The sequence below is a fragment of the Trachypithecus francoisi genome, unplaced genomic scaffold, assembly GCF_009764315.1.
Source record: "Trachypithecus francoisi isolate TF-2019V2 unplaced genomic scaffold, Tfra_2.0 Lachesis_group1, whole genome shotgun sequence".
Taxonomy (NCBI): Eukaryota; Metazoa; Chordata; class Mammalia; order Primates; family Cercopithecidae; genus Trachypithecus; species Trachypithecus francoisi.
In genome coordinates, this window is record NW_022681454.1 from 3,892,336 (window position 1) to 3,963,858 (window position 71,523).

Sequence of the window (71,523 nt, forward strand, 5' to 3'; positions counted from 1 at the left end):
CCCTGGAGCATGGAGCTCTCCGCTGCTGAACCCCAGCCTGCCTCTGTGCCACCTTCAAACCTGGCTTGTATGGAGAAAGTTCTCCCTCCGGCCTCTGGCCTGGCTCCCTGGTGGCAGTGGTGCCCTCTGCTCAGGACTGCCCTGAGGGCCCTCTCCCAGCCCTGCCCCTGCTTGAACGAGTGAGTGAGCAAGACTTCCCCAGGTGGGCCCCTCCCTAGCTCCCCACCCTGGCTTTTCCCCTGAGCCCAGGCTCTGCTGTGCTCTGTGCTAGGGCTGGATTTGCTGAAGCCAGGGGTCCAGGCCAAACGGCTGGCCAGAGGCCTGTGCTGCCCCCAACCTGGGGAACTCCAGACCACATTGATGCAACCCCTGCCTCCCAGTTGCCAGAAACAGATACTGAGCTCTGAGCAATGGGCACAATTTCGGACCCAGCGTACTGGTGGTGCCGTAAAACTGCAGCAGCAAAGCTCATTGGAGTCATTTTCTCCTGCACTGCTGACACGGAGAGGAAAAATCCCCAAATAAAGCTCTTCCCACAGCCACAGCTACGAAAACATTGTCCCCTGCAAGTGTGCTCACTACTCAACCATGATTTCTCCTCCTCAGGGGGAAAACCCTCCCAGCAATTCTCATTGCAAGATGGTAAACCTGTCGCCCTAATGAACAGCTTTCATTTAGAACTCAGTGAGAAGGTGCGCACTGGGAGACGGTGGCTTGCTGACTTCGATGTTTCCAAATCACTTGCTCAACCTGCAGCATTCCCATGGAACTTGGAGCGCCCAGCATAGGGCTTTATTGTTGTTTTGGGCCAAGAAGGAAGTTTTCAGAAGCCATACTTTGTGCTGATTCATGTTTCACCCTTGTGCCTACAAAGTCTCTGTCAAATGGTTATCCTGGTCCTCTTGCATGCCTCTGAGGATGGGATGCTCACTACTTCCCAGTGCAGCCCCCCTTCATTGCAGGGGCTCATCGCTAAGACTGCAGGGGAGGAGACTCAGAGCTCCCGTCTGTCCTGCTATCTCCATCTATGAGTGTTTACTGAGCACCTACTACATGCCAAGGCCTGTGCCAGGGCTGGGAGGAAGGAAAGGGCTTGGGGAGGGACTGCCCTTTTGGGGGGATGGAGCTCAGGGCCGGCTTGGCTGTGACAAGACCACGATGCAGGTTTGACACTCCTGAAAGGAGAAAGGAATTGGGTGGGAGGAGCCTCAGACCACAGCTGGCAGCTGAGCAAAAGTCTGGGCCACCCATGCAGGGAGCTGGGACCAAGCTGGGACCCCCCCCTGGGAAAAGCAGCGCTGGGGCAAGCCCCTCAGCAACCAGCTGCCTCTGCACAAGTCCCCACGGCAGCCACAGTGAGGCTCCTCTGTCCTCCATGGGGAAGGCCACCTACCCGGCATGATGGCACCGGCTGGTGGTACATGTCTAATCTGTGGCAGCCCAAGGGGATCAGCCTCTCAGCGGCCCCACAGCAGTGCACAGCGAGGGTGGGGACTGAAGCACCCCCATTTTACAGGAGAGGAGCAAGGCTTGGGGATCAAGGGGACCTGTCCAGGTAGGAGATGAACACTGCAGCTTCACTAGCCTGTGAGACGCCCACACACAGTCCACAGCACCTCCCAGCCCTGGGTGGTGAGAATTGGTGCAACCTGAGCAAGCACAACCCTGGGGCGGTGAAGAGGGACCCCAGCTGGCCCAAGGCAATGCCTCCTTACCCCCGCCTAGAATAGGGTCCCAAGCCTAGAATACACTGCGGGTGCAGCCTGCCCACCCCATGAAGGATGGGCCCCGGCTTCCTCGGACACAGACCTGGAGGACTTGACTCCATGATGGATGAGGGGCTCCCGGGACGGCTGCTGACGGTTCCCAGGGTGGACAGCACCAGCCGGGGCTGGGCACACAAGGGGGAATTCAGTCCAGGAGGTTGGAGCGATGCGTGAGTGAAGAATGAATGAGGGAATGAATGACAGTTCGGGCCATGGCCAGCAGTGCACCAGCTTCCCTCAGAGCTCCCTGCACTCGGCCTGCCAGTGCTCTTGCCTTCCTTTTCTCATCTCCACCTCTCCCACCCGCGTCACAGGCTGTCCCCTTCTCAGAGGCACTCAGGGTGCTCCTGAGCCTCCCCTCATTCCAGGAGGCTGAGCTGCACTCCGTGGAGCTTTGGAGTGGGGAGGGGCTTGGTGGGGGAGCTGGGGGCGGGGCCAGCCTTCCTTCGGCCTCGGATGTGCCCTTCCCAGTGACTCCATGGCCTCATCAACAAAGCCAGGGAGGCAGTGTCGCAGGTCCTGCTCCTGCGTGTGGGGGCTTGTCTCAGCTGGCACAGGGGTGTGAGGACACACAATAGGACAGGCCCATCAGGTGAGGTGGGGTGAGTCTGGGGCAGGCGGTGGTGGTCCCTGAATGTTGGCCGACGGGCCTCTGGGACAGGTGCAGGGGGCAGTGCATCCTCTCCTGCTCCCCAGGGCAGCCACAGGAACAGCAATAAAAGCCTTTTTGTTGCCTTTCCAGCCCAGACAAAATCAATAAATTCTGGAAACATGAGAACAGCTGACCTTTGAGATTTCTAGCAAACCTTCAAAGAGTAAATGTGGCTCGGGCTCCGGCTCAGAGCTCAGGGCACTGGGAAGCTCCACACAGGCCCAGTTTGGGTCCTGCACTGTCACGGGGGTGAGACCCCAATCCTGCACATGCTTCTCAGGCAGGCCTCATTCGTGTGGATTCCAGAAAGTTCTGTGGATAGAACCTGCTCTTTCTTTTTTTTTTTTTTTTTTTGAGACGGAGTCTCGCTGTGTTACCCAGGTTGGAGTGCAGTGGCGCAATCTTGGCTCACTGCAAGCTCCGCCTCTCAGGTTCACGCCATTCTCCTGCCTCAGCCTCCAAGTAGCTGGGACTACAGGCGCACACCACCACGCCCGGCTAATTTTTTGTATTTTTAATAGAGACGGGGTTTCACCATGTTAGCCGGGCGTGGTGGCTCAAGCCTGTAATCCCAGCACTTTGGGAGGCCGAGGCGGGCGGATCACGAGGTCAGGAGATCGAGAACCTGCTCTTTCTGTGGTAAGCGGCAGTATTGCTTCAGCTGTGTCTCAGCTGTTCCATCTCCTCTAGAAAGTTCTTCAGCTGCTGCAAATGTGGAACATGATCAGCTGGGGCAAGGACAGCACCACTCTGAAGATGGGGAAACTGAGGCCCTGAGAAGGAGGGATTTGGGGTTGATGCCCAGTTGCTTGGGCCTGATTCTCGGTTCACTGGGCGTCACCCACCTAGACCCTGGTGCAATTTCCAGAGGTTTGGTGAGGGAGCCGGGGGCAGGGCCAGCCCTGCTTCTGTCTCGGATATGAGCACCCCGGCAACTCTGTGGCCTCATCAGCAAAGCCAGGGAGACAGCGATACTTGTGGGCCCCACTCTACGCGTGTGGGGGCCTGTCTCATCAGCCTGAGCAGGCATGTGAGGACAGCTCCCCCAGCAGTAACCCAGGTCACTGCAAGTGGCTGTGGCATTCACCTTTGCCCAAGTACCCAATTCAGTTATTTATTTATTTAGAGACTGGGTCTGGCTCTTTCGCCCAGGCTGGAGTACAGTGGCGCTATCAGGATTCACTGCAGCCTCAACCTTCGGGGCTCAAGTGACCCTCCTCCTACCTCAGCTTCCTGAGTAGCTGGGACCACAGGCATGTGCAACCATGCCCGGCTAAGTTTTATATATATATATTTTTTGTAGAGATAGGTTTGCACCATGTTGCCCAGGCTGGTCTCCAGCCTCTGGGCTCCTGGAATCCTCCTGCCTCGGCCTCCCAAAGTACTGGGATGACAGTGCTGGGATTACAGGTATGAGCCATGCACCTGGCCATAATGCAGTTATAGATTGAGCTCCCACAAAGCACTGGTCATGGTCGGGGCTGGGGAGGGGCAGCCAGGGCCAGCCATGATCCCTGTGCTCTGTGAATAGGACTCTGTGGAGGGTGGGATGGAAGGGAAAGGGCGAGGAGAGAGATGGAGACTGCCCACCAACCCTGGGATAATGACCGGACTCCTGCAGGAAGGGCTGGGCTTGGGAGAAAGGCGAGGAGGCCTCTTGAGCTTTGAGTGTGAAGCTCGGAGGGAAGCCCAGCCCAGAGAGAATTTTGGGAGCCCTGAGCACAGATGGGGTCTCCCGCAGATTGGCGTCATCTGCAGTGCCGAGAAATGAAATGCCGCTGTTTAGGCAGCCTCTCCCTTCCCCGGGAAAAGCAGAGGCCACGCAGACCCAGGCCGGCAGCCCAGGGTCACAAAGAGGGCTGGCGACGTGCTGGGCACAGAGCTGAGTGGTCACCTGCTGGTGCCGCCTGGACAGCCTTCTGCATTTTCACCCTGCCGGGCCTGGCTGCAGCCAAGGCTGCCAGCCAATCAGGACTAGGGGCAAAGGTTCAGCTGTGCCATCTCACAGCCACCGCCTGGCCTGTTTCCACCACTGCGGTGCTGTGTGCCAGGTCCCTCCTGGAAAGTGGGTTTCTGAACATCCAAGCAGAGAGAGAGAGAGGAGGGTGGTCAGGGCTCCACAAGTAGGGCCCGAGCCTCTTCTGTGCCATCCCTGAAGAGTGGGAGAGAGCTGCCTGCCCTCAGGAGAGAGCCGCAGGGAGGGATGGGGCCTCCTGCAGCCTTGACCAAGCAAGCTGAGATGCCTGGAGGCCCAGCTGGCCTCTTCCCACCTGGAGCACATACGCACTGAAAGCAGCCTCCCCACGAACTCTCGGGAAAGTCAGGGCTGGACCCAGAGGCAGGGGATCAGGCCAGCTTCACCTCAGGCCACTTTCTGCCTGGCTACATGCAAACCGATTTATGCTCAAGGCAGCGAAACCTCATGTCTTTACCAACCAACTTTTGTATGTTTTAATTAATCATGAACTTTGTGTCTTAAGAAGATTTAGGTTTAAAAAAAAAATAACGAGCAAATCGTAGAGAGGGTTCCCATGTGCCCTGGTCCCCATTTCCCTCATGATGGGCATCTGATACTGAGGTGGCACCAGCTGATGACCCGACACTGACGTGGGGTTATTAACCAAAGCCCACAGTTCACATCGGAGTTGATTTTGGTGTTGGTCATTCTCTGGGTCTGGACACACATACAGTAGCATGCATCCGCTGTTATAATACCTTGCAGAGCAGTGACACTGCCCTAAACATCACTGTCCCCCATGGGGCTCTGCTGACTCACCCCTCCCTCCCCCTCCCCTCTGGCAACCGCTGATCTTTTTACCGTCTCCATTGTGCTGCCTTTTCCAGAATGTCCCCTCGTTGGAATCCTGCAATGTAGCCTCTTCAGACTTGCTCTTTTCACTTAGCAACATACGTTAGGGCTCCTCCTGTCTCTTCACGGCTTGAAAGTGCAGAATTACGTTCGATTGTCGGGATGTAGCACGGTTTGTTTATCCACTCACCTGCTGAAGGACATCATGGTTACTTCCCAGTTCCGGCAATCACTAACACAGCTGCCATAAAGGCGAGTGCAGCTTTCTGTGCAGACACGAGCTTTTAACTCTTCTTAAGTTTTGCCTTATCAGGACCTCCCTGTGGGCCTGGAGACTTGAAGAAGAAAGAGTCCTCAGGGGCAGTCCCTGAAGGCCACACCCCCGGGCAGGGTGGACACAGCCCTGGACAATGGGCCTGCTGTCTGGGGAGGGTGATGAGGAGGCTGTGCCTGGGCTCAGGAAGGGCTTCCTGGAGGCAGTGTCGGGAGCTCGGGGAATGAGCCAGTGTCGGGCAGGTGGAAAGGGAGAGCAGAGCCTGGAAGAGGCCTGAGGTGAGCATGCATGTGGTGGGTAGTGCAGAGCGGGGAAAGGGTGGATGTGGGACGCCCACACTGTGCGGGCGTCAAGAACCACGTTAGGGAGGATGGGCTTTCTCCAGGCAGATCAGACGTGGTTCAGCTTCCCGGGGGAGAGGTTGGAGAGCTGGGCTGGGGTAGGGTGGGCAGCCACAGGGAATGGGGATGGAGGGGGCTGGGGTTGTATCTGTTGAGTGGAAGCCACGGGCTGGCTTCGTATGCCCCCTGTGTTTCTGAGATCACATAAAGCACTGGCCACGGGGGCTCCATCTGACCCAAGCCCTCCAGTTCCCGCCCCTCCTGCTGGCTCAGGTGGACACAGCAGAGGAGGAACTCAGGTCATGTCACAGTGGTGTGGACACCACATGCGCTGCTCATCTGGAGCCTGGCACCAGGACTCACCCTGGAGGACTTGGGAGCAGGCAGCTTATTGGGAGGTGGCCCCAGGGGGCACAGGCAGGGAGGGAGGACAGTGAGCTGGGAAGAGAATCAAGACACTCGGGCTCAGGTCCCGGCAGGGGAAAGGCGGCCCGAGGCCACACCAAGCACAGGTCAGGTTCATTCCTCCGTGTGCCACTGGACAGCGTGCTGTGGGATGTGATGGGAAGAGGGTGTCAGAACTTGTACGGTTTGGGCTTTGGTTGGGCAATGTGAGGAGGGTTGAGGCAGCAGCAGGGTTGTCTTCAGACCGGATGCGATCAGAAGTGGCAGTTCTGTGATGGGCACCTACTCACTCGCGTCTGCAGGGAAGGAGGGCTGCAGTGGGGTAAAGTGGCAATTGGGGAAGTGCTGGGTCCTCCTTTAGTGCAGGAGAGTTGGCATTTTGAGGGTGGCACCGAGGCTTCAGCCTTGCTTGAAGTGGACGTCCTTCAGTCTCATTCCTGTCCTGCGGGAGGATGCGACTTTGCTGTCAGATTGGTCTCTAGGTGGCAGAGGCTGCCTCTGAACCTTCCCACCTGGGTCAGGGAGCTGGTGTTTCTCTGCTGATTTCTCATTGGCCTGGGCCTTCCAGGCTGTGCACAGTGTCCTGGACATGCTCTGAGGCACTGCAAAAGGAAAGAGCGGGGAGGTGCTGGGGGCCACCTGGAGAGCTGTGTAAACTCCACAGAGAGCCAAGGGCATGGGGTCAGGGGAAGGGGGTGAGAGTGGCCACTTGGCCCAGTAGCTCCTCTAAGAGGCTGTCCTAGATTCCTCCTTCCTGTCCAGTCACCATTTTCCTCCATCCCCGTAGTGGGGGGAATAATGTCCCCTCCCAATTCACATCCATCTGGAGCCTCAAACTGTGGCCTTCTGTGGAGGTTGGCTCTCTGCAGATGTAATCAGGTAAGACGAGTTTATACTGGATGAGGGTGCACCCTCAACCCAACAACTGGTGTCTTTATAAGAAGAAGACAAGACAGAGACTCAGAGACGAGGGGAGGAGGTCACGTGGAGACAGAGACAGAGGCCGGAGCAATGTGCCCACAAGCCAAGGAACGCCCGGACCCACTAGGAGCTGGAGAGGCAGGCGGTAGCTTCCCGGGAGCCCCTGACACCTTGGGTCCCCCCAACCCTGCTCCATGCATTCTCCTAACTTGAGCCCAACCACTGCTCCGCCTTAGACCCTGGTGAGCACCGCCAGCCCTGCTCAGAACTGTCCCGGCCCTTTTCACCTCTATTCCTCCCTTCCCCAACCCCAGCCAGGCCTGCCCACCCTTGCACCGCACCCCCTTGGGGCCCTGGCAGGGCTCTCCTGGTTCTTCATTGCTGCTTCCAGGCCCTGCACCACCCCACTCCTCAGGGCCCAGACCTACTCCCCCCTCCCCACGGCTGCCACCCCCCATCATGCCCCCATCCCTGGCTTGCTGCCTTCTAGAGCCATAGCCGTCCACACCGCAGCCTGTGCACAGCGGGAGTGGCCATCCTTATCTCTCCATCTCAAAGTCTTCTCCAGATGGCTCAGAGTCAAAGAGGAAGTGAATCTAAAATTAAAGGCATTTAAAATAACGATGATAACCTTTCTGCCAAGATGACCTTCGAGGTCGGGTCATTTGTCCACAGCTGTGTCCTCGCGCCTGACGCAGTGCCTGTGATGGACGCGTCCAGGAGTGGATCAATTTTCCTTTTTCCAGTCAGGGGGCCTGGACTTGGAGATGGGGTAACTGGCCCATCACAGCTGGACCTGGCTGGCTTCTGACCTCAGTCTGAGCTCTCGTAAGTTGGGCAGTACCCTTCTGGCCAGACCAGGCCAGCTTTGCTTCCTGCAGCTGCTCTGAGATGACCCCAGGACCCATAGAGGGAGATGGCAGCTTGGGCATAGACCTGGCATGAGGCTGGCACCTGATCCTGCCCCTAGTGTCCCTGCTCAGCAATCACACTGTCCTCTCAGGGTGGTGAAGTCCCCAGAACCCTCATCCTCTGAACTGATCCAGCCCCACCTGACCTGAGAACGCCTGTTGCTGTGACCTCTGACTGCCTTGCCAGTTTCTGTGGAGGAGGCTCTGTCTCTCACAGAGCACACCAAGGCTCCAGGCCCAGGAAGTGCAGGCGTGGGGTCCCTCCCCCTACCTCATCATGATGCTATAATGGCTTCCTTCGCTACATCCTCAGCCGCCCACCTGGAGCTCCGCACTCCTGACTCCCACCTCTCCTCTCTCCCTTGTTCCCTCCCTGTCCCTCTCTCTTCATGCACACAGCCCAGCCCTGCCCTGCTAGCTGGCTTCACTTTACACCTAGGACCACATGCACACACATGCATACATGCCCACACACACGTATGTGCACACACAGCATGCATACCTGCACATGCACACATATATACACAGTTCTCCTGTCTCCCAGGAAAAATAATACTTCTGTCCTCTCCCGTCTGCACGTGCAGGTCTTGACCTTCCTGCTCATGTTTCCTGAGGACAGAGGCCATTGGATGGAACAGTCTGGGCCTGTCTTCCAGCCGCTCTCAAAGGCCATGCCCTGCTTATCCCTCTCCCTAGCTCCTGCACCCTCCCTTCCCATAACCGCCATTCCTATTTGTCCATCTTCATCTCCCCATCAGCTCTTCCTAGACCCTAAAGATGCCAACTGCAGCCCCACACGAAGCTTTTACTGCACACTCCCAGGTGAGGAAACTGAGGCACAGAGTTCTGGCGCCCAGGCTCCCTCTTGGGGATTTCACCCAGGAGGCTGTGTCCAGGGAGTCCAGGACCCCAGACAAGCCATCCCCATGCAGTCCCTAGGCTCTGCGGTTCTTTTCTTCAGTGTGTCCAGGGAGTGCAGGACTCCAGACAAGCCATCCCCATGTGGCCCCTAGGCTCTGCCGTTCTTTTCTTCATAGCAGGTCTTCCTGAAAGAGAAGGGAGTTGTCTGAGCCCCCTCTGCCCTCACCTTCCCTGGTACCCTCTGGCCAGACTCTTACCAAGGCCCACAAGAACCCTGGGCCGCCAAGCCTGACAACCACGCCTGGCTCCTCCGCGTGCTGGCGTCTCGAAAGCCCTCACATGGACGCTCGCCCCGTCCTCCCACATACATTCCTTCCATGTGTCTGGGGCCCTGTGGCCCTCCCTTCCCCCACCTCAGTTGCTGGTTTCTCTGGGGGTTGGGAACCCAAGGCTCAGTGCTGCTCCTCCTGAGACCCCCTGCACACCATACAAGGGCCCCATATTTGTGTGCCTGGCCCTGGCTGTTGGGAACAATCTCCATCCCCGCACCTCCACCCGCCTCCCTGACACCTCTCCCTGGGTGTCCAACGAGCCCCTCCGGCAGCTGAGTCCAAAGTCTGGTCTCCCCTAAACATTCTGCTGCCCTTGCTTTCCCTCTCAGCCCCTGGAGTCTTCTGCCACCGACACTGACATGTTGGCATCTCAGAGACTCCTCCCTTCTGCTCATGCTCCTCACCATCCAGTCCCCAGCTTCCACACACTCCGAAGGCTTGAAGGGGCAGCCAGAGGGGTTGGGAGGGAAGTGCCCATGACGTCTCATGGCTGCAGCATCTGGCAGGTGGGGGTGCCCTTTAGGGAGATGGGGGGCTGCAGGAGGGAGACATGAGGATGGGCAGAGGTCTGGAGTTGGTTCTGCCATGCTGAGTGGGAGGTGCCTGCGCTGCCAGCAAGCCGGCAAGCAAGCCGGCAGGTGGGCTTCTTAGCAGAAGGCTGAGTGGAGCTGTCCGCGCAGGGGTGGTGCTGAAGGCACAGGCGTGCCTGGCCTCCCTGGGAGCAGGTCATGAGGGCAGGCAAGGGTGCTCTAGGCAGCCACTGGCATCACTGGGCTCAGCTGGAGCAGAGACATGGAAGGTGTGATGGTGGTGCCCCTCACACCCTGGGTTCCTAAGTCAGGGGGCCCACCATCCCACAAGGGAGCCACTGTTCTCCCCATTGACCAGTGTGCACACAGCAGTGGGGGAAGCACTGCTCACCATAGGGTGACCAAGAAGCCAACCCAGACCCCAACTCCACATTCAGGAGACTTCCCACCACCCTTTACCTCAGCTTCCCGTTCATGGAGGAAGACTCCCACCCTGCCAATGCCTGCTGCAAACATGGGTGTGAGCTGGCAGAATGGCTGGTGAGTACTGTCTGCTCCCACCCTTCCACTGGCCCTTTTGGTACATGTGATTCTGAAAATGCCTGTGTCCTGCATGCCTCTGTTCCTTCCAACATAAATCCTGGCTTAGCCTAAGTCAACCATGGACAGGGATAGCCCTTCAATTTCAGTAGGAAATGAGATTGCTGTGAGCTGATACAGGGTTGCAGTCGTGGACAGCAGATCAGAGGAGGAGGAATGTGCGTGTGGGTGTCCATTGGGGTGTGTGTTGTGCCCGCTCCTGTGGTATGCACACATGTGTGTGCTGTAGAACACGTATGTGGACACAGGTATACATCTAGACATATAAATAAAGCATTTCCTCGGGTCACATGTCCAAAGGCAAGATGCAGGGAGCATTTTCAGTTTTTACTTTTCTCAAAAAGACCAACACAAATAAAGACTTCTCTTGGTGAACTGCAGAGTGCTTGCCATGGGAAGGCAGGCCTGGAGGGGAAGGCTGCAGGGCCTAATTCATGTCCCCAGCACAACAGAGCTGATTTCCTCTCCACCACCTCATGAGAGCTGCTGCTGGGTTTTCCTGAGTGTCAGATAGGGGGTGTCCAAAGGCATCTGTGGGCCTCTTCACTCTTCTCTCTCCAACCCTCCTCTCCCCATCTCCTTCCCTCTCTCTCCTTGCTCTTTTCCTCCCCTCTGCCTCTCCCTCAGTTCTTGCATCCTGATTATTTTTTGCAGGAGTTGGCATAGATATGCAGTATCAGATCAGCCCTTTGGATCTGGGCTTGGTGAGGTCTGGGGCCAGAGCCAGCTCTGGGAGGTAAAACAGTCAGGGAAAACCTTCACGTTTGTCTCTAACTTTCCATAGCTGTAATATCAGGTGAAGATTAATTTCACAGTCAGCTATGATGGGAAGGGTTCAGTCTAGCAGTGTTCAATAGGTGTCCAATTGCACACACTGGGGTCTATGGGAATAATGTCACAATCAACTAGTGATGTCTGCCAAGGGCAGGGAGAGGAGGAGGTGACATGAGTGCTATGTGCTGGGTGAGGCCAATTTGGACATTGTGGGTGTGGCTAAGAGAGGCGAGGGTCACCTTGGTTACATGTGACATCCCAAAGCCTTCACTATTCCTAGACCCATCTTGCAGCCCTTCTCTCAGACATGTGCTGCTTCCTCCACCCTCTGCCTGGTGACCTCACTCATCCTTCAGTGTCCAGCACAAGGGGCCCTCCCATGTGCCACCCTGTACCATGCAGACACCAGCCATCTGGACTCCCTGCACTGTCTGCTGTTGACCAGGGGCCCTATGGCTAACTCTTAGTGCCTGGTGCTCTCGACTGTGGCATCAGGCAGTGGCTCTGAGCCTGTGGGATGAATGGAACTGAAGGATGTTCTCTCAGACTCTCGTGCCTCAGTCAGGGCCTGGCAAATGGGAAAGGGGCCTCTGCCCCATTTCCACCAAGAAACATAGGTGTTGGGCTTCACAGGGACAAAAGGAAAGCCTGGCTCCTGCCCCAGGTCCACCTAAGTTCCTTTCATCTCAAAATCAGCCTTTTCAGGGGCATCAGGAAATGACAAAGTTGGATATCATGGACCCCACCCTTTGCCCTGCCCTTGGTGCTGCCCAGCCCTGCAGAGCACTGTCCAGCTGTCCCTTCTTCTTGTAGGTACCAAAACCAGGTTCATGTATACCACTCTGTGCATCCCAACTCCAGGGAGCACATCTCTGCAACTCTTGCCAAAAAATAGCCAAACAAGTATCTGCATCCCCATCCCAACCACCCCAACCAGCTCAGAAGAGCAGAGGGCCAGACAAATGCTCCAGCTGGGAGACCCTTGGCCTCATGGGAGCACAGTGGCATTCTCTGCCCTGCCTCCATCTCCTCCAAGCAAGTGAAAAGGAGTCTAAGGGAGCCCTAAGGTCATTGCTTAGGGGTGCCTGGATGGAGAGGGAGCTGGCACCATTAGACTGCCCAGGAAAGTGGCATCAAGTTATCACAGATTGCTAGGGTATTTTTAATCAGTTTTGAAAACAATGTCAAGGTAAATTTCAAAGGAAAGCATGTTATCAGAGATGAAAAGATGAATCACGATAATGAATCATTTCATAATGACTAAGAGATCAATTCGATAAGAAAACAGAACAATCTTAAATGCTTCTGTGCATAACAATAGAACTTAAAATAAATAAAGTGAAAATAAATAAAACTGATACAACTGCATGGAGAAATAGAAACTCCACAAATAATAGTCTGAGATTTCACGCCTTTCTCAATAATTAATAGAACAAGTAAGCCCAAAACCAATAAAGAAATAGAAGACTTGAACAGCACTATCACCAATGTAACCTGATTGACATTTATACACATGCTACCACCACCAGAAGAATGTACATTCTTTTCAAGTGTGTACTGAACAATGATAATAGACCATATTCTGTGTTATAAAAACAAGTATTACTAACTTCAAAATGATACAAATCATGCAAAATATGTTCTAGGATCACAATGTAATTAAGTCAGAAATCCATAACAGAATTATATCTCAAAAGAAAATCTCAAAATTGTTGGAAACCAATTAATATACTTCTTTTTTTTTTTTTTTTTTTGAGACGGAGTCTCGCTCTGTCGCCCGGGCTGGAGTGCAGTGGCCGGATCTCAGCTCACTGCAAGCTCCGCCTCCTGGGTTTACGCCATTCTCCTGCCTCAGCCTCCGGAGTAGCTGGGACTACAGGCGCCCGCCACCTCGCCCGGCTAGATTTTTGTGTTTTTTTAGTAGAGACGGGTTTTCACCGTGTTAGCCAGAATGGTCTCGATCTCCTGACCTCGTGATTCGCCCGTCTCGGCCTCCCAAAGTGCTGGGATTACAGGCTTGAGCCACTGCGCCCGGCCAATATACTTCTAAAGAACCCATGGGCTAAACAAAAAATCAAAATGGAAAATTGAAGATATTTTTAACTGAATGAAAATAAAAACACAACATATTAAAACTGGTGGAATGTTGCTTAAACAGTGCTTAGAGGGAAATGCATAACACTACATGCATAGACTAGAAAATAAGAAGGTATCCAATCAATATTCTTAGATTTCACCTCAGGAAACTAGCAAAAGAAGGGCAAATTAAGCCCAAAGTAGACAGGAGAAGATAAATAAAGAGCAGATCAGAAGTCAGTGAAATAGAAAACAGAAGAACAACAAAGAAAATCAATAAAACCAAAACCAGTTATTTGATAAAATGAATAAAATTAATAAATCTCTAGCAGACTGACAGGACAAAGGAGAAGAAATAAATCACCAGTTTCAGGAATGAAATAGGTGATATCACTATAGATCCTACAGATATTGAAAGGATAATATGGGAAAGTTATGAGCAACTTTACAATACTTTTGACTCCTAGATGATATGAACAAATTCTTTAAAAAATACAGACTATCAAAGCTTACTCAAGAAGAAATTGGTAACTGGAATAGCACTGTAAGTGTTAAAGAAATTGGATTTGTGGTAAAACACCTTCCCACAAAGAAAACTACAGGCCCAGATGGTTTCAACAATGTTTGGATTGTACCAAACATTTCAATAAAAATAATACCAACTGTACACAAACACTGCTAGAAAATAAGAGAGGAGAGATTACATATCAACTTGTCCTATGAGACTAATATTACCCTGATACCAAAAGCAGACAAAGACATTACAAGAAAAGATAATTAGGGACCAATATCTCTCATTAACACAGATGTAAACATTTTCTAACAAAATGTGATCAAGTTGAATCCAGTAATATGTAAAGAAGATGATACATCATGGCCAAGTGGGTTTTATCCCAAAAATGCAAGGTTGGTTTAGCATTCAAAAATCAGTTAATGTAACTCAACATGTTAGCAGGCTACAAAAGAAAAACCACATGATCATCTCAACAGATACAGAGAGGCATTGGACAAAACCCAACATCCATTTCTGATTGAAAAAAAAAATACTCTTAGCAAATTAGGAATTAGGGGACTTCCTTAACCCCATGAAGGGGATTTACGAAAAGCCTGCAGCTGACATACTTAATGGTGAAAGACTGAATTCTTTTCCCCTTAGATCAGGAGCAAGGCATGGATAGACTCCCTCACCCAGGTCAAGTTTTAACAACATTGTTGCTGTTACTGCCACTGCCTTTATGTGGTTTAAAGCCAAGTGGCTTCCTGTCCTGGGGAGCCCCTTCTCCTCCTGTCCACCTTTTGCAACTGGCCCTGACTTGCAGCTCCAGCTCTAGCCTGGCAAAGCTCCCTGGCCTCCCCAGACCCTTGGCTTGCCTCGGTCCTTATAAGCCCCATAGTCCTGTTTCTTCTATTAAGTTGATGAATACTTTCTAGATATTTTAGTTACTTCAACTAGGTTGTATGTTCCTTAAAGATAGCTATGCATACAGGTGCCCAGTAATTACTTATTTTGCAATGTATGTGGGCCCATTGAACCCACAGACAAGCTACCCCTGGTCTTACAAGGCTGTGACCATGCTCCTAGACTCTCATAGTCAGGTGGATTCCTCACTGCAGTAGGAAGGACCACAGGGCAGGGAGTCAGACAGACTCGATAGAGCCCTGTCACCAAGGAATCACAGCTGATGGCTAAGGAAGGAGAGGGGGCAGGGTTTAAATTAGACCACCAATGGTCAGAGCACAAAGGAAACTCCAAGCAGACTGATGCAGAAGTTCAGGGTAGGAAGTGGGTTCCTCCAATGGGAGAACTGAGTAGTGTTTTGTAGAAGGGACTGTGTTCACATTGACCTGAGCAGGTGCTTGTGATTTTAGCTGGTGGGAGGGATGGGTGAGGACATTCAAAGAGAGGGCAATGGTGTGGACCATGTAACAGAGCCCCACACAGGGAATGGGGGGGGTGGTGCACAGAGTCACTCACTGGGATTCTCCCACCGTGAGGACCAGAGTCCTTTACCTAACAGCCAGCGTTGTGGAGCATGCTGGATGTGAACAGGGGCTGCAGTCAGACAACCAGGGCTCAAATGCCTACATGACCATTTGCATAAGTTCACTGCCCAACTATAACTCCTCACCACTGAACTCAGGAGTAGAGATGTGACTGACTTTGGACAATGAAAAGCCACTGGAAGTGATGTGTGTCTCTTGAGAAGGGTGAGGTTCTCTGCAAGGCTCCTCCTCTGGGCAGTACCCCACCTGGTGGCTGCCCAATTCACCTGGACACTGTAGTGAAGATAGCAGATAGGCAGCTTGAGTGAGAGGTAGGCATGGATTGCTATCAGCCACTGGGTATGGGGATGTTTGTTACTACAGCATCACCTAGCCCAAGCTGACTGATACACTTGGCTTCCTATGTTACCTGAGCAATCTATGGTTTAGCTTCCTCAACAAGAAAGAGGGGATAATGACAGCACCTACCTTTTGGGGTGGATGTGAAGATTAATAGGCTTCTTATAGGTAAAGCATGTTGAAAAGTGCCTAGCACAAAACGTGCACAATATGAGCATCTGCTGTTTTCTCTCACTTGTAGCCTCGATTTCCTAAGTCCAGATCCCAGTTGTAAAGTAATTTTCCAAACTGGAGTCCCATAGAGCACTCGTTCTCAAGGTGCTAATAGATGTGCCATCAAAAAGATGTCTGCGTTTGAAAAAATTCTGGGTTAAACCAAGTTAAACAGTTGTATTTAATTCCTAGACTTCTCAGAGTCTTTAATCTGCTAATGCACCATTGAATCTCCAAAAGACAGTTTCCCCTCACGTTTGACCTTGAATATGTATGTGCACACTCATGCATGCATGCATGTGTGTGTGCATGCACATGTGTGTCACAGTGATTAACTTCACCCAGGGCTGTGTCCTGTGGGGTGACTTTGGGAAAGGTGGGCTTTCCAGCAATGCCTTGTGGAGGGGTCCTCTAGTGGGCCCCGGGGGCTTTCTGACTTTGGCGGGGGTATTTGGGGTGAAGCTAGCACTAAAGAAGCTTGGAGGGGCATGAAGCCATAATGGAGAGGGACTTCAAAGTCACAGGGCAAGGAGCCCAGGAGAGCCCAGAGGAGCCACTTCACTCCTGCAGGGCCGCAGAGGCTGCAGAGCAGCTTTGGGAGAGGTCCAGGAGCCTGAGGGGCGGTTGGGGTTGGGTATTGCCCTGTGCAGCCAAGAATCATGTTGAAGAATAGGAGTGCCTTCAACATGCAGGGACTGGGGGCACTGGGCCAGCTCAGGGTCCAGAGTCAGAGGGGCAGACAGCCAGGACGGATGCGGGAGAGAAAGGCCACAAAGGTGGGCTGCTCTTCTGAACAAGCCCCGGGGTAGCGAGGGAGAGAGGAGAGGCAGTGACCGGGAAGAGCGGCAGGGCCCAGGAGAGGGGAGAACCGAGGTCTTTTGCAGGTGGAGGAGAAGGAGTGTCAGGTGGACTGGGGCCCTGTGGCACACGGAGCCCTGTCTGGGAGATGGGATGGAAGGAGCGGTGTGCAGGCAGGGATGTGATGCATGCAGAAGTTCATGGAGGCTTTGGGCTGTGGGCTGGTGGGGCAGAGGCAGGGTGGGGCGTCCACCTCTGGGGACTGGTCCTGATTCTGCTGCCCAGAACTGAGGCCACTGGACTCTCAGAAGCCTGGCTTTCCCTTGCTCTTGGCAAGACCCCCGGGCCATGGTTAATTGGATCTGAGAATTCGGTGTGGCTGTTTACAGAAAGCATTTTGTCCTTAGGACAAGATAGAAATTGGATTTTGGGCTCCTGGCTGGGAGATGCTCCCCAATTCCCGACTCTCATCCTGCTCTGTGGGGTTCTCAGACAGCTGCCTCCACTCATGGCAGATGATAAATTATGCATCCACTTAATTCCCGCTTGGGCCAGCTCCATGCCAGTGAGCAAGTGGTCTGACTCTCTGGTCTCTAGACACATCCATTTCGCTTGCATGAGCCTCTGGGCTCTTGCCTGGCCAGAGCCTGGCGGTGACTGGAGAATTTTCCTGATCAGTTGCCTGGGCTTGCGTTGTGGTTGCTGGTTGTGCACGTGGGTTTATGGGGACCACCCCCCAGCACAGCTCAGACCTTAGGGGCTGAGCTACCAGATGGGCCTTGGGTGAATCACTCATAAACATTTATCTTCACAGAAATGTGTAACAGTCCCTGGGCACGTAGTCTTGGCAAAGATGGTTTTAAATGTGCTGGCCAGAGTTTTGGAGACCATTCCAACTTCATGTGGACTCTTGCACTCCTTATCCTATGACCACTCTTTTCCCTCCCACTCCAAAACTGAGAAGCCTGCCTCCTTCAGGAAGCCCTCAGGGATTCCTCTCTCCTCCCAACTTTCACCATCGGGACCACTCACTGACTCAGATGCCCAAGGATGCCCTTTGGTTCGTAAGCACAAGACTCTCCCAGGATTGTTGGGACCTCCTACTGGGCACAGACTTCTTCTCCATCTCTCTAGAAACTCTTCCTGAGCCAAGAGAGGCAGAAAGGGAGGCATCCAGGGCAGGGAGAGCAGGTGCATGAATGAGCAGGAAAAATCGAGAGAAAAGGAAAGAACAGGGCTCCCCAGGCTGCCTGACCCGTGCTCCAGGGACACCCAGAGGTGAAGGAGCCTCCAGGACACCTCTGCTCTGGCCCCACCTGGCCAGACATGGATTTCAGCCTCATCCATCCATACACCGGGCGTTTCGTGCACCAGGCCCCACCTTCCAGGCACAGACAATGAGGCACAGAGTGAACAGTGATGCAGCTCAGAGAACAGCATCATGGCAGGGACACTCCAGCCTCCACTCTACGACCCGCACACCTAGCCCCCAGACCCTCGCTGACGCAGGCCACTCACATGCATATGTACCACACAAAGGCCTCGTGGGCGACTCAGAATTACACAGATGTGAAGCCGTGTTATTAATATGATTAGCCTTACTTTGTGAGCAGAGCTTAAAATCATTGAGCTTGGCGGCAAGTTGCTTTGCCTCCCTGACCTCAGGCTCCTCCTCTAAAGACCAGGTTTTCAGGCCAGGCACGCCCATAACCCCAGCACTTTGGGAGGCCAAGGTAGGCAGATCACCTGAGGTCAGGAGTTTAAGACCAGCCTGGTCAATATGGTGAAACCCCGTCTCTACTAAAAAAATACAAAAATTAGCCAGGCGTGGTGGCAAGCACCTGTAATCCCAGCTACCCGGGAGGCTGAGGCAGAAGAATTACTTGAACCCAGGAGGTGAAGGTTGCAGTGAGCTGAGATTGCATCACCGCACTCCAGCCTGGGCGACAGAGCAAAACTCCATCTCAACAACAACAGCAACGAAAGGTCGGGTTTTCAGAATGTCCCTTGCAGGACTTGTAGTTTCCAGCAAGACATCGTGGATTTGGAAGGATGTGGAGCCCCGTCTGGAAAAGGGAAAGAGGGATGTAGGTGCTTCAGTTTATACCCCAGTCCAGGCACAGGCGGCGGGAGGAGAGGATGCCACCAACTGCTCCTGAAGGTGTCACAGTCTCAGGGGAAGCAGGTCAGGGGACATTGGAGACGATGCCAGGCTCATCCCTGGGTTCCCAGTTCCGTCGTGAGGGCGAGAGGGATTCAGATGGACTTGAGTTCATGGAATGGCCACAGCTCCGCCAGCTGCTCAGGGCAGTGGTTCTCCCACATGCCACGTCAGCAAGAAGGGGGTCTATTGATAGAGTGGCTTTAGGCCCCTCGTTCACGCATGCAATGCCCTTCTGCAGCATGCAGAGCCCTGGCTGGGGGTTCCACAGGGAGGGGCCGATGTCCCTGGCCACAGGGAGCTCAAGTCTGGTCTATCACAGTGGAGCAGCTTAGAAAGATGTGCATATTCACATTATACACTAAAACAGAAAACATCACATTAAAAATAAACATACTAAAACTAAAAAGTTCATTTTATTCTTCTGACTTCTAAGAAATTCGAACATTTTCCTGAGCCCCTGAAACTTCTGTGGGCCTCAGGTAGGCACTGTGCTGCTGGTGGGCCATGCAGGTGTGTCGGGGCAGGTAGCCCCAACAGAGGGTGAGGCCGTGCCCTCCCTTCCCTGAGCATGATCCTGTGGAGGGGCCAAGGGGCAGAGGCAGGGCGCTGGAGTGGAGGGTGGGAGATGATTTTCCATCTGAATGGAAAGCCTGCCTTCCCCAGGCTCCATCATCTTCCCTACGCTGATTTACTCCTATCAGGGTTTGTCGCCAACAGGCTGCTGGCCTCTCACGAAAATTAATTGCCAGGGAAAGGGCCAGTCAAAAACAATGACCAGGCATTGGAGCTGCCCAGTGCCTGAAGCCAGTAGCTGGTGCATGAGCAATGAATGACACACATCACGCTTTACCTGGGGGTGACAACTCAAAACTGCTATCCAGGAATTACGCACAGGTGACTCACTCATCCTCACAAGGATCCTACAAGAAGATGATGTCATCACATCAATGGCTTCCATTGGGTCCTCCCATTGGGTCCCCAGATGAACCCCGTGTGCTCCTTCGTGAGTTCCAGGTCCTGAGGACAGCCCTGTGCCACTGCTCATCCTGACAGCATGGTAGTGAGGTCAGCACTTCCTCCTTTAAGCAGATGAGGAAACCAAGGCCCAGAGAGGTTGAGCCACTTGCCAGGGGACCCCTAGCTAAAGTAGCCAACCCAGCCCTAAGACAGTGTCACCCGAAACTCTGTTCTTGATCTTTGAATTTTGATTAGCCAGACATGGGGCAGGGTGGGGGTCTGGGACACTGTTGCTTGCCCACTCCCCCCAGAATCGAGACCCTTCTCAGTGCAGGGACTGTGGTAGCTGGAAGCTGGACCCCGCGGGCCCCTGAGTTCCCGACTGGACAATGAGTGGGCCAGAGTTAGCAGATAAAAATCCGGGGTACCCAGCTATGTGTCAATTTCAGATAAACAATGTCTACATTTCTGGTATAAATACATCCCATGCAATATTAAGAAATACTTCTTTTAAAGATTACTCATTGCCCATCTCAAACTAAAGTTTAACTGGGCATCCTTTATTTTCTCTGGCAGCCCTAGCAAGGGCAGTGGAGAAGCCTTTCCGTGAAGACCCCCCACTTTCGAGAGTTGCTTAACATTCCCTAGCGGAGCAGAAGTGTCCCACGTCCTGTGTTCCTCCCAGACCCCAAGTTGACTGGCCTGTCAATGGAGGTGATGGTGGTGAAGAGCCCTCAGTCCCAGAGCCCTGGAGTCTGAGTCTGCTGCATGGTTCTTCCCATTTCTGTGTCATCTCTTAACCCTGGGGCAACCCAAGGAGGATGATATGTATTATTCCTCTTATTCTTGTTCTCCTTTTTTATAGATGAGGACCCCAAAGCTCAGAGCGGGGGGAGCACCTCACCCAGCATCACCCTGCAGGGATGGGCCACGGGCACACCCCAATGCTGAGGCCTCTGCGACCCCCTCCTCAGCTCCCTGAGCCTGGAGACGTGTGGATTTGCTGCATACTCCCTGAGCCCTGGCTTTCTGGGGTCACAGGAGCCCCAGGTGAAGGCCCCTCCCCACCTGCTGTGAGGCTGGGCCTCTCTCTGAGTCACACCTGCCACTCCTTTGTGCTTCAACAATAAACAAGCCTCTAACGGGGGTGGTTGAACTCCACGGGAGAAGAACAAATGAAAACAGCGGTAAAGGTGGCAAAGGACCCGTGCCAGGCACTTAGTTTTACCAAATACACGCCCACAGGCAGGAATAGAATAAGGGCTCCCTCTGCATTCCTCCTGGGCCTTTTCAAAGCAGCACCTTTGTCCTGGACTCGGGTAGGGGAGGCAGGGACCACTCATGCCTTCTGTCCTAGACAGCTGTAGCCTGAAGCCATTTGCAAGCCACATTCTGTCACGTCCCTGACTTTTGTGAGCACCAAATGGGTGCTCAGAACTTGGCCCACCCAGGGTCTTTTAATCCAGGGCTGACCCCTGAGGACGGGGCTGGAGAGTGTGTCACAGCTCTGACCACTTTGAGTATATCTTTTTGATGTTTTTCTTTAATAACTCGTTTGGTGACAAAACCTGGCCTGATGATTTATCATCTATTTCTTGGACATGGCTAGGCTGCAGAACAGTGGATTCATTTGAATAGGATGATCCGGTCCAGCCCCCTGTGGGTGTGGTGAAATACACAGAATAGGCACCACATGGCTTTGTAAGGCTGAAGTCTGAAGCCCACTGGCTCCCGGGGCTTCCTGTAAGGGTCCTGGACTTGTGGCTGTCCCTACCTCCCTGTTGAGGAAGCTGAGCTAAACAGCAGCCGCAGAGAGTCCTGTTAGCTTGGGAGGCTGGGGACACCAGGGACCGGACATGCCTGGCCTGGTGGGACAGTGGCAGCACTGGGTGGCAAGGGCTGATTCAGGGTTGGGGGTGTGAGGATCTCCTCTCAGGGTCGGCCAAGGCTGGGAGGCGGAGTGGGGCCGAGGGCTCAAGTCTGGGCTGGTCAGGATTCCTTTGATGATGGGGTTGACCATGATTAGGATGAAAACAGGAGGAGGACAGTGCCCCGCAGACTGAGGGTCCCCCCATGTTGGGACTTCCTGTGGCCACACGGCAGATGCTCTCAAGGCTCTGAACTGTTTCATGCATGCCCCATCCTGGAGTGCAGCCTCTAGACAGCCAGCCCCGCCTCCCCTGCCCGAGGACAGCCTTGTGCCCGAAAGCCCACACCCCTGTGTGCACACAGCAGGGTGTGCCCGGGACATTGCCCTGCTCCCCCAGCCCCCCACCCAGGCAGGCTGGACGATGGGAGCCCTGCAAATGCCCCAGCTCCTTCCCTGACCCCATCAGGGCACCTGGGGATGGGCACTGCAGTCTCTCCAAAGTTGCTCTCTGTGAGACCAGTGCACTCACCCAGGACCCCTCCCCTCGCTCAGAAGCCCCGTTCCGGGGGTTTATGCTCTTAGGTCTCCGCCTTGAAACTCCTAAAGAGTTTATCTTTGACTTTCTGTTTGGATTTTATGAATGACATCCCATGGATTTTATGAATGACATCCCATGGAAAGTTTGGAGCTTTGGTTCACGGGTGATCCTGCCTCCCACCCCTCCCCCACTCTCAGGTGGGCTCTCGGCTGCCCACTCTCCTGCCCGGCCAGTGACCGCTGCCACCCTCCACCCCTGGCAGGGGCCTGTGCAGGTGTGGGGAGGGTCTCAGGATTGGTTGTTCACACTCTTTCAGGGGCTTCTGCCCGTTATGCCCTCCTGGGTTTTCTGTGAGCCCTCCCTGATATCATCCTTGTCTCAGGTCGGCTTCTGGGACTCCTGGCCTGAGATAGCCCCCACCTTAGACATCCCACTGCCAGGTGTGTCCCTGCAGGCCCTTCGCCAGGGATGCCTCCTCCTCTTCCTGTTCACCCAAATGCTCCTGGCCCCTCTCCATCTCCCTTCATCCCCCTGCCCCTCCGCCAGCTGACTCCAGCTCACTCTTCCAGTCTCCGCTGCAACCATCTCCTCCTGGAACCCTCTGAAACTTTTTCTGGTCTAATGTCCACATCTCACTTTTCCTGGCTGACAGTTCTTCTGACCTCTGTGACATGGGCCTTTCTCCTTGTTCCTGAGGAAATGCACTCCCTTGATGCTATGGAATGACTTGTGTCCCCACAAAAGCCTCATGTGGAAGTTCTGGCCCTCCGGACCTCAGAACGGGATTGTAGGTAGAGACAGGGCCTTTAGAGAAGTAACTAAGGTGGCTGGGTGCGGTGGCTCATGCCTGGAGTCCCAGCACTTTTGGAGGCCAAGGGTGGGGGACACCCAAGGTCAGGAGTTCGAGATCAGCCTGGCCAACATGGTGAAACTCTGTCTCTACTAAAAATACAAAAACTAGCTGGATGTGGTGGTATGTGCCTGTAATCCCAGCTACTCGGGAGGCTGAGGCAGGAGAATCTCTTGAACCTGGGAGGTGGAGGTTGCAGTGAGCCAACATGGTGCCATTGCATTCCAGTCTGGGCAACAAGAGCCAAACTCTGTCTCAAAAAAAAAAAAGTAATTAAGGTAAAGTAAGGTCACCAGGGTGGCCCTAACCCTGTGTGACTGCAGACCTCATGAGAAGAGGTGATGGAGACACAGACAGGAACCACCCCATGAGGTTGCAGGGAGAGAGTGGCCATCTCCAAGCCAAGGAGAGGCCTCGGGAGACACCAAGCCTTGATTATTGAGCCTGTAGCCTTGGTGACATCCTGCGGTGGTTTAGATAGGGTTGGTTTGACCCTGCCAAGTCTCACGTTGAAATGCGATCCCGATGTTGGGGGCAGGGCCTGGTGGAAGGCGTTTGGGTCATGGAGGCAGATCCCTTATGAATATCTTGGTGTCTTCCTTGCAGTCATGAGTGAGTTCCCAACTGTGTTAGCTCCTGTGAGAGCTGGCTGTTGGAGAGAGCCTGGCACCTCCCCATTCACTGGCTTCTGTATCACCATGTGAGCTCTGCACAGGCAGCTCCTCTGCCACGTGGGGAAGCTTCCTGAGGCCTCCCAGAAGCCGAGCAGATACTGGCTCCAGGTTTCTTGTACAGCCTACAGAACTGGGAACCAAATCAACCTGTCTTTATCAATTACCCAACCTCAGGTGTCCCTTACAGCAATGCAGATGGACTATGACACACCTTGATGCTGAACTCCCAGCCTCCAGGACTGTGAGATCATCCGTTTCTGTTGTTTAAGCCCCTGGTCTTTGCTAGTTTGTTATGGTGGCCCGAACAGATGGATCTGGTTGGCAGCTGGGCCTGTCTGCCTGAGGCTTGTTGAAATCTCCTTCCCTGCAATGCCTCAGGACTGGTCACTGATAGCCTCTGCCAATGCCAGGAAATAAACAAGGAGAAGGGTGCCCCTCTGCAGGTCTCCCTGTGAACCTCGTCTCCTTGTTTGGTGGTTGGCCTTGCTGAAGGCTGGCATTGGCGGTGCGTGCTCCTCTCTCATCAAAACTTTCTCCTGCGTGGATCCAGGCTGGCTATAGGGCCTTGCTTGGCCAGTGGAAAATGGCAGCAGTGACTTTCTGGGACTCTGAGCTGGATCAGAAGACACTGAGCAGCCTCTGCCTGGGCATCTCGGAGCACTCGCTCCCTCTTGGAGCCCTGCCGCCATCGGGGAGAAGCCCAAGCCACATGGAGAGACCACGTGTGGGCCTGTCCTCAACAGCCCCAGTGCGGCCCTCAGCTGACTGCCAGCCTCAGCCACAGCATTGAGTGATGAGCCTGGAGGGCATCCCAGGGGAGCCCCCAGGTGACAGCAGCCCTGGCAGACACCCCACTGCAGCCAGCAGTAAGACCCAAGTTAGAGTCTCCCAGTGGGGAGCCTGGCCAACCCACAGAACTGGAAGACATAATGATACATTGCTGTTACATTGTTATTTTACACTAGTAAGATTTTTTTTTTGACAGAATGTCACTCTTATTGCCCAGGATAGAGTGCATTGGTGCAATATCAGCTCACTGCAACCTCTGCTGCCTGGGTTCAAGAGATTCTCCCGCCTCAGTCTCCCAAGTAGCTGGGATTATAGGCACCTGCTACCATGCCTGGCTGATTTTTGTATTTTTAGTAGAGATGGGGTTTCACCGTCTTGGCCACGGTGGTCTTGAACTCCTGACCACGTGATCCACCCAACTCGGCCTCCCAAAGTTCTGGGATTACAAGCATGAGCCTCTGCACATGGCCGCATTTTTTTAATGCAATAATAGATGCACAGAATACCACGTGATCCTGACTCTGGTCTCAGGGCCAATGAAACCCATTCTGCATGCCCCATGATAGTCCTTCAGAAATCCGCAGACAGTTCCCGGGTCCACAGAGTCTGTTCTCTCAGTGAAACAGCTCTGATGCCTTCAGACATTTCTCTAAGGACCCAGTTTCAGATTGACTTTCCAACCCCGTCATTGCTAATAAGCCCACTCTAATCGGTGGAGACGCAGATTACCTAAAGATCCAGAACCAACCACAACGCTGCAAAGAATGGTATGATCAGCCCCTAGTGCAGTCGAATGATCACCTCCATTATTCTGGACACTCTGCTCCTATTAATGTAACTGAAGATTAAATTTTCTTTCTAATCAACCTGATCCTGTCATCTGCTCAAATGAAGCTCGTATCAATTATGGTGTCTCCTTCCTTCCTTTCTCCCTCCCTCTCCTCCCTTCCTTCCTTCCTTCCTTCCTTCCTTCCTTCCTTCCTTCCTTCCTTCCCTCCTTCCTTTCTTTCTTTCTCTTTCTTTCTCTCTCTCTCTTTCTTTCTTTCTTTCTTTCTTTCTTTCTTTCTTTCTTTTTCTTTCTCTTTCCCTTCCTTCCTTTTCTTTTCTTTCTTTCTTTCTTTCTTCTTCTTCTTTCTTTCTTCTTCTTTCTTTCTTTCTTTCTTTCTTCTTTCTTTCTTTCTTTTTCTTTCTTCCTTCCTTCCTTCCTTCCTTCTTTCTTTTCTTTCAGAATTTCACTCTTGTTGCCCAGGTTGGTGTGTAGTGGCCTGATCTCAGTTCACTGCAACCTCTACCTCTTGGGTTCAAGCAATTCTCCTGCCTCAGCCTCCTGAGTAGCTGGGAATACAGGCGCCCCCATTACGCCCAGCTAATTTTTCTGTATTTTTTTAGTAGAACCAGGGTTTCACCATTTTGGCCAGGTTGGTCTTGAACACCTAACCTCTGGTGAGCTGCCTGCTTTGGCCTTCCAAAGTGCTGGGATTACAGGCGTGAGCCACTGCGCCTTACTGGTTTCTTTTTAAACAAGCCCTTTCCACGTTTTCCTTGGGAACACACATACAGGTTGCCAACACAGAATTCCAGGATCCAATGCAAGGGGGTCACTGGATGGCCCAGAGCAAAACATTTCCTTCTGGCAGCAGGGAGTTGCTAATGAGAGAGTGGGAAGATAATAGATTTATGCTTTCGAAAAATTTCCTCCAAATAAAATCTGCTGCAACCAGGGACCAGGAAATTTGTCACACATAACATGATATATTTTTTAAACAATTCCAGGTTTTAAAAAATTCACTGATTTTCTGTCACCCACCTCAAAACTACAAAAGAAAAAAATACATATTCCATCATTTCTTAAAAATTCAAAATGATTTCTCTTCCAGTATTTGAATCAACACCCCGCAATTCAAATGTGGCGTTTCTGAGACTGTCTTAATTCATTTAACTATTTTTCAACTCGGAGGAACGAATTGTCAATCACGTGCTATTTCTAGAACAAAAGGTTCTGTGGAAGACAGGTTCTGAGGAAGCTCTGAGTGCTGCAGGCAGGGACAAAACCGCTGGAAGCTGAGCTCAGGCACTAGGAAGGTCCCCTGCACTGGGCTCCTAGCACGGAGAGATTAGCCACTAATCGGATTGACCCCTCCAGGACCTGACGTCTCCCCCACGGAGACCAACAAGTCTTCACAAATTTGAGAAAAACAAAAGAAGAATGTTTATCATAAAGATCTGGGCTCACCACCCCCTGGGATGGCTTCATTTCATTTGGAAATCGCAAAACCTGCAGCCACTTAGGAGTAAAACAAAGAAAGGACATATTTCTTAAGGGGAAAAGCATGTAGGATTAATCTCAGAGCTTTAAGACCTGAAGGTTCAGAGCGGATTTCAGTGGTTTCAGCATATGCCGTGTTCCGCGTGAGAAATACTGATGTGACCGCACAAGTAGCTTTTCTTGGCATTTTTATGCATTATATAAGCACATTTATATAAATGTTTTCCTGGATTGGATAAATAGTGCTTTTCTATTTAAATTTAATCTGGGTCCTTGAGAATGAATTTCACTGATCTTTTTGTAACCCTGGAGATTTACCCTTGATGTAGATTTCAAACGTGAAATGGAATGTCTCTGAGTTCATTGGTTCTGGCACTCGCGGTGGTGTCTGGCACAGAGGAGACCCCCAGGAAGAAGAATGAGTGGGCAGGCGAATGTTGCAGGTGACTGATGTCCTAATTACCCTGATTTGATCATTACACACTGTATACATGTATCAAAATATTACATGCACTCCCAAAATATGTACAACTCTTGTATTATATAGCAATAAAAAATATCCCCCCAAATGATGGCAGGTTCATTCCACAGATGCTTATTGCGAATATCTATGTGCCTGTCTGTTCTAGGCATGAGGAATACAGCAGAAAACCAAGGTGCCAAGACCCACACCCAGGAGCTTCCATTCCAGTGGGAGAGAGTGACGATAAACCCGGAAGCACATGTGCCAGGTGGAGCTAAGAGCTAAGAAGGAAACGAATGTAGAGCAAGTGTGGTAGAGAGAGACCGTGGGGGGTTTTCATTATATATGTGGGGTCAGGGAAGGTCCCTTCCCCAGAAAGGGGCACTGGAGCAGACCCAGGAGACTTTGGGCAGCGCCTCCCCCGGAGGAGGCAGGACCCGGGCAGCAGCATGTGATGCAGTCCGGGCATAGCGCAGAAGTGTGCGGTGCAGTCTGAGCATAGCACAAAGGTGTGTGGTGCAGTCAGGACGCAGTGCAGAGGTGTGCGGTGCGGTCAGGCTGTAGCGCAGAGGCATGCGGTGCGGTCTGGGCATAGCGCAGAAGTGTGCGGTGCGGTCTGGGCCTAGCACAGAGGTGTATGGTGCCGTTAGGACGCAGTGCAGAGGCCTGCGGTGCTGTTGGGGCGTAGCGCAGAGGTGTGCTGTGCAGTTCAGGTATAGCACAGAGTTGTGAACCAGAGGAGGGGAGAAAGGGGCAGGAGGTCAGATCCCTTGGGCCTCAGAGGCTGTGGAGGGACTTTAGATTAGACTCTGAGTGGCTCAGAGCTCACTGGAAGGTTCTGAGCAGAAGAGGGACAAGTTCCGCCTTCTGTTGCAGAGGTGCCCCTGGTGCTGTGTGGGGAAGGGCTGGTAAGGGCAAGACCAGGGCACCAGGGAGAAGCAGATGCTCAAGGCTGGTGGCGCAGACCAGGCTGGGCTCTGGATGGCAGCTGAAGGGAGAGCTGACAGGATTCACCAGCCATCTGGAAGCCGGCAGAGACGGAGATGGAGAGGGAGGAATCAGAGCTGGCCCCGAGAGGTAGAAGCATGGATTGGCCAGCGGCTGAGATGGAGAAGACTAGAACAGGCTTTGAGCTGGGAAGTAAAAGATTTGGCTTTTATGTGATGCCTTTTGGCCATCAAATGGAGATCGCTGATATATAAGCCTGGTCTTCCAGGGCGATGTTGGGGCTGGAGGTGCAGATCCAGGCGCCATCAGCAGAGGGGTGGAATTGACAAGACTGTGAGCCTGGACCAGGGCCTCCCAGAGTGCAGGAGGCATGGATGGACAGCCAGCCAAGAGTGGAGGGGTTGGGAGCTGGGCCCTGGGACCGGCAACCCAGGTTTGCACCTGGCTCTGCCACTTTCTACTTGGTGGGGGGCAGGGCAAGCATCTTGACTTCCCTTGGCCTCTATTTTCCACCTCAAAATGGACCAACATAGCTCACAGGTGTGTGTGAGGGTGAGCACCTTGGCCATGAGCACTCAGTGCCTGCGCCCCAGAAGCTCTCAGCGTGAGTGTGCTTTCGCCCTCTCTGGCTCCCACACGCCAGCTCCCCCTGTGTAGGGAGGGGCAGGACCTGTGTGAGGGGGCTGGAGTCTCATGGGCCTCCTGGTACAGTGATGGAGGCAGAAGGGAAGGATATTCAGGCTGGAGGCTTGAGTCACCATGGGTCAGAGTACACCAGGGCCAGGCATGTGCTAGGGCCTAGTCACATGGCCATGTGGCTGCCAGGCTATACCTCTTGAGCTTAGGTGACTGGGAGTCCCAGAAGGTCTCAGATGGGTGAGTGACAGGGCCAGACCTCACTCCTCCAGCCTGGCATGGCCCAGGGTCCAGCATGCTTGCCAACCCCCCTGCCGAACTGCAGAGCGGGCTCATTGCCTGGTAGCCCTGGAGGCATGGTCCTGCCCGCCGTCCCTGCCTGAGACGTCATTGCCACGGGGTCTCTCCTGACCGTTGGTCAGACACCCCGGTGGATCATCATCTCCTGAAGCAGAGCTGGGACCCTGAGTGGATCCAAACAGATCTTGGAGGGGAGGCGCTGAGAGGTTAAGCACCTTTCCCAAGGTCGCTGGCTTAGTCCGTCTGTGTTGCTATCAGGGAGCACCTGAGGCTCAGCGAGACAGAGAGAGCAGGGGTTTCTTTGGCTGGTGGTTCTGCAGGCTGCACAGGAACCATGTGCAGAAGCCAGTACCTGCCTCTGCTGGGGGCCTTGGGATGCCTCCACTCACAGCGAAGGGTGAAGGGAGCCTGTGTGTGCGGAGACCACATGGAGAGAGAGGAGGGAATTGCTGGGCTTTTCTCAACAGCCAGTTCCCATGGGTGCGCACTCACCCCTCTCCCCCACCAGGACCCAACAAGTCCCATGAGGCCCCACTACCAACACTGGAGATCAAATGTCAACGTGAGGTCTGAGGGGACAGACATCTAAGCCATGGTAGTCACACAGCAAGCAGGTGCAGCAACGAACACGGGGCCATGAATCTGTGTGAGGCCCTGACCTCTCTGAGCTCCTCACCGCACAGCGGGGCGATGATGTGGACCCTCGGGGTAGCTGCGGGGTGTGGTAGCAAGCCCTGCCTTGGAGCCTGGCGCTCAGCGCCCATTGGGCACAGCTGCCACACTCACACCAATCTGCTGCCTGGCCCGTTTCTTCACCATTCTCAGCCTTGTCTCTGCCCTCCCAGCTCTGTGACTTGGAGAAGCCCCCCTGGCCTGGGGCTTTGGCTGGAGGGCTGTCGTGGTGCTGTGCACCCTGGATTGCCTGGTGGTCGTGGTGAGAACGGAATGTACCACGTGCAGCGTGGAGCGTGGAGCATAGAGCCTAGAGCATGGAGCTGGTCCTCTAAGCCCCTGATTCCCCATCTGTGGAAGCAGGAGAGGATCTGTCTACCCCATGGGCAGTGGAGAGGAAGACAGGCAGCGTCTACAATGTTCTCAGTGCAGGGAGGGGTGCTGGTGTGGCTTCCGTGCGGGCGGTTGTGTGTGGTGTTTAGGAAGCTGCCCCTGGACACCAGCCCTGCTCAGATCTGAGTGGATGCAGCTGCCCAGGCCTGACTCGCCTGCAGGGCCCACCTCTGAGGGCGTTGTGGCATTTCAGGAAACTGTGCAGGTGAGCAGCCTCCTGTGAGGTGCACGGGGGTCGGGGGAAGCCTTTGAGGGTCTTTCTTGGGGTTTGGCCTGTCGGGATGGAGCTGCCTGCAGGCATGCCAGTGGGAGCCAGAGCCGGCCACTCCAGGCCAAAGGGATCAGTCTCCCCAGAGGCTGGTGGCCCACATGGATGCCTGGGTGTTGAGGGCCATGGTGAGGCAGGACGTGGGGCATTGGGCCTCAGGGTTCCCCACAAAGGTGTTTGGGAATTCTCTTCTGATGAGGGGCACAGAAGGTTTTTAAGCAGAGGAGTGGCCCCATCTGGTTTGCTCTGGAATTAAGACTCCTCTATTGAACTTACTGTGAGTTTGAATGAAGCCGTCGCTGGTGAGAATGCCACCAGCCAGACACCGTGGCCCCACCCTACACTCCTGGGAGGCTTCCGCCTGGCCACGCCGGGATTTCTTCAATGGCCTGATCTCTCCTAGGGGGATTCTGAGCCCCACTCAGAGGTGGGAGCCCCTCAGATGCATGGGAAGTCAGCGTCAGGAGAGCCTCTCGAGGTTCTTCCCAGCACCCCGCGGGCTCTGTGCAGCGCTGTGTTTTCTGCTTCGGCTGAGCTGACATTTAGGAGCCAGCCTGGGAGCAGGCACTTCAGGGAAAAGTGTCTTTCCCCCAAGCAGGCAACCTCAGTGATGAGCAAAGCGCCCACCCACGAGGCCCTGCTCACCTGAGCTCTGCTGGGTGGCGTTCCCCTGGTCCGGATTTGGCAGCCGCCACTGCCTGTGTGCAGTCTGAGGTCCCTGTGGGCCTCCCTCCATGGCCCTCCCGGGGACGTGGCAGACTGACCCTGATGCTGTCACCCTCAGCAGCTAGCATCTGTAGGGCGGGGTCGTGTGTCACCTATTTCAACACACCACATCCTCTGACCTGCACAGCAACTCTGTGACATGCTATTGGGTCAACCCCATTCAAAAGACGGGAGGGCTGAGGCCAGGCAGCTCCTGCTCCTGTTTTCAGCACATCCGGAACTTGTGTGGGTCACTGAGACCAAGGCCAGTGCTACAGATGCCGAAGGCAGTTAGCAGAGTCAGTGTGCCTTCAGGTGGGGGTGTCCTGCCAAAGGAAAGAGGGCCCTCAACTGTGCCCAGGCCCTAACCCCTGAAACCGGAAGTATGTTCTCTTGCAGGGGGAAGGAGCTGCCGAAGGGATGCATGGAAGATCTGGAGATGGAAGACGGTCCTGGGTGATCCAGGTGGCCCCGTAAATCACAAGCATCCTCACAGGAGGAGGAGGGTCAGAGTCGGAGATGGGATGATGGACACAAGAGGCTGCTGTGATTCCAGGAAGGGGCCACAACCCAAGGAATGCAGGCAGCCTCTAGAAGCTGTAAAAGGCAAGGAAACGGAATCTCCCAGGGAGCTTCCAGGAGGACCCAGCCCCACCGACCGCTTGACTTTAGACTTCTGGCCTCCATAGCTACAAGAGATGAACTCGCACTGTGGCGAAGCTGCTGAGCTCCAGGCAGCTGGGGACAGCAGCACAGGAAGCTGGAGAGAGGCGCCGAGGATCCGGGGTGGTTGTGTGGGCTGGGATGACGATCGCCTGGCTGAGAACGTCCCCACGGGGACTCACTTACCTCTGCCTGACTCCAGGACACTGAGGCTTTCAGTGGGAATGAGATGATTTCCTTCAGGCACCCAAAGGGACTGGAAGTGGAACTCAGCCCGCTGCTCCACCTCCAGCTCTGCCTCTGGACACATAAGCAACCGTGATCCCGCAGCGACCCGGGCGCGTGCTGAGTGCTGTGGCTGGTGCCAGGGCCCTTGGAGGCGACAGGGAGCTCTCAAAATGATATTTCCCTAGGATCCTACAACGCCACACAGTGGCTAGTGGGTGAGGGTGAGGGGCAGGGCTGGAGCGTAAAGCCCCACGTGGGATTCCTGGTCCAGTGCTCCAGGGCCACACGATCACACGTGCTCCCACACACGCACACCTCGGGGAGGTCTTCAGTGAACAGCACTTCACAAGGACATTGCACCAGCCCAGATATCTGAGCCCCACGCAGGGCACGCAGTAAGAGCTCATCATGCTCTGATAATTATTATGATTAGAACACAACGTGACGCCAGGGCAGAAAGGGCCTGCTTGTTGGGAAGACAGACTGCCAGCTAGGCAGAGACATGCATGTGCTCACGTCCCTGATGGTCCTATCCTGGCCCCACTTTCTCCTTCACCCCCCAAGCCACTCACAACCTGTCCCCAGTGCCCCTGTGTTCCTGAATCCAGCAATGGGTTCTCAGAATGCTTTGCACTTGGCCTTTCAGCCTCAGACATCAGCCTCCTCCCAGGAGACACATCCTTCTCTTGGCTTCCAGGAGCTCCTCTCCCCCAAATCCATGGCATTCCCCTTCTCTCCTCACATGGTCCTACCTCTGGTTGGAGCATGCTCCCAGACTCAGAGCTGTCTAACCTCGGTCTCCATGGTGTCCTCCAGCCTCAAGGCTTAGAGACTACCAAAGTCGAAGGTCTAGAACCTTATGACCCCTAGGCCCTGTCCACTGCACCCCTGGCCACTTCACACCTGGAGGCAGCACAGATGTTGAACGGTCCTCTTGAGCCCCCAACCGGCAGACCCAAAAGCATCCCCTTGAAATCAGTTCATGCTTGGTCAGCCTCTGACTTGTCAGGACTGGTGAGGTCTGTTTCCTGAGTGAAGGCTCTTTGCTTGCAAGACACAGTGGGGAACACAGCCCTGGAGCCTGACAGGTCTGCGTTAGAATGCAGGCTCTGAGACTTAGGAGCTGGGGACCTTGGGGATGTCACTTAACCTCTCCAGCCTCAGGTTGCTCATCATGCTATAATTCGTGCTATTCTATGCCTTCCTCATTTATGCTCTACTATGCTACATTAACATTAAATCACACCATATCACACTCCACTACACTAAGCACTGCTATACTGTGAGACACTCAATTCCATTATACTACACTACACCCACCCCATCAGGCTGTACTGCAGTCTACTATACTCCAGTATACTATACACTACCCACTCCATCAAGCTGTACTGCACTCAACTATACCCCCCTATACTATACACTACCCATTTCGTCAGGCTGTACTACACTCTACTATACTCCACTATACTATACTATACCCACTCATCAGGCTGTACTGCACTCCACTATACTATACCCACTCATCAGGCTGTACTGCACTCCACTATACTATACTCACTCATCAGGCTGTACTACACTCTACTCTACTCCACTATATTCCACTATACTATACTATACTATACTATACTCCACTATACCATACCCACTCATCAGGCTGTACTGCACTCTACTATACTCCACTATACTATACTATACCCACTCCTTCAGGCTGTACTGTACTCTACTATACTACCCTATACTATACACTACCCTGCACTACAGTGCAGGCTGTACTGCACTGTACTCCACTATACTATACCCACTCATCAGGCTCTACTGCACTGTACTATACTCAAGTATACTACACACTACCCACTTCATCAAGTTGTACTGCACTCTACTATACTCCACTATACTATACAATACCCACTCCATCAGGCTGCACTACACTCTACTATACTCTACTATACTATACTATACCCACTCCATCAGGCTGTATTACACTCTACTATACTCCACTATACTATACAGTACCCACTCCATCAGGCTGTACTACACTCTACTATACCCTACTATACTATACTATACCCACGCCATCAGGCTGTATTACACTCTACTATACTGCACTATACTATACAGTACCCACTCCATCAGGCTGTACTAATATCTACTATACTCTACTATACTATACCCCTTCCATCAGGCTGTACTGTACTCTACCCATTCCATCAGTTGATAGGGTACTCTATTACAGTCTACTGCACTATACTACAGTATGCCATACTCCACTACGTCATACCACATGAGAATATCCCACTTTTCCTTCTTGACCTGTCATCTGGCATAAGTGGAATGGGATGAGCTAGTATTGCAAAGCACTTAGAGTGGAGGCTGACCCAAACATGTGGTACCTAGTGTTTGTGGGAGAAATAAGTAAGATGGTCCCTCCTGCCTGCCTGGGGGAGAGGTGCCCCCCTCCTCGGGGTTGAGGGCACATCGGACTGAGGCACCTGCTTTATGAAGGCCAGTCGCGCCCCCTGCCCCTCTGTGACCTCTGTGCCCTCTGTCTCTCTGTGCCATATCTCATCATCCTCACAGCAGCCCTGCCCCATGGGCGTATTCTTTGATTTTTGGTGGGAAGGCCTAATTCCTCTGGAGATGGGGCAGCTTGCCAGAGTTTCACAACAAGGATGTGGTGAAGCTGGTTCTGGCCCTCGCTCTTCCTATGCAGCCCGTTGGCTTCCTGGCCTCTATTCCTGCCTTTGAGCCAGTGCTCAGGGGCCGGGATGGATGTGGGCCTGGGAAGCCCCAAAACTCGCAGAGAAAAGTCCCACCTGTCCTGTGGAAGGGCAGTTACAGACATCATGATGCATCCTACAGAAAAGGGACCCTACTGGGCCAGCCTGGGGCATGTGGCCTTTGTGTTGCAGGCAGCAGGGGTCCCTTGGTCACAGGAGTGGAGGACAGGCAGGGACCACCCCTGGGTCCAGCACAGGCTTGCTGAGTGACCATTGACCCAGTGTTCCCAGGAGCAGCAGCGAGTGGCTCTGGGTTGGCCATCCTAGTCTCACTGGGTCCAAGGCCACCAGCCTTCCCATCCCTGTCAGTGCAGACCCTGCTTAGTGTGGTATGGCACGGACCCCTTGCTCCCCACTCCACTCTGCAAAGTGGGTCCTGTTATTACCCGCTTTTGCTGATGAGATCCTGGCACACAAGGAGCTCCCATCTCTGATGTGGACCTGCTTCTGTGGACTCCAATCCAGTGCCTGCACTTACTGTAGGTCTTCCTGGTCTCATCTGCAAAATCTACCCAGACGCTGAGCATGCACTTGGCTCAAAACAGTGCAGAAGACACGCTGCTGAAAACCTGGACCCTGCCCCATGAATAGAGGGGCAGGGGGCCCAAGGCAGCAGCCACAGTTCCTCAGAGCTGCTCCCAAGGGGAACCCTTACCTCAAGGTGGTGTTGGGGGAAGTGTGGAAGAGAAGCCCCATGATGTTTTGGTCAGCACAGGTGAGGTTATGCTTGGTAACAAATGAACCCTGTTCTTAAATGTTGTCACGTCAGGCTGTGCCATTGCAGACCAGGGCTGTAGGTACTTGGCAACTTGCACCCCTAGTCTGTGCTGCAGGTTCCAGGGGCTCAGCAGATGGCTTCTGGGGTTGCTTATCAGGGGATGAGGGAGGATGCAGAGAATCCACACCGACTCCTACCTGCCTAGCCCATCCTTCCACTCACAGCCCATTGGCTGCAGCTGGTCACATGGCCCCACTTGACCACAGAGACTCCTGCAACTTCCTCCCATGTGCCCAGGAAGAGAAGGAGGTCTGGACATTGCCAGCACAGGAATCTCTACCACAGGTTCTAGACATTTCTCTCCAGGTTGGTGGAGGCAGCTACAGGGAGGAATCTCGGTCTGGCCTGAATGCTGGGTGCAGGCCTGAGACCCCATTTTATTACATTCTATGTCCTGACCTCCCAGGAGAGCATGGCTGGAATCCCCCAGGACTCCTAATCCAGCCCATTTGCATCACAGGCAGGGAAACTGAGGCCTAGAGAGGCCGCAGCTGGGGCGGAGGCCTCAGGCCTCACCAGTAAGTCCCAGCGCCCTGTCCAGGCTCTGGTGTGCAGCGAGTGCTTTCACAGCATTTGTTAGTGAACAAAGGGATCCATGGATCACAGGAGAGGCATGATGCCCCCGCCGCCCACACACACAGAGATCACACAGTATCATGCCTGTCCCTTCCCGTATCAACTGCTACACCCTGAATGCGCCTTCTGGACACCTTTTCATGTATGCCTGGTCCTTACCACTGCTATTCAAAGGGCAGTGGGTGCGTGGTCACCTCTCATGTCTGTCATATCACAGGGCATGTGACCCCCTGATTAGGCTGGAGGACCCGAGAACCACCAAGGCTCATGCCCACAGGGTTGGGCTTCCCAGAGAGGGGCTGCCAAGTGAGAGAGAGAGACCTACCCAGGCTCTGCCATCATCCCACCTTTGATGGAGGACATGGACGTGAGATTCCGCAGTAGAAACACGTAGGTCAGGAGCAATAGTGAAGGGCAGGCAGCGCTCAGGTGGGGAGAGCACACTGCACCCTGAGGAGTGGCCGCCCCTCTGCCCCTGCCCACTGGAGGTGGGGAGTCCTCTGACATTTTCCCAAGGGAAGCTAGAAATCTAAACTTGCTGAATATAAAATTACCCTATTCTTAAATGTTGTCACCTAATTGAAAAAATGTTTAAACATTTTGAAGGTCAATGGTCTGGCAATCTGTAATGGCTCCTATAGTTCAAAGACGTGTGTTTGTGGATGGAACTGGGGAGGTGATATGGTGTGACTCCTTGTCCCCACCCAGATCTCACCGTGAACTGTGATAATCCCCAGGCGTTAAAGGTGGGACCAGGTGGAGGGAATCAGATCCTGGGGGCGGCTCCCCCCATGCTGTTCTCATGATAGTGAGTCTCAGGAGAGCTGATGGTTTTATAAGCATCTGGCATTTCCCCTGCTGGTTCTCATTCTCTCTCCTGCTGCCCTGTGAAGAGGTGCCTTCAGCCATGACTGTAAGTTTCCTGAGGCCTCCCCAGCCATGTGGAACTGTGAGTCAATTAAACCTCTTTTTTTATAAATCTTCCAATCTCAGGTATTTCTTCAGAGCAGCGTGAGAACAGGCTAATACAGGAGGTCACTGGAGAGTCATTTGAGACACCCACCGTGGCTGCTCAGGATAGGGGGGATCTCGGCCCTCCTGTCCTCAGACCAGAGACATTTCCTACCAGGGGACGAAGCCCAAGGAATCCTCTGTATTCATGTGCTTGGGCTGCCATGACAATACACCACAGGCGAGGCTTGGACACCAACATTCACTCTTATGGTTCTGGAGGCTGGAAGTTCACAATCCAGGTGCAGGCACGGTCGGGTTCTGGGGAGGGCCTCTTCCTGGCTTGCTCATGGCCACACTGATTTTCCACTGTATCTTCACATGGACAGAGCTCGAGCATCTCCTCTGAAAGGACACAGGTCCCATCATAAGAGCCTCACTCTCAGGCCCTCGTCCAAACCTGATCATCTCCCAAGTGCCCCACTCCAAATACCATCAGCTGGGGGGTTAGGGCTTCAACCTAGGAATTTTGGGGTGATACCATTCTGTCCATAGCATTCTGCCTCTGGTCCCCTGAAATTCATGTTTTTCTCATATACAAAACATATGGACTCTATTGAGTCCCAACAGTCTTAACACATTCCAGCATCGACTCTAAAAACTAAAGTCCAATGTCCCTATCTAAATATAATATAAATCAAACATGGATGAGCCTCAAGGGTGTGATTCATCCTAAGGCAAAATTCCTCTCCAGCTGTGAACCTGTGAAAACAGACAAGTTACGTGCTTCCAAAACGCCATGGTGGGACAGGCATGGGATAGACATTCCCATTCCAAAAGGGAGAAATCAGAAAGAAAGAGGAAGTGATGGGTGCCACGCATGTCTACAACTTAGCAAGGCCAATTGCATCCGCTATTAAGGTTGCAGAATCCCCTCTGGCTCAACACTCAGCTCTCCGGGCACACTGAGGGGGCAGCGTCACCGCATCACTTGGCAGGCAGGCCTGACACATGGGTCTCTGAAAGGCCCCGCCCCTGTGGCTTTGCTGGGCCAGAGTTCCATCCTCAGGACTCTGCAAGGCAGTCCCACCCAAGGCCACCTGGCCAGCTTAATCAAGGCAGTGGCCAGATGATCTCTAAATTCCCTTGGGGTCATTTTTTCTTTCTTCAAGAATGGCCCACATTTGCAGCTAAATAGCATCATCATCAAAAAAACCCAACAGCCTTCCTTCATCCCACCCCACTCTCCATACACCATCCCATCAGGGGTTAGGGCTCCAACGTGTGAATTTTAGGGGGACACAATTCAGTCCACAGCAGCTTTCTCAGGTCCCTGCCCTTCCTATGCACCCCTCTCCCTGGGCACCTGCTATCCCAAGGAGAATGTCTAAATATAATCTAAATCAAGCATGGATGAGACTCAAAGCTGTGATTCCTCCTCAGCAGCCACCTGGCCCCAAAACTGACCGTGCAGTGGGAACACTGCGCCTCCACCCTCAGAATCCTTGCTGGGGGGCCGAGTCCGCAGAGCAGCGTCAGGTGAATCTGCCTCAGGGGTCATGGGGGGAACTCTCTTGGGTGGAAGCTGGCATTGCCTCCAGCACTGGGAGGTCCTGGGCCCCCACCAGTCCATCAACCTTAGCAACACTCCTGCGGGGAAGGATGCAGGGGTCAGGGGAGACGATCGACTCCCCAGGGATCAAAGGATGCAGCACAAACCAAGGTCTATGTTAAGGAGATAAAAGGAGGAGTTGATGGGATAGACTGTGAGCGGCCTGGGCTGGGGCTGGGGTGGGGTCTCTGCACTCCCATTCCAGAGGCAGACCTGTAGCTGTGCATGCCTGTGCCATGGCCCTCTGAGCCACGCCCTCCCTCATCTGTGGGACCCTGAGCACTCACTGGCCCTAGCGCCACCCACCCTCTGTGCTTGGCACGTGCTTCTGTTCCTTCCCGTTTCCATCGGCTGCTCCTCTAGTTCAAGGCCCCAGGGACACAGGTCCATCAGGACCCAAATCTACAGAGCCGCCGTCTCTAGGCCCAGCATGTGTGGGGCATGTTGGGAGGGGGTAGATCAGGCCAGTCCCCCTCAGTCTCAGTACAGGCACAACAGGAGGGGCCTGGGTCCTGGAAGTGCACAGAAAGGTAAGCTCCACCCAGGAGGGAACTTCTCGGAGGCCAAGACTTTGAGGGTTGTCAACGATAAGGAGATAACCAGATAACCAGCAAGCAGAGGGGACAGGGGATGCTGGAGGAAAGGGACAGCAGGTGTGCTGGGAGAACTGCAGGGAGGTCATAGCCGGGACAGCCTCAGGAAGCTGAAGAGCCGGCAGGGGCAGGACATGGAAAGCTCAAGCATGGACCAGGGGTGCGAAGCTTGCTGAGGATGCTGGGGAGCCATAGAGAAATTTAGACAGGGGTGGTCTGGATCACGTCCAACAGAAGCACGAAGGTAGGTTGGGTGTGAAACTGATGGTGGCATCAGGAGGAGGCAGAGATGTGCTGGGTGGTGGTTGAAAAGGCCTGGACTGGGTGGAGGCACTGGGCATGGGGTTAGGGCCGCCCAGAGACGTTTAAGGAACATCATGGGTGCTGTCTGCAGATGGATGGTGTGAGGCGGAGGGTGAGGCAGATTCCTGGCTTGAACAGCGCGAGGATGGAGAAGCGTCAGCCACGACGGGGCTGGGGCGGGATCTGGGGATGGTGAGCTCAGTGTGGCCTGTGGAGCATGTGGTGTCAGTGAGGCATGCTGGGGAGCGGCCTGTGGGAGGGAGCTGGACCAACCCAGCAGACACAGCAGAGGCCTGAACCCGAGGCCACCCTCAGAGGCTGTGGATGGTGGAGGCTGCACTCCATGGCCTGGAGCGTAGCGGGCAGGAGAGGCTGTGGGCAGGTCTGGCTAATGGAGCGACATTGGCTGAGGCAGGCAGGGGTGCTGGCGCAGTCTCAGCAGGGCTGGGGCAGGCAGGGGCACTGATGTAGTTTCAGCAGGGGCCAGGATGGCCACTGGGGTGGTACCCCCATGCAGGAGGTGGGGTGTGGGCCCCCCGGGGCAGGGAAAGGCAGGGCTGTGTCCTCAGTGACCAGGCTTTGGCTCAGGGGCCTAGAGTCTGACAAAGGCACCTGCTGCCTCAGAAGGGTCCCTCCCCCACCTCATCAGCAGCTCCCCCAAGTCCAGGCCAAGTGGCCACTCTTCACTCACGAGGTCCTGGGTGCGTGCCCAGTGCCTGGTGAGGGGGTGCAGCAGGCCCAGTCCCTGGCGGAGCCTGTGGTCTCTCAGCGGCTTCCTAACAGGAAAGAACTAACTAAAAATACCAGCTGGATTACCTCAAAGCCCACCTCTCGCAGCCTCGACACTTCCACGCAGGTCCTGCCTGATGCCTCAGCCCCCTAGGCCTGGGCTGAAGCTGCTACTCCTCCCTTGGACCCCAGGGAGGCTGCCTCTCCCTCAGCTGCCCTGGGGTCTCCTCCCCGCAACCCCCTAGACGCCCCGTCCCCCTCTCCATCTGGTCTTCCTGCCCTCAGAAGGCCACATCCAGGCCTCCCAGCTGGCCTGGCTCAGTGTCCCACTCCCGGCCTCCCCTCCAGCCTGGCAGTGCCCAAGAAATGCCCCATAGGTCCCTAACCAACGGATAGAGGTGCAATCGCCCCGCACCAGCCTGCAGCCTGCCTCCCCCACTCAGCATGAGCCTGGAACATTCTTGAGGGGGTGTGGCCCAATAACCTCCCGCCATGTAGCTTCCCGCAGCTGCTCAACACACTCTCACACACATGGCGGCTTCAGACAGCACAAGGGTGGCCTCCCAGCTGCCGAGGCCCGAAGTCCTGCAGGCAAGGTGCCCGCAGACTTCGCTCTTCCTGGAGGCTCAAGGAGAGTCATTTCTTCGACATTTCCACCTTCTCTAGGCACCTGCATTCCCTGGCTCACCTCCTCCACCGTCAAAGCCAGCCTCGAGGCGTCTTCACATCCCTCTCTCTCTCCCTGAAGCCACCAACATGTACCCTTCTCTGCCCCTGCTCCTCCTGCCCCTCCTTTAGCGCTGGCCCTGCACCCACCTGGGAAGTCTGGGATCATCTCCTAATTCCAAAATCCTTAATCTAATTCCCTCTGCCAAGCCCCTCTCACCAGGAAAAGTGACACCGTCACAGCTGCTAGGGATTAGGGCATCTTTGGGGACTGTCCCTCAGCCCCCCAAGAGGACTGCCAGTCCTTCAACCCCCATCACTGCGTCTTTATGTGGTACCCAACATGTCATTGTCATCAAGACCACTTTAGTGAGCATGTGATGCCACAGGCCGACTGGACAATTCACTTGTGATTCCTGCCTCACGTGTGGAATTCCTGGGTTAAAAGGAACAGAACATTTTAAGGTTTAAGAACACATCTTGCCAGCCAGGTGCAGTGGCTGACACCTGTAATCCCAGCACTTTGGGAGGCCAAGGCGGGTGGATCACGAGGTCGAGAGATCGAGACCATCCTGGCCAACATGGTGAAACCCCCTCTATACTAAAAATATAAAAAATTATCCGGGCATGGTGGCAGGCGCCTGTAGTTCCAGCTATGCGGGAGGGTGAGGCAGGAGGTGTGAACCTGGGAGGCGGAGCTTGCAGGGAGCCGAGATTGCGCCACTGCACTACAGCCTGGTGACAGAGCAAGACTGTCTCAACAACAATCACCAAAAAACCAAAACCAAAACAAAACAAACAAGCACATCTTGCCAACTCTTCCTCAACTTCCTTGGCCTTTGCTGTGTTTGTGATCATGGGGTTTGTGTCTGACTTTGTCACTGCGGGGGAGAAGTGGACCAGACTGCCCTGTGGACCGTCTGCCCAGCTCGCCTTGTCTCCCAGCCTCCCGCTTTGGAATTGGACTGGAATCTCCCATTCTGAATCCAGAGTCCAATGTGAACCTGTCGGCAGGAAGGAGACCATCTGCACCCTAGGCTGCAGATGACACCGGTGATGCTGTGGATCCCTGGCCCTTGGGAGGCATCCAGGCATGCTCAGGCGCCCCTTCCAGTGTGGGCAGAGGCCAGCACTCATGCTGGCCCCAGAGGTGGAGGCTTCAGGCCATGGAAAAAGGGCCAGAGACAGGCACACCCCACTGTGACCTGTTACCCAGAGAAAGATGCTAAATGCAGCGACGCCACGTGTGACGAGATCCCACCTACCTTGGAGCACCGAGGCAGTTAGACAAGCCTGCGACTCGGCGGCCTGGCGGATCAAGTGACTCATTTTGTACAAGTTATTTTTGAGTACCTCGAAGGCTGGCAAGGAAGCCTCCTGACAGCAGCAGTAATTAACCTCCCTGCACGGTGCGCCCGCGGAGTTCCAGCCAATGCGCGGTGAAGCAGCGGCCCCTGCTCCTGGGCGGCACTGCTGCACCTGAAGTCCTCAGAACCCTCTCACTGCCCCAGGACATTGAGGGATCTGGGCCCACCTGCTTTCTCAGCCTGCTCGTCCTTGAGCCTGTCTTAAACCTGCACCCTGGCCGGGCGCGGTGGCTCAAGCCTGTAATCCCAGCACTTTGGGAGGCCGAGACGGGTGGATCACGAGGTCAGGAGATCGAGACCATCCTGGTCTACACGGTGAAACCCCGTCTCTACTAAAAATACAAAAAACTAGCCGGGCGAGGTGGCGGGCGCCTGTAGTCCCAGCTACTCGGGAGGCTGAGGCAGGAGAATGGCGTAAACCGGGAGGCGGAGCTTGCAGTGAGCTGAGATCTGGCCACTGCACTCCAGTCCGGGCGACAGAGCAAGACTCCACCTCAAAAAAAAAAAAAAAAAAAAAACCTGCACCCCGCATGCCACTCACCTGCGTCCTGTCCGGACTCATTCCTGCACCTGGCTGACCTGTCCCACGCACACCTCCCTGTCTTGGCCTCTGGACACCCCTGCCATCCTCCCAGGCTCCCCTCAAATGCCCACTTGCAGGGAAGCACCTGCCCCCTCTCCCCGCAAAGCCAGGCAGCTCTCAGCCCCCAGTTCACCCCCCTCAGCACTCTCCATGGCACTCTCTCACCAGCTCCTTAAAAGGCTTTCTCTACCCCGCTCCTGCCAGCCACCTTGGCCCCTGTCTTCAGGGCTCTCCTCTCCACTGCCCTCCCTGCCGGTGACCTCATTCCCATCAGGCCTGCAAATTCCACCTCTGTCCCAACTCTAAAGCCCATCTCCGGCCTGGATTCGCTCCTTGATCCCTGGATCCACTACCCAGCTGCCTCCGCACCATCTGCGCCAGCCTGCCTGCTTCTGAGGCTTCTCAAACTCAGCATGCCCCTACGGCGTCCCATCCCCCTCCTGGCCCGTTCCCCGCCAGCTTCTCCATCACTAGTGGTGGCTCTACCTTGCTGGGGCCCCAAGCTCATGTCATGGTTGTCTCCTCTCTTCTTCTCATGCCCCATGTCTGGACCATTAGAAAAGCCTACTAGCTCTTCCTGTTGGCTAAATGTACCGAGAAATGGAAGGCACCTGCCCATCACCGTGGTTCCACCTGTTCCAAGCCACCATTCCTGGCCTTGGTGGCCGCTGTGGCTCCTCGCTGCTGTCTCCATGGCCACAGAACCTCCAGAGGGGTCCTGGTCACCTCTGCTCAGCACCTTCCTACACTTCCACCCACTTAGTAACACCCAAAATCCCTCCTGTGGCCTTCAGGATCCGCTGTGACCCCATCAGCGTGATCCCACCTGCGACCTCTCTGACCTCATCACCTCAGGGCTTGGGGCTCCTGCACCCACAGGCTGGCCCACTCCTGTGGGTGCAGGCACTTGGCACTTGCTCCTTCCGCTGCCTGGAATGCTCCTTCCCCGGGGGCTCGTATGCCCAGTGCCCTTACTCACTCCAGCTCTTGCCCAAGTGCCACTTTTGAGACATGGGACCTACAATTTTGTCAGACCCCTCCTCAGGATCATCTCCTCTGGGTTGCTGTCCTTGCATTTTCTCTGACTCGTTAAGGAGAGGAGGCCCCTGTTATAATCCCCACACAGGAGGCCCCCGTTACAATCCCCGCACAGGAGGCCCCGTTACAATCCCCGCACAGGAGGCCCCGTTACAATCCCCGCACAGGAGGCCCCCGTTACAATCCCCGCACAGGAGGCCCCGTTACAATCCCCGCACAGGAGGCCCCGTTACAATCCCCGCACAGGAGGCCCCGTTACAATCCCCGCACAGGAGGCCCCGTTACAATCCCCGCACAGGAGGCCCCCGTTATAATCCCCGCACAGGAGGCCCCCGTTACAATCCCCGCACAGGAGGCCCCCGTTACAATCCCCGCACAGGAGGCCCCCGTTCAATCCCCGCACAGGAGCCCCGTTCAATCCCCGCACAGGAGGCCCCCGTTACATCCCCGCACAGGAGGCCCCCGTTACAATCCCCGCACAGGAGGCCCCGTTCAATCCCCGCACAGGAGGCCCCCGTTACAATCCCCGCACAGGAGGCCCCCGTTACAATCCCCGCACAGGAGGCCCCCGTTACAATCCCCGCACAGGAGGCCCCCGTTATAATCCCCGCACAGGAGGCCCCCGTTACAATCCCCGCACAGGAGGCCCCGTTACAATCCCTGCACCAGCTTCGCAGATTTGGAACCTGGTACTTTGCTCTCAGCCTTTGGGTCCTTGGCTGAAACGTCAAGGCTGAGAGCAAAGTACCAGGTGCCAAGTCCTGGAAAAGATGCATTGAACATCCCGGCACAAGATCCTGGCTTCTGTGCTTCACACACTTCTTTGTTGGGGAATTGTGAAAATAATAACTCACGTTTACGGCGTGATGACGTTTACGGCGTGATGTCCGTGGGCCCCGCCTCCTGCTAAGCACTTTACAAGCCTTCTGTTGTTGCTCACAGCAGCCTGGTCATGGCCCCACTTTACAGGCGAGAAACCCGAGGCCCAGAGGAGTCAAGGCCTCAGTGCTCCTCCAGGGCCAGGAAGGGCCACGCCAAGATCCCAACTCACCTCTGTCTGGCTCCAACTCCCACAGACACTGCCTCTTCTCAGGGCTCCTGGTAGCAAATTGTGGCCGCATCTGACTCTGAAGGTAAAGACCACACTTCTCCATCTTCCTGGATGGGTGGGGCTTGGAAAACTCGATCAAGTTTGAGGACGTGGACTGATGTAGTGCAGAGGCCACGGTGTCCTGATTCTGACGTCTCGGGTGAGCAACGCCCCCCGGGGTTACAAGTCACCGTGCCCTGCGTGCGTCAGACACAGAAGCTCATTACCTCATGCTGCTAGAGGCCAGAAGCCCAAAGTCTGGGTGTCAGCAGGGCTGTGCTCCCCTCAGGGACTCCAGGAAGGGCTCTCCCGGCCAGGTGCAGCTTCTGGTCATCCTCAGTGCTCCTCAGCTTGGCTGGTCTCTCTCCTGTCTCTGTGCCTCTGCTTTTTCTCTTCTAAGGACATCAGTCATACTGGGTTTGGGCTCCCCTGAATCCAGTTTGACCTCATCTTAATTTAAATCATTATGTCTACAAAGACCCAACCTCCAGAGGCCACCGTCTGAGTTTCCAGGTGGACATGGGATGGTGGGGACAGTATTCACCCCAGAACCCTCCCCGAGCCCCTGTCCCTCACCTGCCCCTCACCTGCCCAGGGAAGCTCACGTGTCCCCGCCTCCTGGGCTGCATGTCCTTAGGGAAGGGTCCAACGGGGCTGCCTACAATGCCACCTGGGCATCCTTCCCGCCAACCTCCCTGACGAGTTCCAGAGCTGACACGTGTGTGTGTGCGTGTGTTTGTGTGTGTTTCGCGGTGGCGGGGGGTTGTGCACAAGTCAGAATGGGAGGGGCCTTCTTACGGGCCACGCCGTCGTGCACTGGTTTGCTCCTGAGATCAAGGAAAGCCGAGCCGGGGCGGCTCCACCCTGTGTGGCCACTGGCCTCCACCCACTTCTCCTGGGCTTTGGGGCCTGGCAACTCTCAAGGAATGTCCTGCAGTGACCTGGGAGCCTTGGGCACAACTCAGTGGAGGTCACTGGGACCGGCTGGACGAGTCCCTTGGCAGCAAGCTCCAGAGGAAGGTCAGCCAGGGTTGTCTGGAGCCTGGCTTAGTCCCATTTGGGGGGTCCCGGGGAGCCAGACCCCTGGCCTGTCGATACCTCCGGCAGCTCCATTCGTCAGCTCTGGAAAGATGCTGCTAAGTTGAGCCACCGGGCAGTGTGCCATCAGGGAGGAATGCGTGGCAGAGCTGCTTGGGAAGCTGGCTGCAGGCCCAGCCCTCGGTGAGGCTGTGTGCTGTGCAGGGAGGCTGCCCTGCTGACCCCATGAGGCTGTTCTGGAAGGCTGGCACTGGGTTCAGAGTGCAGACCTGCTGGCGAGGCCGCTGGGCCTGCTGACCCCATGAGGCTGTTCTGGAAGGCTGGCGCTGGGTTCAGAGTGCAGACCTGCCGGCGAGGCCACTGGGCCTGCTCAGATTCTCTGCAGGAGGACTGAGCAGTGTTCCAGGCTCAGCTTGCTGGGCTCTGCCCCCCGGGCTCTGTCCACTGCCCCCTGTCCACTGGGGCGAGAAATGGAGGTTGGGGTTCTTGCCTAATGTGTGGCAGAGAAAGCCGGCGGCTCCCCAGGACCCAGTTTCCCAAGGCCCTGCTCCCCAGCCCTGGGAGCCCCATGGAATGCATTAGAAATTCAGACTCCCGGGCCCTGCCCCAGACCCCAAATGGGTGACTGTGATGAGGAGCTGCTGAGGCACTGCGGAGCTTCCAGCATGGAAGCAGGGCCGAGCGCATGTGGCTCCCCAAGATCCCAGTTTACTCCACTTCCCGGAGAGCATACACAAGATCAAAACTCAAACCAGCAGCGTCCATTTGGTGCCCGGGTCCTGGCTTTGGAAGGGCCTTTCCACCCAGTGCTGAAATTCCCCTGAGGGCTGCTGGGATGGGGGGTGGTTGTTCAGGCCCTTCTTGAATACCTCCAGCAACAGGGTGCTCGCTGTCACTGAGACTGGCTGTTCCATCAACGTGGCGGTTGGCAGGCTCTCTCCCACAGGGCATGAAAAGCCGCCTCCTTGGCATTTGCAAGGCTGCCTTGAGTGTGGGCCTGGCTCTTCCCCAGTGTGCCCTCTGGGTCCTCGGCCTCAGTCTCCTCATCTGTACCAGGAGGACACAGAGTCCTGCCTTAAGTTGTGAGGGCACTTGTGGTTGGCGGCATCGAGGGACAACGAATGAAGGCCTGAGAGGAGTCTCCAGCTCTGGAGACAACTTTTCCTTCCATACAACATGGTGGGCAGGGACGTAGCGAGAATGATTCAAACCACAGCACAGCCAGCACAGCCCCTGGGAGGCACAGATGCTTCTGAGGGTACGGGCTAAGTTCCAGGGCTCTGCTCCCGCAAGCTCTGACCCAGGAGACCCAGGACAGGCCCAGGAGTCTGCATTTGAACCAGGTCCAGGGAATTATCAGAGGCTGTTCGCATGACCACACTTTGAGGACCGTAATCTAATGTGTCACCTTAACTTCACGGGCGGACGGTCAGGACCAGGATCACACAGCAGGCTGGCATCTGGGACTCCCAGAACTTTCCAATGGTGGAGGACCAGCCTCACAGGGGGCTTGGGCCACCCAGCTCTCTGCCCAGATGGGGAAATTTGGAGGCAGAGCTGTGGCTGTGCCAGCTTGCAGCACTGTGACTGTGAAACTGAGATGGAACTCGTTCACACACGTGTGCGTGTGCAATGTGCACACGCACCCACAGCACTTACACACGTGTGGCATGCACGGCCTCCCACGGCCCATGCATGGATACTAATGTGCACACGCAGGTACCAACAGCACTTACAGGCACACACAGAACATGCCAGCAAACATGGTCCCTGCAAGCTAACGCGGGACCCTCCATTGCGCTTTCTTCTAATAACTGGAAAGTGCTTGTGGACATGGACACTCAGCAAGTGGGTGCCACATGCAGCTAGATGCCAGGCCTGCACTGGGCACGTGGAAGGGCTGCATGGAGATCAATCGACAGTCTCTGCTCTCATCCTGCTCACCGTCTATGAGGGAATCGGACAGGTAGGCAGGAGGGGCCACCCAGGGCCATCCCCAGAGGTCCAGGGACAGCCCAGGTGAACCAAGGATGTGTGGGGGTGACCTGAAGGAGGACCACCAGGCTGGGAGGGGCAGGGCATGTAGCTGGAGGGGCTGAGGCACCTGCCCCCCACCCCACAGGTGTGGCCAGAGGTGGGGGAGCGCAGTGCAGGTGAGGATGAGAGAGACTATTCTGGAAGCCTGGGATAGGGAGATGGGCAAGAGGCCCCGGTGGGAGGCTGCCCTGTCCCCGCAGCTGCACCGCACAATGGCAGCCTTTCTTCCTTCAGCTGGGGACGCCCCGTCTGCCTTTGTCTTTTTAATCCCTGGGGTGGAGCCCAGAGGAGACCGTGGCTAATTGGTTTTCTGTTCAGCCTCGGTCGGTGGGACATCTCATCCTCCTGTTCCCTCCTCCCCTCAGGACCTGCCCCACCAACACCTCTACACACGGGCCGGTCAGCTGGGGAAGCAAGGATGGCATGTGCCACGGGTCAGCAGAGCCCTGTCCACGGCCCCACCTGCCACCCCTGGCTACTCTCACCCTCTGGTCAAGGACAGGTGACCTCGAAGTGGGAGGTGCCATCTCCTGGTCTCAGCACCCAGACTGCACCCTGGCTGTGCCCCAGCCCTGTAGCTGTCAAGGGCGCTCACAGCTGGTCCTGCCCTCAAGGAGATCAAGAGTCAGGCCAGGGAGCCAGGGAGGACCCGTCCTTGGGCCAGCCAGAGGCTCAGGGGCCGACAGTTCTCTGCTCTATTCCCCAGGAGCAGAGGATGCCCAAGCCTGTGTTCTCCAGGAAGTAGGGGAGGGGTGGAAAGCCAACGCCATTCCAGCTGGAGGAAAGGGGCAGGGACACTGCAGGATTCCACCCAGGGAGTGGGACCGAAACACAGCAAACCCATGGCGAGCTCCGGGTGGAGGGAATACAATCAGAGGGGCTTCCAGGAGAAGGCAGTACATGAGTCCTGGTGTAACAGGAGGGGCAGCCCCAGGGAAAGCACCCACCCAGGCAGTGAGACCAGACGGCCCTTCAGGGCTGGGCTAGGCCCGGAAGACAGAGCCCCTTGGTGTCCCGAGGGCCTCCCTGGCTCTCCAGGCTTCCTTGCTTCTGTGCCAATGTCCCTGACCCCAACACCCAGGGCACCTGTCATCTGCTAGGAGGGGCTGTTAGGCTGGGATCCCAGAAGCAGACCCTGAGACTGGGATTCCAGTGCAATCAGCTTGTTTGAGGGCCACAGGAGGCAGGGCAGGGAGCGGGGATGGTGAGACCAGGAAGGGGAGGGGCCGCTGCAGGTGTGCCGTGAGCAGGCACTAGGTTCCGAGCCACGGGAGAGCATGCCCGCTGTCACCCCACCCAAAGGCAAAGGTGGTGGAGAGTCATCCTCCAATTCCACCCCCCACAAGAGCCCAGCACTTCCACGCTGCCCTCACGTGGCCAAGAGAGAGCCCTGGGGAGGGAGGGGAGGATGAGCCCTGGGGAAGGATGAGCAGGCAGGAAGGGGCCCAGGCAGGGCCCGTGACCTGTCACAGTGGGGGAGGGTGTGGCAGGAAGCAGGTCCCAGCACTGCCCCTGCCTCCCTGAGAGGCCTGGCCAGCCCGGCAGAATTTTGCCCCCAAAGCCCATCCCACAGCACCATCTGGGCGAAAGCAGAGCCCGGGACCCCTCCCTATGCCCCAGCCCCATGGACTGTACAGGGATCATCAAGATCCCTGATGGCCCCAGGCTCCAATCTGCCTTCCCAGTCCTGCTCCCACTATGCCCGCGCTCAGGTACCTCCCTACCGCTGGGTCTTGGCACAGCTTATGCCCTGCTGGGAGCCCCCTGTTTTATTTCCTGGCCTCAAAAGTATTTGAAGTTCAAAACCTAGTTAAGCACCATCCTCGGTGACAAACCTCCTCCTGCCCCCTTAGCACGTTATAAACCCCTCTGTACTAGCACCTGTCCTGTGCATGGGCGGTGTGGGTATGTGTGTGGCATGCGTGTGTGTGTGTGCCTGACTTCCCCACTCAAGAACACGGACCCAGCCATTCATCTGTGGATCCCCGGAGGCAGCTGAGGCCCAGAGCACATGCCTGGCGCTGCTCGGCTGCTGGTCTGCCGGTCCCAAGCCTGACACTGCTCCTGACCGACAGGCCTGTACCTCAGTTTCCGCAGCCATAGAACTAGGTGGCCTCCAGTGTGGGGAGCAGCCACAGAGCTTCGTGCGAGGCATGCACTAAAGAAAGCTGACTTACCCTGAGGCAGAGTTGGGAACAATGACAGCGGTGTTTGCTGTACACCTCTTATGGGCCAGAATTTATGGGGTGGGTGTACCTAGCTGTCAATGTATTTCCTCCTACAAGAGCCCAGTGAGGTAGGCCTCTTCATTTTTAGGAGTCAGGGATTTGGAGCACAGAGAGGTCAAGTAATGGGCCCAAGGCCACACAGCATGATCTAACTTGGCTCAGTGTCCCCACTCAAATCTCATCTCAAATTGTAATCCCCATAATTCCCACATGTTGAGGGAGGGACCTGGTAGGAGGTGATTGGGTCGTGGGGGTGGTTCCCCGTGCTCTTCTTGTGATAGTGAGTTCTCACAAGATCTGAGGAGTGATTGTCTTGTTTGCACACACACTCTCTGTCTCCTGCCGCCATGTAAGATGGGCCTTTGCTTCTGTCTTGCCTTCTGCCATGATTGTAAGTTTCCTGATGCCTCCCCAACCATACGGAACTGTGAGTCCATTAAACCTCTTTCCTTTATAAATTACCTAGTCTCAGGTATGCAGCGTGAGAACAGACTCATCCACAGCAGGCGAGCAGAGAGCTGTCCACATCCTGGGTGCCTCCCCAATGCCGGTGAGAGATAGGCAGGGTCGAGGAGGTGCCAGGGAGACAGGCACTGCAGGGGAGTCCAGGATCTGTGGCTGGGGCCCTCTTGTCTTGGCCCAGGTCCTGATCCAGCCAACCTGCAACTCCCACCTCGTCCTGGTGCTCAGGGAGGCCAGGCTAAGGCTGTGTTATCCAGAAGGAGCTATTCTGAGAGATTAGACCTGCTTCTGGAAATGATGTTAGCACCACATGAAGTAAGGAAATGGCTCGGGAGGAGGGGCCACCACCCTTGGGTTTTCAGAACCAGCCTGTGGGTGGGGAGAGGGGGCTTGTCACCCACACGGTGTCTTCGAGGGAGAACAATTCCCAAGGCAAGTGCTGTCTGTGGGAGGCCTTTCCTCACCCTGGACCCAGCTGGGCCAGAGGCCTCTTGGGTCTCCTTGGTGCTCTTGGGACAGGGGGAGAACTGGCCTGTCTGGGTGGGGCACGTCACTGTGAGGAGTACCTCAGCCTCTATAGTAAGAGGCAGCCAAGTCTGGCATGAGGCGTGTGCATCTGTGTACACATGCATGTGGTATGGATGTGCACTAGCTGCACTGAGGCCCACCGGTGTGCTCCTCCTTACCTCCATGCAAACACCACCTCCTCTAGGAAGCCCACCAGACCTCTCCTCTGGGCTCCTCCATCTCTGCCCTCTACGTTGTCCCCATAGGGCCCTAGCACCTTGTATCTGACCATGTGGTCCCGGAGCGCAGCCGGATTGGAAGGACTCTGTGTCTGCCCAGGGGAGGCCTGGGTCTGCAGCATGGATGCTGGAGACACTCTGCAGCTGCCAGTGGTGTGGGAACACATGTGCCTCCTACAGGTTAGGGGGCTCTGGGAGGCAATGGCCCAGGACCCAAACTCAAGGTCGTGCCAGCGATCACTGGTGGCCCTGGGTGGCCTGGGTGTGTCCTCTTGGCAGGTGGATCATGGCTCCAGGAACTGGTGGATTTGGCACGAGAACTCTGCAAAGCAACAGCCTTTGACTCAAGGTTCCGGATCCTTCTCCAGCCAGATTAGCAGCCAGGAATTTTCCACGAGTGAGCCCTCTCACCCACCACCCACCTTCTGCTCGGTTACTCATTCTAATCATTCTTCTCCTGGATGATCTATTAACAAAGTAGCTTCTGAAGCCATTGGCACTGCGTCCCCACTCGGCTTCCTCCCCTCCACACCCACAGTCTCAGCAGCCGCAGAGTCCTGCAGGCGCTCGGCCAGTGCCACCTCCCAGCCACGTCCCCAGCCAGCCTCCATGTTTCTCTGTAGCCTGGGACGAGGCTCCTCATGCTCTCCCTGCCCCCTGCCCCCACACCTTCTCCATACCAGCAGCCAAAGAGTTGGTTCTACAGTGCATCCCTGACAGGTGACTGTCCCCTCTGCATCCTTCTCTGGCTCCCTATTGCCCCTGATGAAGCGCCGACTCCTGGACGGGGCATGGGGAAGGCTGGACGCTCAGCTCCTCAGCTGTAGGACCAGACGCTCCTGAGCCCCGGAAACGGCTCCCTGCTCCTTTGCTGAGCAAAACTCAAGAAGTTCTCGGTAAACGTGCTGCTCCGTGATGATTGGTGCCACCACTAGGGACTTTGTTGAGTTCCAAACCCAGCTGGAGCCCGTCCCCTTCTGACCCAGATCACGGATGTTCAGGCACCCTCCTGCCTTCCCCTCCCACCCCCCATCCACCCACACAAGAAAACCAGGAAGCATCCAAACCAACAGGTGCGTGGCGAGGGGGCAGCTATGGGCCAAGCGGGAGTACCAGCACTAGTGGCTGTTTCCTTTCCTCCTGTCCCCTGCTCTAGTAAATGCTCTCCTTCCCTTAAATATATCCTCCTCACACCTCCCTTCCCATGGCTTTATGGTGGCTGTTGATCAAAATGTCCCTACCACCTGGCACAGCGTAAACATATGACCTGCGTCTGTGGGGTTGCTTGCAGGGGACGCAGCCATCCATCCAAGGTCAGGCCAGGTGACGGCCCAGTCGCCAGGTGCAGGCCAGCTACAGGGGAAGGGGTACACTGAGGTCAGGGAGTGCACCAGGGGTGGCCACGTTCCCACCGTAGGGAGAGGGAGTCTGTGTGCAGGAGGCAAGAGAGAGGCCAGTTCCTGAGATGAGCACAGCAGAGAGGAGAGGGAGGGAGAGATGGGGAGAGGGCAGGGGTGAGGGAGAGAGAAAGACAAAAGAGAGGGAGAGGGAGGAGAAGAACAGAGAGGGAAGGAGACAGAGACAGAGAGACATGGAGAGAGGGAAGAGGAAAAGAGGGAAGAGAAAGAGAGACAGGGAAAGTAGGGGAGAGAGGAAAGAGGGGAGAAAGGAAGGAAGGGAGAGAGGAAGGAGGGAGAGAGAGAGAGGGAGACAGCTGGCTACAGCTGCACCAGAGACCACCCGACCCTCAGCCCAGCCTTCCCCTTTCTGGTGACAGATGTCTGTGTGAGGTTCCCAGGAGCCTCCTCCCTGTGTCCCTTTGTACCTAAACAAGGACTTATTAGGATGAGGTGGAGGTGAGAGTGCGCTGTAGTGCTTCCGAATCCCTACCTAAGAACGGACAGGGTGTGTAGTCAGCGAAACTCAAAAGTCACAGACATTTGCCCCTGAACTAGCGCCAGGGTGCCCCCATGAGGCCCCAGACACAAGCCGCTGACGATGGCACCTGCAGCCCAAGACCTGCCTGGGGAGCAGCCCGCGGCCCTAGACAGGGCGATTTTCAAAACCAGAGGGACGAAGCAAGAAGCAGACCTCCTGGGCCCCCTGGGGACCGGACTGGCCAGAGCCTGGCTGGCAGGCTCCACACCGGGAGGGAACCTGGCCCCACTGGGCGCCACCAGGCCACACACTGTCACATCTACCTGTCCACAGACTTTCCTGGTGGGGCCCCACGGGAACAGGGATCTCACAGCCAGGGACACTGAGCAAGGCCCCAACTTATCCCAAACCTGCAGCTTCCAACACTCAGAAGAGATGCTAGCCCCAAATACAGGCTGAGCTGGAAGACACCTGCTATAGACACTCATCTCCTGTCGCTCTACTGGCACTGCAGCAGTGGTTATGGGGGTGCCAGCCCCGAATCAGCCTCCAGATGAAACCCAGCTGTGTGGCCTTGGGCAGGCAGCTCAGCCTCTCTGAGTCTTGTTTCTTCACATGCAAAAGGAAGTGATAATCACTGAGAACAGCAGTGTCTGCCCAGCACTGCTGCTGGGGTTCTGAGTACCCCCGTGTGGATGCTGCCTGTTTAACCCTCACCACCACCCTCCAAGGAAGGAGCTGTCACTGTTCCCCTTTCCAGACGAGGAAACTACGGTGCAGAACGGCTCCGTACCTCCCTCCCATGCCGCTGTGAGACTTGAAAGAACATTGCAACGCGCTGGGTGCAGAGCCCGGCTCCTAGCGGACTGCTCCTAGGGGACACACAACTGCTGCTGCTGTTTTCACGATGGCCCAGTATGGCCCCAGGGTGAGAAGAGCCTGGCGGTTTTGCAGGAGGAAGTGCAGGCAGGCAGGGCCGGGCAACCTAATCCAGGCTGCCTAGCATGGAGCTGGCCTGGAAATGGGGGCTTGAGACTCCCAGCCTGGGTGCCCCCCAGCCCTCCAGTTGGCCGGACAGCAGTGAGCACAGCCCTGAGGGCATCTCCTGGGCAGCACCGTTTCCCCCCAACCTCCCTGAGCCCCTTGCTGCTGAGCGACAGCCGCCTCCCCACGGCTCCAGCACGCTCTGCTTTGATGGTGTTGCCTTAAAAATAACCAGGCTTTGACATCTGGAAGGAGGCAGCTGATGAGTCCCCTCTTCTGGGCGTTCTTATTTTAAGAGCATATTAATGTCTACGCCCCCATCTCAGCTCTAACTTTGCTGAGCTCTGACTTTTTCTCCATTTTCACCAGCCTGTGTCAGTGAGTGGGTTCCAGCCCTCCCACCACCACACGTGCCCAATCCAGGGCCACTGACCCCGCCCACCTCCTAACCCCGCCTCCTGCGGTGTAGCTTTGATCCATGCTGACCCCGCCCACCTCTAAGGCCCGCCTCCTACAGTGTTGCTTTGATCCCTGCTGACCACGCCCTCTCCCAGGCTCCACCTCCCATAGTGTTGCCTTGATCCCTGCTGACCATGCTCCCTCCCACAGTGTTGCTTTGATCTCTGCTGACCATGCCTCCCTCCAGGCTCCGCCTCCCATGGTGTTGTTTTCATTCCTGCTGACCACGCCCCTTCCCAAGCTCCACCTCCCAAGGTGTTGTTTTGATCCCTGCTGACCATGCCCCCTCCCACAGTGTTGCTTTGATCCCTGCTGGCCACACTCCCCCAAGCCCTGCCACAGTGTTGCTTTGATTCCTGCTGATCCCACCCACCTCCTGGCCCTTCCTGGGTGGTGCCCCTTTGTTCTGCATTCCTGTGATTTACCCCCATCATAACCATGGCCTGGCATTACCTGCATCACCCTCTCTATGGCACCTCCCATTAGGCCCAGTGCCCATCCCAGCACTCAGCACAATGCTTCCTCCATCACTATATCCAGGTTCCACCAGGGAAGGCCCCTGAGGTTCTCTTGGTTCTACAGTCTTGAGGGGGCATGGATAAGGATGGAGAGGCAGGCCTCCCCAGTGTAGGAACAGGGCACTGGTCAGTGACAGATCAGTTACCCCAAACTTCTTAGTGACAACCAGAGGAAGTGTGGTCAAGGACAGTGCCTGTGGGCCCAAACTCCCAACCAGGATGGGGAAAGACGTGAGGCAGTGTCCCCCACATTAAGCCTGGGGTGGGGAGGGGCACGGGGCAGCATCCCCGACATTAAGGGATAGAGAGGCCTGGGCTCAGGACTGGGCTCTGGAGTCGGGTGCCTGGGGTCAGCTGCTGCCTCAGGACAAGTCACCAAACTGCCTCATCTGTAAAACAGGGGCCACCGTGCTGCTTCCCTCTCCGGCATGTGCATTCATTGTTGTCACGACACTCACCTCCTTCCTTGGGATGGGAGTACACATTTTCTTTCCTATGAAGCATGTGTGAGGTTATGGGCTTCCTGGAGATGAAGTGCAGGATCAGAGGGGCTGGATGTTGTCACAGTCTAGGTTCCCTTGAGAACAGAGCCTGGTGTGTCAGCTTCCTGCTGTGTAACAAACCACTATGAATGAAGTGGCTCAGAACCACACACATTCACTGCCTCCCTGTTTTACCAGGTTCTCTGCACTGGGGTCTCCCCAGGCTGCAGACAGGTGCTGGCCAGGCTGTATTTTCATCAGAGGCTCAACTGGGGAAGAATCAGCTTCCCAAGCTTCTCAGGTTGTTGCAGAATCTGCTCCTCACAGCTGTAAGTCTGGAGGTTCCAGCTGCTCATTGGCTCCTGGAGGCCTCCTGCAGTTGCTGTCACTGGACCTCCCCAGTGAGGCCATGGAGACCATCAAGTGAGAGAGGAGGGTCCCTATGGCATGTGCTAACCAGATGGCATCTCATGGGATGGCAGGTGCCCATGGATATTGCCATCTGCTTTGCCATCCTCTATCAGTGGCGAGCCGCAGGTCTCACCCACATTCATGGGCATGGACAGCAGGAGACAGGATCATGGGAGCCACCCTAAGTCTGCCTTCTGTGCCAAGGTCACATTTTCCTGCCAGAGCTTTAGGTGAGTGCAGTCCCAAGGCAGCAAGAGTGAGGGACAGAGGGAAGCCAGGACAGAAAGCAAGTGAAGGGCCAGGTTGGCAAGCTGGTCTGGCTCCCTGCCTGGTCATGCAGGACTTCTTGGCTAGTCCATGAGGGAGGAGGGCAAAGAACCCCCTTGTCTTCTGTCTCCTGTTACACAAAGTTCATCCAAGGGGAATGGGGGTAAGTCCCTGCACTGTGAGGTTGTACTACCAGCCTCTCACACAGCTGCAGTTTCCATGTCTGCTGTGACAAGGAGTCTCCCTGGGTCCCACTGGCCAAGCATTGGTGTGGAGTTCATAGTCTCCCTCTTGCAGGTTCAGGGGTCCAGCCATGTCCTGGGTGCACTTGGTAGCCAGCAGTATCCAAGGGTGAGTCCGTGGCTGTGCCTGACACAAGTGTTGTCAATTTCAGTTCCTCACACCATGGATGTCCCCTCCCCATGACACTAGGTGGTGCCTTGCCAGGGCCTCTAGGAGGGCAGCCTACATGGCCGCACCACACCTGGCCAGCCACCTCCTTTGTTCTGGGGAGGGTTCCTTGTGCAGCCCCTCTCATGTCAGGGCCACAGTGCAGCGTGGAGTCCCTCTGAACTCAGCACCAGGGTGGTTTGCTTGTGGTGAGGTCTAGTGCCTACCTGTTAACAAGGAGAGGCAGGAAAAAGTGGCCTGGGAGTCCTCGCCCTAAGATGATCCATGCTCTGGATTGAGTTCAGGTGATACCTGTGGGGGTGACTAAACAGAACAGCCCAGCCAGCAGAGCAAATGGGAGTCTTGGGCCTGGGCAGAGGTAGGGCTAGAAATGAAAATAGTGCAGGTAGGGGAGCCAGGGGAGGTGGTGAGTCCCCAGGGGAGAAAGGGCACTGTGAGGGGAGATGAGAGCCCAGGGAAAGATACCTGTGTGAGAGACAGGAGGAAAAAGAGGCAGAGAGGAGGGTGGAGAGAGACCAGTGGACCTGCGGCCAAGGGAAGGAAGACCCTGAAGGTGGTGCTCACCCTTGGCCAGGGAAGAGGATCTGAGAAGGGGCTGACATTGGCCCATCTCTTAGGGTAAGTGGAGTTGACATTTGCCCTTCCTCTTAGGAAGGTTACATACTTTTAAATATTTATTGCAGAGTATTTACCTCCATGTGCCTCTTGGCAGGAGGAAGAGCCTGTCTCCATCAGAGTAGATAAATCAGGTAGCCCCCATCCTCAGACTTCAAATCAGAAACAAGAAGTAAGGGTAGGGTGGGGTGTGGGGAGAGAAGGACCTGTGAATTCTGACAGCATTAGCAGTTACAAAAACACTGGATTCCTTAGCAGGGGCAGTGACATTAATGGGTGGTGGCCATAGCAGCAAGATGCAGGCCCAGAGCTATAGCTGCAGCATCCAATGCCCTCCAGAACATCTCTGGAGTGCAAGATTGAGTATTATTCCCAGCTGCTCAGGTCTGAACCCAGCTTCCCAATCCTAGAAAATTTTTGGGTGACTCAAGAGTCATCTTCATAATTCCTCTTCTACTTCAGTGGGTCCAAGTTGGTTTCTGTTGCTTTCAGGTCAAAACTCTGACCACTAATGGAATTCGGTACCAGAAGTGGGATGTCAAAAGTAGGAGTAATAAACTCTAAAATGTAGAATTGGTGAAAAGCAGAAAAATTGATCTTCCATTTGACTGAACTGTCACCTATTTAAGCCTGGGCTGCACACAACATGTCTGCTGAAGCTGTAGCTCTAGGGAGACTAGGGTGGTTTCAAGATGCTGTGAGTCTAATGGCTTTCAGAAGGGTTTACAAAATGGTGAGTGGCTTGGCTAGAAATGGCCCACACATGAGCAAAGGAGAAGACAAGAGGCTCAGGAGCAGCAGCAGCTATGAATGGACTGAAAAGTAAATCTGTTTTTCCCAAGCCTCTGTCAAGCATCCTCTGCTAAGTATAGAAACAATCCAGTTGGCAAAAATCAGGCTACAGGGAGCAGAGGCGCCAGTGGGCCCATGCCTAGGAGGCTGGCATGTCTACAGTCAAAGGTTATGTCTGGTCCAAATCTTTGGCTGAGGTCATTATCCCATGACATTAACTGGACACAGCAATCTAGATGTCTGCTGAGCTTTTAAAGCAACTGCATTGGCAAAGAAACCCTGTACATGACTGGCATCCATCTGCAGATGCTCAGCTCTTTAGTGCCAGGCTGAGGCACTGACAGGGCTGAGACGATGGTGGAGCCAATAGGGGTTCACCTGGGCACACTTGTAAGGGGCCTCCAAGCACTCATCCCAAGACAAACCATTTATTCATGCCATAGCTTAAAAATAAAAAGTAATGAAAAATAGATGATGAACAAAATATCATGGTTTCAAACAACGAGGACCAGACAAGACAGGGATTGGGGTGAGGTGAGCGAGGGGAGTCATGCTATGCAGGACCAGATCTCGTCTTTATTTAAAAGGTTGGTATTTCCTTCATCGCGGATTTTCTTTTGCATTTGGTTTTTCACAATTCTGCATCAAAATATTTAATTTGATCACTGAGGTTTTTTTGGTACCCCCTTAAATTCTGTACCCGAGGCCGGGGCCTGCCTCGCCTAACCCTTGTCCTGGTGGGCATCAGAAGGAAGCAGCCAGGTAAGCTGTACACCCCAGGAAGGGGGGTCTCCATGCTGCTGCCTCAGAAGGGGCTGTAGCAGTGATGGTCAAAGAACACCCCTCAGTCCAGCCCACAGCAAGTGAGGAGCACGCTGTGGGCTTCTACACAGAGGCACACAGGGAGACGACTCTTCCATGGGATACGGTCATGTGTGCACGGGCTCCCAGGATGGTGACAGCCCCTTACAGCCAAAAAGGCAGCCTGGCAGACATGGAGGGTAGTGGAGCAGAGAGAGGGAAAAGGCCCCATATTCCATGGTCTTTCTGAGCTGCTGAACTAGCCGGGACCACCTGCCCTGAAACTCAGCAAGCGACCTTGTTTTGAGGACAGTGGTGGTGGCCCCATCATTTGCACTGGAGTCCTCTGGAGGATGCGAGGCAGGGACAGCGCTTTCCTGGAATGGCCATTTCCTGAAACGCTGGGAGCTGCCTTCATTTCTTCTACTTTTTTCAAGAATATTCCTCAGAGCTGGGCTTGGTGGCTCGCGCCTGTAATCCCAGCACTTTGGGAGGCCAAGATGGGTGGATGACTTGAGCTCAGGAGTTTGAGACCTGCCTGGCCAATATGGAAAGACCCCATCTCTATAAAAATTAGCTGGACATGGTGGCATGGGAGGCTGAGATGGAAGGATCACTTGAGCCCAGGAGATCAAGGCTGCAGTAAGCCACGATCGCTCCCACTGCACTCCAGCCTGGATGACAGAGGAGATCGTGTCCCAAAAAAGAAAAAAAACAAGAGAGAGAGAGAGCATAGTCCTCAGGCTTACGAATGTGCATAGCAACGGTTCAGGAGGCTGCAGGGGTTGGTTTAGAACAGCAGACTTTTACTGAGCACTACTGGGCTCTGGGCCACATAGGGTGATGGCCGTAAAGTCAGCAGGACGAGCTGTTCCCTGGGGAGGCTTCAGGATGTTCTTGGTTGTCCCAGTGGTGGGATTTCACCTGGCAATTAGCATCCAGGGAAGCTGGGTGTCCCATACTGCATGGACAAACCCCCACAGGAAAGCCGCGCTCCGCATCCTGCAAAGCTTCTCAAATACTATGGGGCTTCTGAAGGACATTTTTGTCAGAAAAGAAAAAAAAAAAAAAAAACATTAAAAAAATGTAAAATAAAATACAAATACCATGGGGCATTATGGTGCATGAAAATCGTCTCAGTGGCTATCTAAAACTAGATCTTCACTTCACTAGACAAACAAACAGTGAGTATTTTTACAGTTTTAAAATAAGCTGGATTTTCTAGGAATGCAATTATGATCATGTGAAATAGAGCTTTAGTCTTTACCCCTGCTTCCTGTCACACAGCTCCTAAAGCCCTTGACTCTCTGGAGTGGTGAGAGTGTCTTGTGTGTGCTCATGAGATGGCTGGGGGCTGGGAGCCCCTAGGCAGCTTCAGGGTGGGCTGGTCACCCAGAGAGGCCAAGGTATGATTAGAAGTTTAGGACTTTCAGCCCCACCCCCTGACTTCTGGGGAGGGGAGAGGGAGGAGGAGCTGAAAGTTGAGTTGATTGCCAATGGCCAATGAGGTAATCAATCAGGCCTACATAATGAAGCTTCCATAAACCCCCACAAGGACTGGGTTGGGGTAGCTTCTGGAAAGCTGGAGACACGGACGTGCCTGAAGGGAGGGCATGGCAGCTCGGCAGCTCTCCCCGGTGCCTCACCCTACGCATCTCTTCCCCTGTCTCCTTCGCAGTATCCTTTATCATAAACCAGTAAACATCAGTAAAGTGTTTCCCTGGGTTCTGTGAGCTGCTCTAGTGAATTAATCAAACCCAAGGTGGGGAAAGGTCACAGGAACCCCAACTTACAGTGAGCTGGTCAGAAGCACAGGCCACACCTGGACTTGTGCTCAGAATCTGAAGTTGGGTCTGTCTTGTGGGACTGAGCCCTCACTGTGGGGCCTGACTTTAGGTAGACAGCATCAGAATTGAATTGAATTGGAGGACACTGCAGAATTGCTTGGTGTCACCCCCACACATCTGGCATCAGAAGTGTTATGTTGAGTGGTGTGTGAGAGTAGGAAAAATGCTTTGTTTTTTTTCCCCCGTTATATCTATTAGCAACTCACATGTAAATTGAAGAAAGATAGAACTTACTTATTTGGGCACTTCATGAAAATCATGTCACCTGGCCTGGGCTTGGCACTTGCATCTCAGATGCACCATGCCTGCACCGTCTGCACCGGTGGTTCTGCCAGCATCTGCACACTGGCATATAGAGTTTTAAAAAATCGCAACTCACTTCCATTTTTCCTTTGTATTATGGTTAGAACATTATGTTGCCTTTTAAAGTGTATTTCTGTGATAGGTTAAATCATTTACTTCATTTCAGGATTACAATCTAGTATAGAAGTAAGAAATGTATAAAAATAATGTTTAAATCAAATCAATGATTATAACATTCAATAAAGTACCATTTCCTGAGTATCTATTGTATGCCAAAGACTATGGCAGGCACCCACGCATCCTCTAGATCTTGTAAAAGTCCCAGCAATAGGAAGGATACCATTTCTGTTCAACAAATGAGGAGACCAAGCGTCACAGAGCACACACTAGTTGTGGGGAAGCGAAGATCCATGATTGGGTCGGCTGGACCTCAACACTGGCTCTTTTTCCCCTGGAAGTTTGACCTTCCAAACACATTTACATGTGATACAACAAAGATGTATCTACCCAGTGCAGAAATCAGACAGAAGGATGGTTTAATTAGGATTTCTCTGAGCAAACATCCCTCCTCAACGACCTGTATGGTTTGTTGAGTAAGAACACCTGACCGTTAGGTTATCACTGAAGTGGAAGTGGTAATACATCTTCTTGTGGGAAGTCCCACCACTGAGGTTCGCCAGGGTCCTAAAATCTTACAGCCCTTGCGAATAAAGTTTCCTTTTGGATGTTTTACCTCTTCTCTCCGAACAGCTCTACCAATATTTCCAGCCAAATTAAATGCCCTCCAACTCTCTCCTGCTGCAGTCTTTCCTAGGAGATGCGGACAGTCAATGTGTTAGCCCCTCCAGACCCTTCTCCAGACAAACCTGTGCCCATGGGAGGTTGCAGTTCCTCCCATTTTCCTGGGTCAGTTCTTTGAGACAAACATTGTTTTCCACAAAATAATCCTACCCCTTTAATTTTTTTTATATTGTACATTTCTTATGTCAATTCAATCATCATAATAAAATCATTTGGGAACAACTGACAACAAAGACAGCAGAAAAACTTCAGGAGTAATGAATCATCCTGAAATTGACTGTGACAATACTTTGTTATTTTTCCTCAAATAGTATTTGTCTTGTAAAAATAAATTGTCTTAGTTTGAAAGGAAAGAATACACACAAAACTACCTTTATGACTGGGACATGTCAAAAGAGTCCCTGGAGACATAAGTGAGCAAGAAACCACCTCAGAAACACACAATTAGTTCTTTTTGTTCTAGCACACATTTTGCAGCTGTATTGTTTGGTGCATGCATGGTTAGGATTGCTATATCTTCTTGGTGGGGTGATCTTTTTAATATTGTATCTTTATGTAATGTCACTCTCTGTCTCTGGTGTTTTCTTTACTCTGAAGTTAACTTTATCTGATATTTATACTGTGTATACAATATTGTATTAATTCAGTCACTCCTGCTTTCTTTACATTCATGTTTGCATGATATATCTGTCTCCATTTGCTTATTTCAACCTACCTTTTCATTATATTTGCAGTGAATTTCTTGCACATGACCTATATTGGGTATTTTAAAAAATCCATTCTCCCAGTCTCTGCCTTTAATTGGTGTGTACATTAGTCTGTTCTCACACTGCTATGAAAAAATACCTAAGACTGGGTAACTTATAAAGAGAAGAGGTTTAATTGACTCACAGTTCTGTATGGCTGGGGAGGCCTCAGAAAACTTACAATCAGGGTGGAAAGAACCTCTTCACGTGGTGGCAAGAGAAAGAATGAGAACCAGCAGGGAAAATGCCAGATGCTTATAAAACCATCAGATTTCCTGAGCACTCACTCACTATCACGAGAGCAGTATGAGGGAAACTGCCCCCATGACTCAATTACCTCCCACTGGGTCCCTCCCATGACACATGGGGATTACAGGGGTTACAATTCAAGATGAGATTTGAGTGAGGACACAGTCAAACCATGTCAGTGTGTTTATGTAGCCATAAATATGGTGGGGCTTAAGTTGGCCATGTTGTTTTTTTCTCCCTTTTTACTTTTTTTTTTTTTTCTGCTTTCCTGTGAGCTATGTAAACATTTTTTAGGATTCCATTTTCATTTATCTATAGTGCTTTTGAGTGTGTCTCTTTGTATGGGTTTCTAAGTGGTTGCTCTAACTATTGCATTATGTATACATAACTTATCACAGGCTACTGTTGTAGTCATTTTACCATTTGAGTAAAGTATAAAAACATTATCTCCCTTTGTCCCTCTGTCGTAGTCCATTTATAATGTAATTGTCTTAAATAGCTCCTCCACATACATTGAGAACCACAGAGAGTGTTACAGTCTTGCTTCAACTGTCAAGCACAATTTAGACAATTCAAGGGGAGAAGGAAAGCCCCAGGTTCACAGTGGGTACTGTGATGGCTGTGACATAAGCCACTGTCAACTGCTGCCTGTGTATAATGGAGCACACTGGTTTGTGAACCACAACCTCATTCTATGTATGAGGAAACTGAGGTTCAGAGAGGCTAAGCCACTTGTCTGAGGTCACACAGCAATACTGACTGAGTACTTCCTATGTGCCAGGCCCTGTGCTTGCCTCTGATGCTGTGAAAATGAATCAGGCCTGTCTCCCCATCTGCCCAAGAAATACATTTTCTTTCCTCTTTCAGTCCTTCAAGTAAGAGGGCAAGGAAGCTAACATTTGGGGGTCCCAATATGTGCCAAGCAGTGGGCTGGGGCATTACAAGTGGTGCCTCATGTGACTCTGAGATTCCACCATGGCTGAAATGTGCTGGCATCTGCTCATCTTTCAAGCCTGTTTGTGGCTTCCTGCCGCTTGACCCTGCCAGCCTCAGGGTGCCCATGTGAGGAGGAGACCCTCAGTGGGACCCACGCTCACCTCTGCATGACAAGCACATTCAAGAGCGAGGAAAATACATCAGAGAGCACCCTGAAAGGTCTGGTTACCAATATGGTTCGGCCACGTCCCCACCCAAATCTCGTCTTGAATTGCAGCTGCCATAATTCCCACGAGTTGTGGGAGGGACCCGGTGGGAGAGAACTGAACCGTGGGGAGCGGTTTCCCCCATACGGTTCTCATGGTAGTATAAGTCTCCTGAGATCTAATGGTTTTAGAAGGGGAAACCCCTGCCACTTGACTCTTACACTCTCTTGCCTGCTGCCACGTAAGACGTGCCCTCTGCCTTCCACCATGATTGTGAGGCCACCCCAGCCACATAGAACTGTGAGTCCATTACACTTCTTTTTCTTTATAAATTACCCAGTCTAGGGTATGTCTTTACCAGCAGTGTGAAAACAGACTAATACACATGCCCACTGCAGGGGTGGGCTTCCTGGCTTCTCATCTCTCTCAGCCAGCTGTTTCCATGATGCTTAGAAATTATCCCAATTAGGATGAACTGAGCTCAGCAAAATCCAGGAAACTCCTAAACTAATTTGAAGCCTGCGAAGTGAATCTGATGGGATGCCTGTAACTTAGTTGATTAAGGAAGAAAATATCCTTCAGGTCTCCTTGGCCCTAATAGGGTATACACAGATCTTCTCAAATGAGTTATCTTGGAGAGAAAACGTGATTCACAAAAATGATTTCAACACTTGTGGGGAGAACCAGGCACGAAGGAAGATGTGATGAAGTTTGCATAACTTGAGAGGGAGGAGTAGAGCTATTATTGGTCCTAAACATAGATGAGATTTTCCTAAAACTGGTTACAGAATCCCCAAAATGGCTGGCACTCTCTGAGGACTGTCTTTAGGGCCCTGCAAAAGGCAAGTTATTTGAATTCAAAAAGATTTAAGCAGATGCAAGGGCCCATGGCTGAAGGATGATAGCAGAAAAGCAGAATGTCATCTGAGTCTCAGCTCAGTGCAATACACATCCTTAGGCACTTGCAATGCCTGCCTGCAGCAATTCAGTGCTTGTTGATTAGAAGGCTTTCCAGATGGGAGAGGCCCTGGTTTAAGCCCCTTATTTGGAAGGGGGTAATAAGGTTTAGTCTCTCATTAACCACATAACAGAACCAAGTACCTCCTGTAAGTTGAGTGCTTTGCTTGTTACCAGGGATGGTGATGTGGTGCTCACAGCTCAATGGGAATGACAGATGGGGGTGATGGTGGGATCGCCATATTGTCATGGAATCCTTGGGGTGTCACTTTGCCAGCCTCTGTGGAAACTTCTGTGGTCAGCAGTACCTTCTGCTGCTGCTGCTGCTGCTGCCTCTGCTTCTGCCACCAGCCTGGATCCCACACCTGCCAATGGTGAGCCAGGTGCAGAGTGGTGAGGGATGTGTGAGTAAGCGCAGAGCCGTGTCCAGCCACTGCACACAGCCAGGCATGCTGGCTGCTGTGGCAGGGTGGGCAGCTCCAGGTGCCAACACAGTTGCTGGCTCCCTGAGAGGATGTGGCTGGACCAGATGTATCACATGTGGCTTCCGCTGTGGGCACCTGTGTCTGGACAAGGAAATGTGGTGGTGCCCGGAAGGTTGTAGACACCAGGAACCACAGAGCCCCAAAGAGGGTGTCACAGCCCTGGCCTGGGCTCCCTGAAGGGCCACAGCTCTTCTCTCCTCATTGCCCATGATGTGGAGAGTGAGGGGGCATGTTTCAGCCCTGTTTGTGTTACAGCTCTTTCAGTCTCACCATTTGGCAGGTCCTGAGTTCTTGTCCCATGTCCAGGAAGATACATGGAAAACTTGAGGGTGTGCAAGGCAGAGAGGAGCTTCATGAAGTGACAGAACAGCTTTCAGGAGACCTGAAGTGGGTAGTTCCTTCCCACAGCTAGTGGTCCCGACATCTGTGTGAGTCCAGCTGAGTCCTGGGTTTTTAGGGGCTCAGAAGGGAGCAAGTGTGTGCTGACTGGTCCATGGGCAACCATGGGTGGGCCCAGAAAAATCACCACAAGTTCTCACTCTGAGGGGCAGACTCTACTCTGGTTTGGAGATGGGGCTTCACCAGGGACCCACCCCTTTCCACCCAAGAGCCTGTCTGCCTTCAGCCACCATCAACAGGTCATCCATGGCACCAGGCTGTTTGTGCCAAGGGGCACCTGCAGGCCTGTGATGAGCCACCCTCAGTCCCCACTTGATCTCCCTCTTGTGCTAGTCAGCACCCAAAGTCCGGAGGGGGCTGAGGTGGCAAGTGGCTGGTGTGGTCGGTTCTGCCCCCAGGGTATGCACATCTGACTGAGTTGTGACAGGGCCTGGTCTCAGCCACAACTTTGCTCTGAAATTGGAGTGGGTGCCAGACACAGGGAGAGGCCAGGGAGCAGGAGCAGACACTTCGAAGCCTGTGAGTATATGGGGGTTTTCCCGGGCCACCAACAGCACAGAGATACCCCAGTCTGGAGCTGTGGCTGGGCAGCTGCAGCTGTGCCTGGGAGCTTGGGGCTCCTGCCCCTTTAACTTGGTAGGGGGTGGGGCTCCCATCTGTTCCCTGTCCCCCGCCAGCTCCACGAAGCCTGCAGCCCTGGCTGCACCTCATCCACAGCAGCTGGAGTCCCTCTGCTCCAGACAGGCTACCACCACCGTCAGTATCGGCCACCTGCTATTGTGTCCCCCAAATTCATATGTTACAGCCCTCACCTCCAGTGCACTGGTATTTGAAGGTGGGGCCTTTGGGAAGTGATTGGGTCCTGAGGGTGGTGCTGCCCTCAGGGGTGGGTTTAGTGCTTTGGAAGAATTGGAAGAGAGGGTAGAGCTCATCAGCCTCCTGGGTGAGCCCCATGCCCCTCCCCATGGCCTCCAGCCAGCAGAGTGGCCTCGGCCACCCCTCTTTAGTCTCTCCCATCTCTCTGGGCCCAGCTGCTCTGATTTCCCTCCTTAATGACCACAGCCCTTCCTGCCACATGTCCCTTCCCCATGCTCTTTCCTGACTCAAATGTGCTTCTATCCTCCCACCCAGCCTTGTCCTCCAGATAAAGGATGCTCCTGAGTTCTAGCAGCAACCTCCCAACTTCTTCTGCTTCTTCTGCTTCCACTTCTGTGCCACCAAATGTCCTCTCCAAAACACACTCACTACTGAAGATTCAACCATTCCCTTTTCTGCATGGAGAGTAAAGCCCTTCACAATCAACCTGTAACCTGAGATGAGCCATGCTCCCAGTACTGACATCATTGGCAGTTCCCTCCTATGTCAAATCTGAGCTGGCCCTATGATGTGATGATGGTGTTAATCCATTTTTCATTGCTATAAAAGGGTGTCTGTGACTGGATATTTTATAAAGAAAAGAGGTTTATTTGGCTCACAGTTCTGTGGACTGTACAAGCATGGTGCTAGCAGCTGCTCAGCTTCTGGTGAGGCCTCAGGAGCTTAAAATCATGGCAGAAGGCAAAGGGGGAGCCAGTGTGTCACATGTGAGAGGGAGCAAGAGGGGGAGATGGCAGAAAAGAGTGATGAAATCACTCATTACTGTGAGGAGGGCACCAAGCCATTCACACATAATCCACCCTCATAATTCAAACACCTTCCCACCAGGCCCCACCTCCAATATTGGGGATCACATTTTAACACGAGATTTGGAGGGGACAAATATCCAATCCATATCACTGGTGGAAAAGAGAGGAAGCAACACTGCACCAGCTCTGAGCTCAAGCCTTAAGAAAGCATGACACATCCACTCCTGGGAGCGGGGAGCTAGCAGGTAAGAAGTCCTGCTGGAGAGATCACATGGAGAGAGGGGAGGCACGTTTGTTACCTCAGAGCCTAGACCACCAGCTGTTCCTACCAAGGCCCCAGAAATTAAGTGAAGCCATCTTGGGTGTTCCAGACTGCGCTGCCCACTGACTGTAGCCCCATGAGAGACCTCAACTGCAAAGACAGAAGAGCCACCCAGCTGAGCCTAGTCAAACCGCAGACTCATCAGCCACTGTTGCTTTACACCACTGAGTTTTAGGGGGACTTGCTGCACAGCAACAGATAAGCAGAATGAGATGGAAACCTGTCATACTGTGGACATCTCCTTCTTCTCCTCCCCTCTCCTGGCCTTGGGCCAGATAAGCCAAACCTCAGCCCAGGCTTCTTGTGAGCTAGTCATGCCCTATGTCTAGGCCTAGGCCATCCCAAGCTCCTGCTGCCCTGTAGCAGGAGCCTCTGCTTTTTGGGGGAGCTGTGCTGCTCCCTTACTCTTGTCCCTGCTTTCTCCCCAACTCCTTTCTGCAGGAGAGTGGTGACTTTCCTGGGGGTGAGGGTGGGGTCAGGGGAACCAAGAATGCCCATCCCTGGCCCTGCTGGGTCTTTCTCCTAGATCCTGCTTCCACACAGGAAAACACATTCAGTCCAGGTCCCAGGGCCATGCACACAACCCTCACCCTACACAACTGTGCAAAGCCTCATCCATACGTCAAAGCCCATATCATTTGCTAATTGATTCATTAATTCATTGATTCATTTGTTGATTCCGTGATCACCCAACAAACATTCCTGGAGCATTCTCTGCAGATGGCCTGTGCAGGGCTTGGATGTGACTCATCTCTGGGTCACCCACCCATCATGGAGCCTGGTACACAGCCAGCACTTGATGAATACCAACTGTAGACTAAAGGAGGTGACCTTGGGTGAATACTTACCCTCTTTGAGACTCAGTTTCCTCATCTGTAAAATGAGGGTACAGATAAATTCTGTTTCAAAAAGGACTGAGCCAAGGAACCCGCCTCATCAGACATCTGTGCGAGATTAGAGCGGCCAATGACTCATTTGCATAACAAGACTTGTGGGCAATTAAATGCTTCCCAGCTGCTGGGAGGCTGCAGAGGCCAGGTCTTCAGGGCTCCTTCATCTCTTCCCATTGTTTGTTTGTGTCTGGGCTGCTGGGAGCAGGAGAGGCACGACTGTAATGGTGCCCTGAGTGCATTTGAGAGGAAGGAGATGATGTCTGGCTGCATGCCTTTATCTAAAGTTGACCGTCTTCTTTTCAGTCGCTTTCTCCAGAGCTCTAGGTAGCCCCAGGCTACACCCTCTCCTGCAGAAGCTCTCCCAGCAGGCACTGGGTCCCCTCTTTCCTGGGTGGGGAGGGATATGGGGGCGGGAGCAGCTTTTGGCTCATTCTCTTTTGTCTTTAGAAGGGGGAGGGCACTGCCTGTGAACATCTTGAATGACCAAAAAATGTCAGGAAAGCAGACGAAACTAAACTGAAGGAGACTAAAGAGAAATAACAATGACACGTAATGCGTGGTCCTCAATTAAATCCTGATTTAAACAAACAGGTTAATTCTATCTAAAAGATACAATTTGGTACAATTGGGGAAATTAGAACATGGATGAATATTAGATCATTGCTGTCTTAGCTGAGGCTGCCATGACAGAATAGCAGGGCTGGGACTTCAGCAGCAGACACCTAGTTCTCCGAGTCTGAGGCAGGAGGTCTGAGATGAGGCCAGCTGCCAGCTGGGCTCGGTTCCAGCAGGGCTGTCTTTCAGGCTTCCAAACCACCCAGTCCTCACTGATAGAAAGAGAGAGAGAGTTCTGGTCTCATTCTTTTCCTATAAGGGCACTAATCCCATCATGGGACCCACCCTCATGCCCTCGTCTAAGCCTAATCACCTTCAAAGATGCCCCCTCCTGCTATCATCACACTGAGGGGCAGGACTTCAGCATATGAATTCAACACATTCAATCCCTAACAATTACAGAGAATTGAGACGAAAAGGAAATCTTAAGCCTCCCAACCATCTGAGCAGACCCCCTCTTGGCCAAGGGGACCACAGAGAAAACCTGGGAGCTGAGTTCCCACCCACAGTGGGACAGGAAGTCAGACCTGCCTCATTGTATGCCCCCCTCCCTCATTAACTGCCACTGGGTTTCCTCCCTAAGGGCTGCAGAGAAACCAGCTCTTCCAAAAGACTCCGCCCTGCTTCCAACCAATGCTTGACCTGCCCCCACCCCGCCCCATACCCCTTACAGGTTTGACACATCAACTCACCTCTGTTCCTTCCTGACAGGAGACCATAGACCACAGAGAACTTCTGGTCAGTCTGCAGGGGATGCATGGTGAGGGTTTTCGTGCCCTTCACTTCACCTTTTCACATCAGAGGGTAGAAAAGTCCACCCTCAGATTGTGCTGACACTGCCATGTCTTAAGCATGGGTGCCATGGAGAGGCAGGAAGCTCAAGTGCACACGCACATGTTTCTCCTCTCATGAATATTCATGACTCCTCCTGTAGTTTACTGGATATGCATATTTGGCCACCCTACTCAGCATAAACCCTTGTCTAATTCTTCCCACTCTCGAATCGTCTGTTTCCTGCTTCTGACCGGAGACTATGTTTCCCAGCCTGTCAGGATGGCTGCCCAGCTGGCTGCTACCATTTATGAGAAACAAAGCTCTCCTTTCCAAACTTAGGAACCTAACCATTCTTCAGTTGACAGTATCAATGTTAAATTTTTCAGGTATGGGATTTTTCAGAAAACTAAAGTAGAAATTTTCAGGTTAGTGGAGTTAGGTAGGAGAGTGTCCTGGGCTTTAGCGGATACTTACAGGAAACTCACTTTCAAAATGTGTATGGACAGGTAGAAAGCCATGTAGCAACACGTTCTCCATCCATGAATTGAGGAGAAGAGTAGATAGCATTTATTCTATAGGTTTGAAATTTTTCAAAAGAACAAGTCAGATAAAAAGAAGTAGGGCTCTACCTGGAGTTAGATTATGAGTTGGTTAATTCTCCCATCACCCCCAGGGTTTATGTGTAACAGAGCCGCTCACCCACTTTTCTCCCCGGTCAGAGTATCTGGGGCTGTCCAAGGGTACAGGACCCTGCAGAGAGTGGGGTTCAGGCAGGGAAAGTAGGAAAGAGATACTGGAGGACCTGAACTGGAGGCCAGCATGGACTAAGTTTGGCCTGGCTCAAGGATAGGCAGAAGTGGGTCTCTGCAACTCTCTCTCCTGCAGGCCAACCTACAGCTGACCCCAGCCCAGGCCAGCAGATTCCTGCAGACTCAGGGGCTGAATGAAGGCGTATTTATGCTTCTGGGGTTCAGGGATGCTTGTTAGGCAGCATTATGATGCCTGTAGGTAACTGGTACACAGTCCCCTCTGCTACCCAGGTCACGGACACTGGCACAGATCTCCACCTGCCCACCCAGGGCAGGAACTTGGTGGGGGAGGTCTGGTGCCCTGCCCGGCCCCCAGCCCCTCAGCCCCTGCCTCCTTCACACAGCTCCTCACTTGCCACACCTCCTGCTAATGT